The following is a 72,089-nucleotide window of genomic DNA, read 5'->3' as shown; positions in this document are numbered from 1 at the left end:
AGTAGAAAAAGCTATGTGTCTGATCGAGATTGGAATATTGTCATGCGTCATGCATATTTCAAGTATATCTTACACTGTAAGAACTGCTGATTGGAACAACGTGCATGTATTTTTGCGCAGAGGTAATCAAACACATATGAAATTTCATTTTAAAAGTACCCGTCTTGTATTTAAATTCCAATTAAATGCCAGGACATATTTACATTTTAATGGTATACTTTTGCAGGGTAACCATTTTTGTGTTATGATTTCGTATTTCGTTCTCTTCAGAAATCAGGAATTCGACTCACCTTCTCAGAATTGAAAGTGTAAATACATATGACGAATAAACGATACTGTCGACCATCCATCTCATTATAGCATCGCATTAAATCCTTAATTAAATGTTAACATTTTAACAATCATACCAAGTACCAAAAACCAAGTTTAAACTACCTTTTTCAGAGTAGGGTCAAGCAATTGTTCCTTAATTAAGACAGTGTGCTCAAGGCTGAGGGACAAGGAAAAACAGACCCATTCAACGACACACATCATGACAATCACAAGAATAATGATGCCATTTTCACCAAGAACCTAGCGAAGAGTATGCATAAATGGGACTTGCTCTGAGAAAACTGGGCTTAATGCATGTGCGAAAAGTGTAATCCCATATTAGCCTGTGAATTCCGCACAGGCTAATCAGCGACGACACTTTCCGCCTTAGTTTGATTCTCGGTAAGGAGGGACTTACTTGAAACAAAAAATAGCATACAAGCGGAAAGTGTCGTCCCTGATTAGCCTGTGCGGACTACACAGGCTAATCTGGGACGACAATTTACGCATATGCAGTAAGTCCAGTTTTCTCAGAACGCGGCTCAAATGGTTTATATGGACCAAATCTGTAGTTAACAATGTTATGCATGGGTTTTGTGCATAAACTGTTGGCCTGTGTAGGTTCCAACTGCAAATTTGACTTGTGTTTTTATACCCGGCAAGAGCATCCAATTTACTGAATGCATGGTAGACATTATTTTCGTGAACATGCAAACTTAAAGCACAGACATAATACTGATACTTAAAAAGAATAAAAACACACCCACAAGAAATAAATAAAATGTGTCGCGTTCTGAAAAAACTGGGCATAATGCATGTGCGTAAAGTGTCGTCCCAGATCAGCCTGTGCAGTCCGCAGAGGCTAATCAGGGACGACACTTTCCGCCTGAATTGTATTTTTGCTAAGAAGAGACTTTTTTTAAACAGAAACTATCATAAATGCGGAAAGTGTTGTCCCTGATTAGCCTGTGTGGACTGCACAGGCTAATCTGGGACGACACTTTACGCACATGCATTTAGCCCAGTTTTCTCAGAACGCGACTCAAATATATTCTGATATCATCCGGTGCCGTTTCGCGTATAAGCCGGTTACATACAAATGTTTCCAGTGTTATCCGTTTTAGTTAGACGCCGTGAATATCCATTGTTGATAGATTGATTTAAGGCACATCATTTTTAAGTAACCGTAGTTGTGGGATTATACTGGACTCATTCTGTAGAACAGGTCAGGGTTTTACCCAATTATTGCAATATCAACACTCGTGTTATTTCTATAAAACGTTATACTACGCGTTATTATTTTTTTTTATAAACAGTTTATCTAGAAAATGTTTACAAAAAAAATGGTGGTTCATTTCTTATTTCTTAAGGATAACGATATAAGGTCGAATTTGATAATTGACGTATTGTCGTGCGTTTGCGACGTCAATCATTCACTTAACTTGTGTTTTTACTACACCATTTACCATTACTAATACTTGTTTACTTATTAACATGAACAAGCATGTCCTATATTGAGTGCAACAAAACAATACGGAAAAAACTGAAAATGAAAGTCCATTTTTTGAGAATTATCTGACAATTGTTCGTATTTATATCTAAAGTATGGAGTATAGTTTGCGCACCAGAACAGGCCTTGGTTAACCCATTTATGCCTAGTGGACTCTCCCATCCTTCTAAATTGGATCAAGTCATTTTCAAAATTAGGGATGTCTAGAATATTAATTTCTATATTTAGAATACTTCTTACAGAAATTCCTTTAAGCAAACAGCGCAGACCCAGATGAGACGCCGCATCATGCGGCGTCTCACCTGGGTCTACGCTGTTTGCCAAGGTTTTTTTCTTAACGCTAGGCATAAATGGGTTAAGGAATGTTATAATCGTGCGTGTTCTGTCTTCATTATATTCCAACCAGTCAAACTGCTAAAATTAAGTCGTCTGAACTTCTCAAGACTTTGTTGTTTCGTTTGCTGTGGTTTTCTTTGCTGTTTTATTTAACTTTCTCGTTTATGGTTTGTAGAATGTATAACGCCGAAAATAGGCAATCATTATGTTATATTGCGACATCATGCGAACGAAATCAGACTAGGCAAACTGCCTATGGGTCCCGCGAGTTTTAGGGGCACCATGAGACCGTGGCGAAATAATGTTTACTTACTTACTAAGCCTGAGCTAATGAATTGACATAGCCAATTACTTTATATCAAGGACATGTTCCGATTAAAGGTCACATCTCGTTACCAAAACACAATTATTCATTGTATTCAAAACTGTATTGTTTTGTTGTTAGTGACATCGTTTTTAAGGTATTCATAAAGTGTTCTTTAGGCACGGTATGAAACGGGCAGAACGGCCATTTCCTATCGTAGATCGTAGTTAAATTTTCATATTCTATCTTTATGGATAATAGTTAAATACGTAAATATACATACTACACTGATTGTTTTCTTAAATTAATTGTTGTATAATTATAATGTCGTATTGGCATTACGCTATTATAATGGCATTTTAAACCTATAAACGACAATTGGCATATTTTATTTATTGCCAGCCTTGGCACTGGTAGGGTTATTTAAACGAGTGAAATAGACTGGGCACTGACGTTCTAGTAGTCACTAGGCCGACTAGGGGCTTGGGGCATAGGCCCAAACAGTTTCACGGCATATGGGCCCCCAACGGTGTTAAATCCTGCACTGCTTTACTACCCCGGTACCTTCTATTCGTTTTCTGTAATACAATTACGTGATCGCACTTTTTATGTCCCCCATGTGGGGAACCTCTTGTTTTGCCCTGTTTATTGGTTTGTTTGTTTGTGTGTTTGCGTCAATTTTCCATAACTGTTGCAATATTGAAGATAAAAAATTCATATTTGGCATGAATGTGAATCTCATAGAGCTGCACATTTTGAGTGGTAAAAGGTCAAGGTCAATGTCATTCTTCAAGGTCAAGGGTTAAATATATAGATCAAAATTGCTTATTTTATGTACACTTTTGCAACATTGGAGATAGCGACTTGATATTTGGCATGCATGCGTTTCTCATGGAGCTGCACATTTTTAGTGGTGAAAGGTGAAGGTAATCCTTTAAGGTCAAAGGTCAAGTATATATGGGACATAGTGTTTCACAAACACATCTTGTTTTATTTAAAAAAAAAATAACTGATTTTACAAACTATTGTTGCAATAAATAGCTGTGCAAGGAGCGGTCAATAATGGGACTTTTGTTACTCCGCCGACTTTACCTTAATTTATTCTTACAACACAAATGTGACATGGTGACAATACATGTATACTCAAAGATTTCCTTATCAAAAACCAATATAAAAGCAGAAACGTCAACAAACAATAAACGCAACATATTGCGAATAAAGACGCCCATAACGACTTGATTTTAACAGGTCGCCGTGGACAAGTTGATATGATGTCCGCCTAGCGATCGGGAGGTCGCGCGTTCGATCCCCGCTGATGAGCACTCTTAATATCTCACCCATTGACACCAATTACTGTTTCTAGTTCCAGGAAACGGACTCGTTAGCGTTTCAAATAATTAGTAGTACTTGCAAAGCAACGGGCTAAAATACATAGGTTTAAACTAAAAAAATACAAAAAGATCGGCCAAAATACAAAGATATATGTGATTTGTTAGAAACGCGACACGAATCAAAGTTAAATAATTTACGGCCATCTTTTATACGGGCTACTCTCAAGTTGAATGTATACCGCCGAATGTCTAGGTCTCATTATGTAGTCACATACAGTTTAGCAAATCAATCAATATTCAATACAAAACAACGTGTTCCTACTACACGTACAAAGAGATTATAAACCATTTAGTTATGACATGTGCCTTTTCAGAAGAATGTGTCTTCAAGTTAATGACGTTTAATAATTAAGAGAGTACATGCGTACACCATTACACATCTGAAATATTTAATTCATTGTAACCACAACACACAAACACAGTGAAATGTCACAAGCTGTGCTATTATTATCCCTAATTGTGACATGTTTACCTGTTAAAATTTCGTCTGCTTCGATTAATAGATACCAATGAGTATACAATATATATATATATTGCAGTCTGTGGCGAGAGTATTGGAAACGACGGAGTAAAATCTACTGAATCAGTTAAGGCGCGGCATGTGCAGTGGGCAAAGCTAATCACTACTGTATAAACATTATTTGGGCGTCTCTTGGATAAGCATGATTTAATTTACAGCAAACGCCACTTATTGCTATTTTCCAAAATGTTCGGAAGCCTCGTGGAAGCCTCCGAGTAACGTTTTTTTTTTTGCGTGTAAAAGCCAATTATGGACGTAATATACTGTCGCCCGCCACTAAGTTCAAACCCGTATAAATAACTAACTAACTAAATAACTAACTAAATAAATAAATCACTATATATATAAACTACCGAGACCGCGTAACTGGCATTATGTATTAGTATATACTAATACATAGTGCCAGTTACGCGGTCTCGGTAGTTTTTAGACTATACTTAAGGTTCATGGGGGGATACAATTTATTAAAACTTCGCTTTGGTTTTTCTTCATTGAATGTGGTACAATATGGTCAAACTATATATCATTTTAAAGCTAAATACGGATAGAATAACTTAAACACATTTTTGACATTCAATATTTGTGTGCTTTATTCATATTTTGGTTTAAAACCAATACTTTTTTACACTAATTTACAAAATCTCAATCTAAAGTTAGGAAGGATATGCACTACCTTATGTTGAATAAATACAAAGACCTAATGTCACAATAAGGTCTTGTATCGAAAACCACAATCACATCTGAAATTGTGCATACCTCGCAATTGATGTCGCTATATATTTCCTTGTATGAGACGTTATATAAATGAAGTTTTTATATACAAAACTATATTAGGTACCCCTAAATACCTTAATTCGTGCTTATATCGGATAAAAAAGGGTATGGAGACACATGTGTTTAAAGTGGGAACCAAATGACCTATTTCTAAATCAGAGATCTATATATAGATTTAGAAATAGGTCATGTGCTTCCCACTTTAAACACATGTGTCTCCATAACCTTTTTTATCCGATATAAGCACGAATTAAGGTATTTAGGGGTACCTAATATAGTTTTATATATAAAAACTTCATTTATATAACGTCTCATACTAGGAAATATATAGCGACATCAATTGCGAGGTATATTAAATTTCAATTTCAGACGTGGTTGTGGTTTTCGATAAAGACCTTATTGTGACATTTGATTGAATTACCTCCCCTACACCCCCCTTATAGTAATTAAGGTGCCTAGAACGCGGGGCCGTATACAGGCCCCGTTTTTTATATTGACCTCGTAAATAAAGTCTGAAAACTACCAAGACCGCGTAACTGGCACTATGTATAAGTATATATATATATATATATATATTTTCTTATTTGCAGTTATTGCAAATGTAAGTTTGAATGGTTTTACAATAATACTAATCTCTATGTGCATTTTTATTTTATCCTATGCATACTGAATCATTATCAAACTTTTTTTCCCTCAAATTCCATAATGCAAAGTGGACTTGTTGTTATTATAGAAGAAATAAGAAATAACACGATACACAACTCGCATGACCCAGTTGACAATGATCATGCAGTCTTTATGAATGAAATCTCCAGTAGTAAAGACACACCTCCGCATTGGACCAATGAAATCACTCGTTTGTTTAAAATGTCAGTTAGTTGAAATGTATGTAAACAAAGGTTTCAAACGGCGCTGGACAGTTAGTCTTGATGCATAATGTAACGACAAGAACGGTAATAATATTTTTTCATAGGTTTTATTGAATTATGGTATCGAGGTACATGAACTTTGTAGGGAAGATGCCCTTCACTCCGTGAAGATTTCAGTCTTAAAGACTGCATGATCATTGTCAACTGGGTCATACGAGTTGTGTATCGTGTTATTTCTTAAAAGTTGACCCAGCATTTGTAAAAATATTGCAAGACATATACATTTCCAGAAAGGAAATTCATTTCTGCGTTGAATAAGACCGAGATCGTGAAAATCGCTGCACAATTGATGAAGATATATATTTGATAGTGAATTTTTTTTCATAAAATTTAATTTTTCGTTATAATATGATTATTTATCATTCAAAATGATGTTTTCACTAATTAATATCATAGCCACACGCTAACCACCTGTGGAGCAAACCAGTTACTTATATGATGATATGTTATTTATTACAGCAAGGTATCTTAATAAAAAGGTACTCCACATGTGGGATTATACTTGCAATATTGCTGTTCCCAGTCGGGGTCCTCTTCTGCCTTTGTATGGAGGAGAAACGATGCCCGCATTGCAATTGCAACTCTAAGATCGTTAAACGTGACATACCCCACGTTTAATTTGTGAGATATGATTTACAAGATGGACACGTAATGCGATGTATTCTATTTAAAACGAATGGAATCTAAAATATGTATATCAAACGTGTACTTGGCTTAGCTCCTTAAACGCATATAACAAATACTGGTTACATTCCTGTTAAAACGGGTATATACGATCTTGTCAAATATTTATTAATTAATATAGAATGTGTCAAAAACTTATTATACATATATTTCAATATAGACTAAAATAAAAGTTAAGAAGAACATGTGTCGAAAAATGCTACATAAGCCAGATATTTAATTCTGAAATCGAAAAAGGCTGTACAGCCGAATTCGCCAGCATGTATATCATGCATGTACGATGTGAATCTAAATTCAGTTTAACGGTTCATTTGAAATTCCTGCAGCGATATCGATTCATACGACACACGAACACTTACTAAAAAGACGAATGCATCGGTTATTGTAGGAAAATAATAACGAATTATCTTCGTCACAATCGGCTCGGGGCGCTAATTTGTATTTGCTGTATTTTATGAAATTCGTCTTAAATGTATCATTTTTCTTGCATATTGTGTGTTATTATAACATATTTGTATCAATATTTTACAATTCAGCACATATAAAAATCGTATATACCCGCTTTAAAGCAATAAGATGACATATCAAATCACCGTAGATAAACTATGCATTTGAGCCATACATATTATATCGATAATTTGAAAATTTGCAGTACAAATTGCATTCTAATATGTAAAAAGGTGTTTATCAATTACACATAAATCGTGAGTTTGCGTATTTACTTAGTACATACTCTAGTTAATGCATATTAGTTAAAAATCATTACTGTTAATGATTGTCCTTATTATTGTTTTGTATTTGTTTTTGTGAACGTAGTGGTGTTAGAACCGATTAAATTTGATCAGTTTCAAAGATGTTGTTTAATGGTTACCACGCGGACAGACAGACGCCCTCACAGACGCACATCAACACCCTAACTATCGCGACAGTCATCCAGTTTAGGCTTATTGTGGTTCATAATTTTGCTTACACAGTGCAATAATGTAGTATAACTGGAAAACGTGGAATGCTTTATTCTTGTCAACTCATTATTTGTATGATTATCCGCTTGATAAAAACATTTTCGAACACACTGAATATGTTGTGCTTATAATAATATTCAAATTGTTACACTTCCACTAAGCAATTCAAGCTTTTAAAGTGATATTATGCGCATCTAACAGTTTATGCTATGTTTATAGGTGTCTATCGCAGCCGTTGTTTATTTTTTGGTGTTTACACTTCATATACATTTATATTTGTTAATGAAGCATCAACATACTAAAACAATATCCCGGAAAGAGAAAAATAATGCATAAAACTGACGACAGAAATGATTCGATGTACGATGTGAATCTAAATTAGATTTAGTGAAGATTCGTTCATACAACACTAAGACACAATTTTGTTTTACGGATCATTTCGATTTCCTGCAACGATATCTATTCATACGACACACGAACAATAACTCCGATTTTAATAAAAAGACAGTTCCGCTCGGCTTAGAGGACTTGGGCAGTCATGTAAAATATCGGATATAATATATTTTTTTATAAGCAACTGGTAGCAAGATGAGTTGCAGATAATTGGTCAGTTACCACATTTTAACTAACTCTGACCTGTTGGTTCTTTTCAGCTTTTGAACAGTAAAAAAATGCCCATAATATCACTTTAACGATTATGGATGTATTATACACTTTCTCGATAAAAGCGTTAAAAAACCATTATTATTTACGGTTTTGATTGATGATTATGTATGAACAAAAACATTTGTTTAATTACTAACATAACAATGAAAGTTATAACATGTGTTCCTAGAAAAGAATAACGATTTATCCTGCCTCTGCTGCAAACATTGACTAAATAAGCAGGGTCGAATGAACTAGTCGATATCCGGCAACCGTAAGTACGTATTCCTACGCGCCGATTAACATATTCTAATAGTTGACCTTTTACAAAATGTACATGCGAAGTTCTGACAAATGTTAAGTAAAAAAAGAGAGTAAAAGTTATAAATGTGTATTAAATTCAAACAAACATATGGCAATGAAGTTATCAATTTTGCCTGTAAGTTTTTTTACTCCTAACCTTTAATATACGGCGTTTCTTATATAAAATGAAGGGTTACAATCCACTAATATACACTTATTTTCGGTCCTCTGCAATTGATTTTTTTATTTTTCTATGAAATATAAAATATACAAGTCGTGATATTTTAATAAATATAAACTTATAATTGTAAAAAATACGGTATTTTAGAACTTTCTATCTTCGTCAATGGCGTTTGACGGTCCCTTTAAACACAAGTATATCGCCTTGATACTAAAGTATACACATTATTTTCTGTCACTTAACTAGGTTTTACATCATTTTTTAACATAACCTAGAATATTCATTTTGAAAACAAATGCTACTAGCCTATCGAGATGATAATGGAATTTATTTAACAGTTTTAGGTAGAATCATATTTTTTTAACAATAGCTTCTTTGATATATTCACATACATTAGAAATTACTGATTTGTCACATGAAACTAATAGCGAGTAGAATCTATATACAGATCGCTTCATATTAAATAAACGGCTAATATATGTTTTCCTTAGATCATTGTTACAGCGACATATACATAAACCATGGTTTTCATCTTCCAAACTAAAAAATAATAACGTTCATTTCGTGGCATGTTATTTTGGGCATATCTGTCAGTTTGGATTGTCAACAGAAGTGCAAAGACTCGTAATCTTTCAAAACATAATCGCAGACGTCTAAGAAGTACGTCTGAATATATTTTATATACAAAAGAGGTCTTCAAATGGTCAACACGTCTACATTTGAACTTGCTAATACAACAACGTTTGGGTTTTCAAATTCATAATCAAATCCAAAATAATTTAACACGTTTATGTTAATTGACACCCAGTTTTTATAACCTTTAGTTCAATCTTTCAATGCTCTTTTCTACAAAATCTACATTATGATATTCTTGTTGTTCAGAACTTTTAACCAATATTCTAGAATTGTAACAAACCTGTTTACATACAATTGATATCGTCCTAATTCTCCATTTACAGCAACATGACATGTATTTATTTTCAGCTGTTACAGGTGTAATTGCTTTCAACCTGTTCTTTTTAAATTTTACTATTATGTTATTATTGCTTAATTGTTTCGTCATACTCTGAAAGGGACTTTTTAACAGTTTGGTTAAATAACGATGTTCTAAATTATTGTCATTAATTATAAAAAGAATATTTAAAGTATGTTTAAAAAATGCAATCACACTCTTCATTAAAAAAACGTACAAAAATATTTTGTTCATTAATTGAAACACATACTTTCAAATCGGTAAAATAATAAAGCAATTTAACGCTTTCCATCGATACTTTTAAATATAAATTACGTTGTTATATATGGTTTATGTTTCGGTAACATCGAATTTATTCGGCTTGGTGTAATTGCTGCGCTTTTATGTAACTTTTACTTTCCAGTTAAATAAGTTTTTACTATTTAAAACATTATAGGTCTTCTAATAAATTAATGGAATAACATTTTTCCACACATCCAAAAATCCGAAAATCTGTCAACTAGCCAGATTAAACCAGCATTTTGGTACGGGTATGGAACTGAAATGTGTACACTACAAACTCAAGACACTGCTATTGACCTAATCGGGAAGTTAATCACTCGGGTAAAAACTAAAAAAGTTTTAACAAGATTTATTTATGTGAAATTTTCAGGTTACTATGAAACATTTTCGTTGTTTACTTTTATGAACATTGAATAGTTCTTGTACACATGCAGCCATAACCTCCAGAAAGTATAATCAAAATACGTTTGGACACAACTAAAAGGTAATACATTAACTTTCCGGACTAAATAAAACGTTATTCGTCAAACCTTAGAAAAAGAAATAATGTAATTATAGTTTCTACGTGAAATAGCACTTAAACTGTTTTTTTATAGGTATATGACATAATGGTCCATATGTACAGACTCATTTTGCGAATGCAGTGTTAGAATAATTGTAAGTTGTGTTTTTCAAGTATCCCTTAATTCATTTAGTTTCAAATTTGCATGCATGTACTGAACAAAAGGTCATACACACCCTCGTACAGGTGCGGATCAAATGAGTCGAAATCATAAATAAGAATTAACAGATGACTACGCAGTACACATTTTAAAAAAGAAGTCAAGAATTTTCTGTGTTTTCGTTCTTCTATGGCAATTAAAACATTCGGTCTTACGTCCTTCGTGTTTATTTTTCTTAACTCAATATCGTTTGTCATTGATAACACTACAACGGTAAATATAAAACGATTATTAAAACAACCCAGATCATTCTTTTTTACGTGTGTGTATTTGAAGTTAATGAGATCCTTCCGCATGATGTTAAGACCCGGAGTGTGCCACAGCACCTCAACCTAATCTGCTTACTAGATACACGAATATTTGGATGAATTGTGAATTATAGCGTCACTTTTCAGCTATCAGTTTTTACTCTCATCTCAAGTTGGGAATAATTCATTTTTGCAACAAATACTTTATATGGTAATGAATTTCCTTGTTAAATAACGGATCGTATGAATGTCCTGATAAATGTTTTGTTCAAGTTGTTTGAATCATATGTCTTATCAATCCTAAATTATAATTGCAAAGTTAGGGGATTTTTGCGACTAATAATATTGAATGTTTTCATAGAATTTTTTGTAAAATATTGTTAAATGCGAAGCTGTATTTGTATGTTATTGACAATAAAAAAACATAGAAATATCATTGCTAAAATTACTTTTATCGTCACATAAGTTGTTGATGTAAACTGGGAGATATTATAACATTTGTAGAAATGAAAGAATTTTTACTTAATGTAATCTTAATTAAAGATTTAGAAGACGAATATCACTTCATACTTAAACGTCCATATTATGAAGAAAAAATCCAAATGCGTATCAAACACTTCTCAATAATATAATCAGATCAGTTTGCATAAATTTAAAAAGTATGAATAAAGGGACCCTTAGAAAGTAAGCTATTTACTGGATAACGTGCTTTAAACAAACAAAGTTCATTATTGTCATATATTTACCTTTTATTATAAAAATGAATATACTCGCAGATCTCTTAAATGTATATAATTGTTTAAACAAGACTTAATTGTTCAAGTTGAAGCCCTGGTAACCTTTTTACAAACCAATGTGAACAGCTTTGACAAACTAATGCCCATTTCTGCTTAGTTCGGTGAAAATCTGTAAAGAGACCTTTTGCATAACATGTATGCTATGCGTCGCATATGAAACATGTAAGAACGCCGCGCAAAGCACAACAACAACAAGGCGATCCCAAAAGCTAACACATGAACGCAGAAAGAATCAAAGCGCCGAAGGCACTGAAGTTATTCGCTATTGCATAATCTTAGACGCAACTCAGTTTTCAAAATTATGTTATAGCTTTTTATATCGCAAGTTTGAAATGAACACAACCAATTCAAATTATAAAGAGTGTGTCTTAAAGCACATGTTGAGATGTGTGTGCACTATTTATCCTCATATTTATGTTATAGAGATAACTTACACAAAATAACAACAATATGTCTCTTTTTTCGCAATTGGTTACTGTACTGGCAACCATCTTTCGAATATTGGTTGCCTTGCTAAAGAATAACAAGCCTAGAATCATGTACATAATGTGTTATGTGGATCTAATACTTTATATATTTTCTTTAAATTATTGAGCAACCATTTTGCCGACATGACATGCATCATGTGTTGTTGTTAGACGGAATTGAATCATTTCTTAGGCCTAATTGATCCACAGTCGCCAATTTGTATTATATTTTTAATTGGATTGAGTTGTTCGAGCTTTGAAAAGCTAGTTGCCCTTCTTTTTAGCCCAACTGCAACCGACTTTTGAAATTGAGTTACCTGGGCTTAAATCTACTGGCCACAGGCTAACAGGCAAACACTAAACATGTAAGTTATTCATGATGTAAGATCTGACAGTGTATTAAACTCATTCAATTTGCAAGTCTCAATACATTAACGGGACATTTTCTCGTTTTGGTAAATTGACAAAATTAAACGATTTAATAATTTGGAGAGTTCTGTTGTTGTCGTTTTATTTTTTTCATACTAGGAGGATTGCGTATATAAAGAATAAAAACATCTCTCATTGAATCAGCACGGATGACCGAGTGGTCTAGACTAGACTTTTATTCCAGGGGTCAGTGGTTCGAGCCCAGTTAAGGGTAACGTTTTCGTTTCTTTAATTTTATTCTTTTTTAATGGAGCTTTTAAAATCAAATGTTTACACTGATCAATATTAAGCATTTAATGACAAACTGTGAAAAGGTCCCTTTTAGATGTTTACTACAAGGTAAACATTTCGAACTCATTGGTTGTTTATTTGATTTAAAAGTGATTTTGTTTATTTTCCTTGTCAGCGAGGTTGCTTCGAAGTTATTATCACTTTTATCTCTTTTTTTTTTCAAATCATTAACAGAAAAATATAATTTAAGCTTCATTTTAGGACAACATGGCTTAATGCATTTGCATTAATTGTCATCCCAGTACCAGATACTCTCTTTAAACGAAAAACACAATAAAATCAGAAAGTGTCGACCATGATTAGCATGTGCGCATTGCACATTGCACAGGCTAATCTGGGCACCACTTATTTGACATGCATTAAGCCCCGTTTGCCCTGAAAGCAGCCAATATGTACATATTTCAATGACAAACTGGCCAATGTCGTCGCACAAGCTGTAAAACACTATTGATTACATACAGACACTCACTGATTGCAGTGTACCAGTGGTGAAGTATAAACAGGCCGATTCTGTGGTTATTGTTCTTAGCGTAGTTAAGAGCAGACCGACTTCCATACCACTGACCTGCGATTTCCGCAAGCGAACAAATAAAAACGACTTATGAAAAACAAACACATACCAGTATACGCAATTTGTATTTACAAAAACGGTTCGACATCAGTTGCAGAATCAACTTCGAATATAAACCTATGCGTGTTCAACTCTTTACCTAATTTAATTGCTAATGGTATTTTCTATTGTCCCCTTCATAGTTCTCAACTATAGTACAGTGATTCAGTAATTTAATTATCTTTAAGTTACAAGAACATCGTCATCAGCTATACCAACACTTATAGGCTTACTATGCTCATGTTTGCGAGAATAACACAAGCAAATAAAAAGTACAATCCTTTAAAATTATTTATGCCCCATCCATTTATAACATATAATTATCACACTAATTTGAATGATCTTAGGTCAAAGCGTTCCCAAAACATCGTGTGGAAACAAACTGGTCTTCTGACCGACCATCTGACCGTCCGACCGTCAGACGGCCGGATAGCATAGTATATATAGTATAGTATATGCCCGTTTTTTTAAGGTTCCATACTAATGCCTTGAATTGAAAACGAAAATAACTGCGAACACAATAACCGTATTTAATATTACAGACAAAATGATCTATTGCTTAAATCTTTATGAAATTATTAATTTATTTTTTATAACACTTGGGTCGTATATGATATAAACGTGTTTGTTGTTATATATAGGCTATCAAACACAGCACCGTTTCAATGACTGTATAAAACATAAATACGTTGATTTTCATGTAAATTGTGTAAGTGTGTAATACAATTCTATAAATTAGTTGAAATCAATGGTCATTGAACTTATGGCAGCAGTTTAAGTCTATGCAAGTAGGCCGAAGGCTGCTATAAATACCTGACGCACACCAATAATACAAATAAAAAATTCAATTAATGTTAAGGAATCTAATAATTAACTTTAACGTATTTACTCGAAATAAAACTAGTAAACAAACGCTGGAATTTTCTTCTGCAATTTTAAATACAGTTTTTAATATTGAGTATACAGACACTTATTAAATAACAGAGCATCAAGTGTATTTAAGACTTAAACATTCACAGCTCGATGTCAATTACATATCAGTATTTAGAAAACATTCATACGCAACAGAACAGTAAAATATATAATGATTATTTCTTTACACATATATTTTAATGCATGAGATTACCTTATTATATGTGAAGGCTTTAAAAACGCTTTTTTAAAATCTTGAGCTGCAAATAGACCGTGATTTTCTTCGGTGTAATCTGTGATGGTATGTTTTTCGGAAATTACCATAACTAAGGTCAAGGTCATATTTTAATTTCAGAGGTTTAAAATATAGCAGATTAATGCTTGTCTGGATTATAACTTCAAAGATCGTCAGGATATTTAACATTAAATATGGCGTTTACTAGCTATATTTTCCTCATGTAGTAAAGGATTTTATAATAACTGTGCACATATGTTATCCCTTTTCAGACACTTTGCCACTCATAAAAAAACAAAAACAAAACAAAAACAGATACCTTAAAGTGAAGTTTATACTTCAAGGTAACGTTATTATTTTGATTTAAAATTTAGAGAAGGTTCGAACTACGTTTGTTTTCTTATGTATGAAAGGATTTCAAATATCTAGAAAACACTCATAAACTGCATCTGACGCTTTGTTACTAATAAAAACTAGAATTCTGACTTCAAGGTCTTTAAGGTCTTCTAGAACAGTTCCATCAATCGATAAAGGTAACCTCATTGTGTCCACCAATCACCACAATAAGGAGTTACATGTTGACATAGGGATGTAATACACAGTAAATGAAGAATATAAGCAAGGTATTGTAAACAATTCTCACTATAAAGTTGTTATTTAAACAGCAAAATGCTATGTTTGCGTTTATACACCTGCGTGCGTTTGATTTCAGATCGAATCAGCAAAAATCAATGTAGGCCCAAACAGATAATTTCGTAAAGACGTTTTGCATTTATAATCTTTTCAGCACCTCGTCACCAAAGTAGACAATAACGGGTCCATAAACTAGAATGTACATTCAATAAGAAGATAATATAGTTGAGATAAGGAGATTCTAACATTACCAAAATCGTGACATTGGGCCTAAAGTTGATGTCGATAAGGCACAACGCTTAAAGACATGCTTTCAGGAACATACGTATTGGAACACTATAGATAAGGTGTAATAAATATGCAAAACTATACACTTAAAAACTTATTTACCGACCATGAATGAGTGACTTTAAAAGTGGCTTTTATAAAATTCAAATCGGAACCGTTCATGATAAACACTGGTCAACATGAAAAGATGTGAGTTTAAGTCTTATATAAGTTTTTGTTATGGATATTTTTTTCCGTGATTATATTTCGATATAGCCTCATATTTAATGTTCTTACTTTGCTACAACTTGTATATCAATTAAAAACGCTTGATGTATACCGCGTCAAGCGATAATGGGATTTATGCCGTATGTGGCAGGTAATCGCGCAATCTCGTCAGGAGCTACCCAATCCGCTATAAGGTCTCGAAAGGTTTCGCGGTATCCCTAGAGGACAGCGTAGCTCCTTACCAGATTGTAATGCTCAATCTCGCGTTTGCTCGTAAATGTTCGGATATTGTAGCCGGAAATTCACATGGAATATATTGTGCTCAAAAAAATTAAACGAACATTTTGTTTTGCGTTTAATCTAGGTTACCAAACCACATCTAGCGTTGACATTTTGGCTATTGCTATAAGGAACTTTGAATTTATATGATTTAACTTTATTTTTCGAAATACTGTAGGAAATATTCGTTGATTTTGAGTGTTAATGGGTTTTTGTAATACATTTTAAATAAATCAATGAAGTTTTATCGTTATTCACTAATAAAACGAACATACTTATTAAAATAAAATATTTTCAACCGTATTGGCATTTGCTATTACATAAGTAATTTTTGCATATATTTTTTTACAATTTTATATAAAATTGACATTAAATTTTTAAACAGAAAAAACACATTTATATGATAGACGGTTCTAAATAAAAATAAGTAATTCACGTTTAATCAGATATGTGTCATAATTTCCAAAATAAGTGGTTGACCGAGCTATTGGAATTGATAAAAGTATCGGTTAGAAGGATAAACTGAAATATGATTGTTTTCTAATATTTTATGCAATTGATGCGTATTTTTAAGCAGTATAGGCAGTGCTACTCACCAAAATCAAGGAAATATTACTTTTTAATTATTTGTGTATTGGTATACAATATTTTAGTGGTAGAATATTTGAGGAAAACATAATGATATTAAAGAAAACTTGTCTGCTGAAATCTTTCGAGTGGTTACGGGAATTACCGATCATCGGTTTCCACAAAACACGATGGTTGCGCCCGAAGATTTTTGTGTTACTGACTAGAACTGGTTGATAAATGTATGATTTTAATTCTCATTTGAGAGAACGATGATTTCAATGCTGATAAACTTGAAATATTAAAGCTATTCAGTCTTTTGGCATATATCAATACATTTGTACGATCGGTAATTTCCGTAACCACTCGTAAAAATATAGTGAGTTTAAGTCTTATATAAGTTTGTGTTATGGTTATATATTTGTTTCCGTCATTATATTTTGATATAGACTCATATTTTATTTGCTTAATTCGCAACAACTTATATATCAATTTAAAACGCTTATTGTATACCGCGTCAAGCGAAAATGGGATTTATGCCGTATGTGGCAGGTAATCGCGCAATCTCGTCAGGAGCTACCCAATCCGCTATAAGGTCTCGAAAGGTTTCGCGGTATCCCTAGAGGACAGCGTAGCTCCTTACCAGACTGTGAAAATATGCAGGCTGCTCTTGAACTACACTGACCTCATATGGTATGATACCCATCTCATGACGCGGGTCATATGATGATGGAACCACATTCCTCTGAATATTTATATACTAAATGGGATGAGCAACTGTGATATGAGCAAGTGATTGCTTAAAGGAAATATACACTAATTTTGCACTTTTATGTGTTATATAATAAACTGTTTATCTGAAACATTTATATATAACTATATTAGCCTTAAATAAATATGAAGGGTATTGTGCTTTTTCGAATACAAATGAGTATATTTGTAGAATTTATGCTAGATTTTTAATTATCATTTTCCAAGTTGTGAACAAGTTCCATTTAGACATATAAATAAAACATCAATATCTATATTAAAAAATACTTTATTTTAATGCTAGAAATGCTGGAAAGACTTGTTCTTAATGCATACGCTCTACATTGATCTATTTAAATGACTGAACTACCTTTATTAAAAAAGTATATTTTGATTTTGCACTGAACCAATTAATTCCGTCTTTGTAACACTTTATACTTCTTACACTTAAATTAGTTCAATATAGTGAGTATTTAATTTCAGATGTGTGCTTGGTAACACTTGCAGCTATTATAAAATGGACATGTACGTATACTCATCATGGGTCACTTTGCTAGACAGTCGCATTTGTTATGTGTATATTTCAATTGATGTTCTCATGATTATTTATTTCTAAACATAGTGTGTCAGTTGAAAATTCTAATTAACACGTTCCATATTGATTAAAAAAAAAATCACCGCGTGTGACTAATTCCATTTTACTACTGCAGAATAATTCAAATGAGCCAGCAACTTGTTTTCTTCGAACTCTCTCACTTTTCGATACAAGAAATGTCGTTTTTTTCAGTTAAACAATAATATCGCCCCAAATTTGTATAACACTTTCGAATACATAACTAAAACCCATACGTTTTGTTAAAATTTATTGTTTTATATCCTCTCTTTCTAAATTATATTCATGCTATAACATGTAATCAGCGTTTCTGATTCATGTAATGAGCTTTTAACCAAAGTTATATTGTTTTCTCAAGTGTTCTACTCTGAAAAGTTTATAAACGAGTAATTGGAAAAATCTCTTAAATTAGACTTTACTCTATAGTAAGCCATTCACATTGAACTTATGCACTCAATCCATTTTACTGCATTATTTCTGAGCGTTTGTGTGTTGTTGTTAGCTATGAATTGAGAAAATATACAAGTGCACAGTGTCGTCCTACTCCGTCTACTGTTTAAACCTTTGTGCAAGTAAACATGTTTTTTAAAACTATAGAATAGTGTTTGTGTTCAAATAATTAGTGCACTCAGATATTGTTTGCAAGTGTCATAGCGTTGAAGTTATTGAGTTTTCAAACATTAATTTTTGGAAAATACAGTTTAAAAAGCAGTGCCGAAAGAGAAATAGAGTGAAGGTCAATTTATATTATTGTGTATCGACATGATACTACTTAGTACAATTTGTTATAAGCTCAAACACGAATGCGTACTAAATAAGTGTTTTTTTTTCTACCAAAATTCAACTAGGCAAATTGTGCAATTCAAAACATAGCAAAAGATAAAGAATATTTTCACGCAAACGTTCAAAAACAAGAAGGAAGTTAATGAATGCCATAAACTTCGTTGCAAAAATCGGCGATGAAATTAAAATGTTTTATTTTAAGTATCTGTGTATGTGATGAATACCATGAAATATATTTTAACACATGTATACAAGTCCGAGCGGATAATAACATTAACGATCGTGGCAAATATAACGTGTTGCACAAGAAAAATCTATGTGTGTTGAGATATTATTGATGTGTTCCACAATGTCTGCCTTTATTTTCGTTTTAAAATGATTATGATTGAATAATATGTTTCTTCCAACCCATAATCGTGCAAATCCGTCAAAGAGGCAGAGAGACAAATCTAATGGAAAAATACGGTTGTTTACTTATGCAAGTCCAACATAATCGAGACATTCAACACAAATTCAATGCATCCTTGCAACAGACGATTGAGATTCTTTTGCGTTTTAATTGAATTTTATTTTATAAACGTGATTAAAGGTTTTGATTATAATGAAATATTTGTGTACTATGACGATTATGCTTAAATAGGTATACGCGTGAATATATTATTATTGCATTATAAATATACACATTCGCAATTGTTGAACTGCACTATTACATGGCCAATCTATTTCATCCAGCTGCTCTTCAATGTTACGACTGCCAAAATGTGACCGATGTGAACGCATGCAACAAAACGGTCACTTGCGCTTCTAATGAGGTATTGTTACATGTCATTTAATATATTTCAGTAAATACTTATTCCCAAATTAATGATGTGGGTTCTTTCATTAATCAATTATTATTTGTCAACTGCATTTCATTCACTGTATTCAATGTTGTCGTTCATTTTACAATGTATTATATTTCTTATATTGCTTATATTGTCATTTGATGATATATGCATATTTTTTTAATTTCTATAATTTCAGGCATGCTTCATGGGTTCAACTTTGCTGACTAATATTGAACGGACGTACACTTTAACGTGCAAAGATAATATTGTAAGTAAGCATACATATTTCATTTTAACAAGCAGTCGTTGCATAAAATGGATATTAAGCTACATTATTTTCGTATTTTTAAAATTGTAGACAAATGGCCGTTTCCTGCGGGGTTTGTTTCGAAATACTTGTATTATTCTCTGAGGAAATTCATTGTCTTTTATATATAATACGTAGTGTCTTTTTTGTGGCAAATGGTTATCTTGCTTAAATATTGTATATTGTAGTGATGAAACTGGATTTAATTATTATATTTGACTTTTTACCTGTTTTTGTCAGCATTGTAACCCACTGGGTCCGTCAAGTGCTTTGGTTGGACGATCTGTTGCAAATGATGAATCGTCGTCTATCAAACGTGATGTAGCCTGCCACGAATGTTGCGCCACACCCCTATGCAACAAGGCTCTGTGTAACCATCCGAGGCGTACGTACGATTGATCAACTTCAAACTAACACAACGCACAAATAGCATCACACAAATGCAAACGAAGTGAATATTAGACACACACGTTATAAAACTATCAATTTATAACGGAAAATCAGTCCAGGACCTGGACAAAGGTCCAAGGACGGTCTTCATAATACTGCCTGTTATTGTACAACCTATTACAGATGATGCTATAAATGATATAATGTTAAAACGTTGAATCAAACAACTGTGTGTCGCTGTCCGATAAAACACGTTTTCTCGATAACTGTATCGTATGCATAAAGTTTGACCAGTATGTTTCATTTGGACGCCATAAGTCTCATCATGGTCATCACTTGTATGCTCTCTTTGATACTATAGTGTAAAGTTAGTTTGCATTGCTGTACTATTGGACACGTATACAATCTAAACTAGATGTGTGTGTTGCCTAATGAAGGACTTGTTACACAGCGGCAACCTGTACTGACGACCAATCTGTGGACTGTGCCAAGATTCACTCCCTATTCAATGTTTGTGCTGACATTCAGAAGGCTAAGTTGGTTTGTCCAAAGTTCTGCAACCTCTGCAACGTAGGTTGGTAAATTATAAAATTATTTTTGCTATTCAATATACTATATCTATTGAGATTGTTTAACATTTTGCGCCATTTCAGTTATCAATGTATTTATACAGTGTTGTAACGACGTATCGTTTTAAGCTATCGATGAAACAACAAACTACTTTTGATAATTGATTTTCATCATTGTATTAATTTAACCAAATCATGATGGAAAAATTATCATAACCACGAAAAAGGCTCTTCTATCTTGCGCATAGTTTCCTTACAGGACTAATAGCCATATCGCTAGACACCGCTTTTGAATGCGGGCAGTGTTGTTATAAAAACATTATACAAACCTCAGATCCCCACTTTTTTGCCAACATAACGTGTGCTTTTACTACAAATAATCTGTTAAATGGCTTCGACCAATTCTCTTGTGCAGAGAACGAATTTTTGTTCCGCGCTATACAGCGATATATCATAGCAACGAAGCAACATACGTGTAATGCTCCGAATCACACCGTGTACCAGTAAATTTGCTAGAGTTACAGCTCATCAAAACAAGTGACATATGAAATAAAGTTGTTTTTCTGCTGTCTAAATTTCTCTTTAATATTGCGTACCCCTAACCTTTTCTCGTGTTAACTGAACACTTACAGTTCGACATCTGACCACACTGTTTACAGTCGAAACTCCACATAGATGGAGAGGAATTAATATTAGTGTCACATCGACCTTGTTTTTAAATCCAAAACACATTCAATTTTGTTATCTGTATATTTCGAATAATGTTTACATGTGTACACATTAACATGAAATCATTGTTTTGAATAAAGTTTTAACAAACCTAACTAAGTAACAACATAATAATTACGCATTCACATACAGACGTTGTGTTTATTATTTGTATGTGCTTTGCATCAATAGTCAGTGTGTTATTTTTTCCCACGACAACTAATGAATACTTTAGCTATTTATATTTAGATTTCTTTTCAAGCAAAAATATTCATATCATGCTCAAAGTCACGTCGTGTATTGGTATACTTCCCCTTAAGCCTCTTACCATGATCAATCTAATTGTTTGAAATGTTAACAATTATAAAATAAGCTGTTTACAGAAAATTACCATTACCCAAGACAATGATGACCTTCTTTAACAAGCCCTTTACTAAACCAGGATACATGTTGGAATTGTGTGTTATTTTAATTGTCTATCAGTATTTATTTTTCCTTTTTAGTTTATGGCCAATCTCTTATTTAAATCAAATTCCATTATTTAGGTCGCACCATTATGTCGTCGTTCACGCCTGCCTTGGGTCACACTCTCACACGCGCAGACACACACCTCCCACACACATACATGGACCCATTGGACCCATACTAACATACACATTCACCCACGAACGCAAGCACATACACACTCTCGCATGTACGCATTCTTAGGCACACCACTATAAGTCGAAGGTTGCCCTAGTTGTTCGCTTTCGCACAATAATTGCAATCATGCGGGTATAATATAAGAAGGACCATCATAATAAACATAGTTAAATGTAAATGTCTTTTAGTAAACTGGTCCTTATTATCCATTTGCATCATCTGTGACTCAACCCAACTTGACTGACTTAGCCTCTCGCTATCTACCTTGTATGAGAACGCTTTATCACGAATTTTAAACGCCTCTTCATTCCTAATATTCACTCTTACTTAAATTGAGACATGCGAGACATTCTTCTTCGCTTCTCTCATCTTCTAACTTGTCCTCTGCTCCTATTCTCTTACACTATACTTTTTGGAGCATCCCATGAAGTTTGGTATAAATTTAAATTCTTATCCAAAATGCCGATTGTTGGTGCCTAACGTCAATGCGTTTTTCAGCCCAGGAATTACCTGATGACTAGCAAGTGTTGCGTCTACATATACAACAAACGATTAATATATCGTGAAGTCTTGTTATCTCTTTCTTAATGGTCCTCTTTCATGTGGAGATGTATTATATCATACATCATATGCAAAACATTACGGTTGCCTGACCTTTTACCCCTTATACCCATTCAAAGATCACAATCTCGGAAATTTACCTCTCCAATATCGATCTGACATGCATGTTACTAAACCTTCTGATTTATTCATTCGGGTGTTATCTCGCCTACATGTTCGTACTGTCTTATTATGTGGTGACTTCAACCCTAGTCCCGGTCCTATTTTTAGACAAAACATAAAGTATGTTTCAACATCATTCACCCCTTCTTTTCAGTCAGTTGAGTAACCACTTATTCTTCATGCACTACAAACGTCAAAAATAGCATCAATAAAGTAGACATTTTATACACCGAATTTAAGGATTTCGACACTTTATCGTTCTTAGAATCAAAATTTACCGATACAACCCACACACGATCAGATTTCTTCCAATTTTCAACATTGAGAGAATCGGACTGGAGACAGTCACGGTTGTGTCTTAGCCTACATTAAAAATAATCAATCTTACAAAAGACGCAATGACCTCGAAATCAATGGCACATAATCAATCCCGTTCAAACTTGGTACCTTTTCTAAACTTACCCTGTTCAGTGTATTTGAATGATCAATACCATTAAACAATGCTTCTGGTCCAGATTAAGTAAACAATGGCATCCTGAGAGAACTTTTAACTGAACTTTCTGTTTCTTTAAGTGATATTTTTAATACTTCCGTAAGCTACTCAGTATTCCTAGAACCATTGAAAGAAGCTTTTGTCAACCCAGTATTCAAATTCTATGTCCATACTCAGCACACTAAGAAAAGTATTTGAACATATTATATTTTACTTACATTTACTACATACAATCTGGATTTGTCTCTGGTAATTCAACAATAAACAAGCATAGTCTCGTTATAACTTCTTTAGCGAGACTATCGATTCTGGAAGAGGTCAGAGCCATGTTCTGCAATATAAACAAAGCATTCGACCGTGTATGGCATATTCCTCGGTCACACTGTCACGAATCAGAGCTACAAATAAGCTACGATTCAATCGGCTACGAATGACTACGACATTGTCAAAATTCGTATGCCGCTACGATTTCAGAACGAAGCACAACGAATCTACCATCAAAATGTTGGAAAACAAACAAGGAAAGGTACGGACTGCTATTGATCGACGCGATTTAGTACGGAGCGCCACGAATCGGTACGATAAAACTACAAAATTGGCTGCAATCTGGTACGGTAAAGTACGATGCTACGCGAATGAGTACGATCTAATAACGGAATCTCTACGGTCTAGTGCGGGTAAGTACGAACTATAACGATCCGCTACGAAGCAGTTGGAATTACGACGGACTGGTATGGATAGGTAGGAACGAACTACGATTGAACATTGCGCACACAGCTTCTTGTATTGTCATACATAGAATGTCTCCCAAAAAGAGAACATGCAAGCGGCAGCAACAGCGCGTTACATAAATAATGGAGTCAGCCGTGTCTGGGGAAGAGTCTACCTCCTCCATCCAAAACCAAGAGCCGGGTCGTCTTATAAGCCAGTCACTTATCCACTACCTCCTTTTCCTTCTCTGACCTGATGAAGTATGTAATTATTGATGTACAAATATAGATTTAACTAAGGAAAGTATGATTAATTTTGTATTTTATTATGTCGGCTATTAATTTAACAATTATTAAATCACGTAAAAGTAAGAGCAAGATTCAAAAGGCATATGAGGCAGACACTTACCTGCAAATAAAATAAAATTAAAAAATGTATTACTAGTAAGTTCAAAGTCTAATATTTTCAAAATACGTAACTTTTAGCACAAAGCTATACTAGTTATACGATATTGAATCATTATTATCTCTGTGCATATCGTCAAGCAGCTCGACTACGGCCTCTGCATTTTGTGCCATATCAATATCCAAGTGTAACAAATTTACCGCAAACGCAATTTGCTGGCGGTTCATGATTGTGAACTCAACAAAATTAATGCAAATACGGTTGCTTTATAATTTCAATGATATATTTCAGTAGCAATTTATTGTAGTGGACCGTACATGTCCGTACTGTTTCGTGCTGAAATGTAGTACATCGTACAAGATCGTGCAAATTCTTGCCTTTCCGTAGTACAACGTACTAGAACCGTGGCTTTCCGTAGTATATCCGTGGAATAATCGTAGCCAATACGTAGCGTAACCGTACCGCTCTGTAGTTCTTCGTATCAATCCGTAGAAGTCCTTGAAAATCTTTGGGTCTACGAAAAATTACGGATGACTATGGTGTCGTTACGAACTAGTACGGATCAGTACTGTTTAGTACGAACTGCTACGGATACGCTACGGTCGATAAATTCGTAGCAATTTTTGAACATGTTCAAAATTTGTCAAGAGTCGCTACAGACATCCTAAAACTACTACGACTGATCACGGATCAAGTACGGAGAGCCACGGTCCAGTAAGGATAGTTACGAACTGTGCCGAAAAGTATTCGTAGCTTGTTCGTAGCTCTGATTCGTGACAGTGTGACCGAGGCATTAAGCTTAAACATTTAGGCATAAGAAGAAGTCTTGTATCCTAGCTCAAATTCTACCTTACAAACCGTAACACGAAATTGTGTTCTCCCTAATGCAGAATCCAATTCATCTCATATAAACGCTGCGTTACATAAGGCTCAATTTTAGGGCATCCTCTGTTTTTAATCTTCACTAATTATATTGTCCAGTATATTAAATCAAAAATCAGGTTATTTGCCGACGACACTAGCATTTATGTTGTTTTCGACAATACAGTCAACGCTGCGACTATACTTAACTTCGGTCTCGAAAGACTCAACAAATAGGCTAAAACATTATTTATCTGTTTTAATCCTAAAATAACGTAAACAATGCTTAAGTCGTAAGAAAACACAACTCAACATCCCTCTGGATGAATATGGATACAAGGATAACATCGCCATTAGCGAAGTAAGAAAGCATATTCATCTAAGGCTCTAATTTAAGAAAGATATTAAAGAGGCACCCATATAGAGTACATTTTTATAAGGCCTTCACAATAATAAACGTTACGAACAAATAAAATTTTAATTTACACCTTTCCTCTTTGGAAACCATCTACTTATGATTTATACGTCCCTTGCTCAAAAACGACGATGTAATTTACGACAATTACACATTACAAGACCAAGAACTGTCTAACATGAGGCTGCACGGAGAGTCACGTGTGCAACGAAATCAATCTCTATTCAAAATATTTTGTTAGAAGTCGGATGGGAAACTTAAACTTAAACTTAATAGTAATGCTAAACATATACTCACAATTTTTACAAAATGACTGACAACCTAAGCCCGACCTAGTTTTCTGACCTATGTCCACCCACAAATACCAACGACTATTACAATTTAAGGAAATTTATATTCCAAGAGCTAGAACTGCGCTCTACTATATTTTTTTTACCCCATCCACCACTTGTGCTTACAATGGCCCTCCAACCGAAATCTTGAACGCAACATCAATCTTCTCAGCTAAAAAAAGTCGACAATTGTCAGCAGTTAAAATTTCTTAAATTCTAAAATGATATTATTATGGCAAAAATAAACCCCAGATTATATATACGCGACTTTGCACAAAATGCAGTGTGTTTTCGCATGATCTAATTATTAAAAGTGTAATGCAATCCCTTCTTTGCTCTTGTGGCGAATATGAAACGGCTAGACACTACTTTTTGCACTGCCCTTTATACTCCACCATTCGAGTGCATCTCTTGAACTCTTTATCGTACTTCTACATACTTTCAATCAAGGTATTGCTTTTTCGAAATTATTTCTAAATTTGGAAGATAGTTGTATTTTTGCAGCAGTGCAAACCTTTATTGATAAATCTCAACCATTCGATAAGACGCCTTCTGTATCAATGCCCTTATAATCCTTGTGTCCCCGTTTCTTTCTAGCTTTTGCTCGATCTGGCACTGTAGCTATGCTGCCATTTCTCTAACCCAACTGAAAAAGCGACATGTGTCTTCCACAAACTAACTTTACGGTACACATCCACTACATCGATCTATACCCATGCTCACCTTCTCTTCCGCCATCAAAACTTACTTCAATTTAATAATACACATGCAAGTCCTTTCCAAAACAAACCCCATACAACAACTGAAGTCCTTCTTGTCTAACACATCGTTTATTTAAGCTCGTTGAACGACTTACAATAAGCTTATTTTAGCTTTCAGGTCAAACCACATAAAACTTTGCGTGTAATTCATGTATATACATTCCGAAATAAATTCGCTTAAATCAACCAACTGAATTAATTTTTAAATTGACAGGTTATAATATATATGGGAAAAAAGAACCGTTTTTAATCAATGAATACTTTGTTTACAGTTGATGGAAATTGGAACTGGTGGTCATCATGGAGTAGATGTGACGTCACGTGTGCAAATGGAACACAAACACGTCATCGCACTTGCACTGATCCTGCGCCTCAAAACGGCGGTCTGGATTGTTTTGGAATAGGAACCGAAAGTCAAATGTGCATACTAGATCGTTGCCCGGGTATGAGTAATACATGCTTATTTAATTGATTTTATAAGTAATTCTCATTCAACATCTCATTTGTTCAACTACAATTTAAAAAAAGAGCCGATATATACATATATATATACACTCACTAAACCACTAACCTGCTTATGGAATTAAAAGAACAACGGCATGGGTCCTTATACTAGAGAAATACAAAACAGAGACAGAAAGTAGTGTCATTTGTAACATATAATATGTGATATCCAGAATCAATGGCTGAAGTTGTACCTAAATCAAGACTGCTTTGGTCCTGCTCAAGAGCCTTATTCTGTCTTGTACGACTTCTAAAATGTTGTCCATTTTCAAAGGCTTTTGAAAAGCATTTAAAGGGGTATACTTATGATTTATTTATTACCGTTTGAAAATACTGATGATGAAAAGTATAAGCCGGTACAATCTTGACCAACCAGCTCGCGTTACACTTCATAATCTTTGCCAATGGAAAACATGTTTCTGATGGGGATTCGGCGGAAGACCATCTTAGGTACTTGACCTGGAAACATCGTTGGAACTCGTTCTTCAGGTATTGTTTCAACGAAACAAAAACAACAGCAGTAATAATTATAATCCGAATTGAATGCTATAACCTTACGATTTTTTCGGACTGATTTCTTGCCGTAAATGCAAATGACAGATCACACTGTGAGATCTGGAGAAAGAGTGTAATATTTAACGAATGTGAATTTGTGCATGTCGGTATCAATTCTATGAACGTTTAACAATTCGTCGCCTTTCAAAACTTCCACTAAAATATAACATTCCCCAAACTGTGTTACTTAAGTGTGTTGAGTTTACCTTTCTTGAAAGAGAGATACAAACGATAATCTAGGGTATGTCGCTTCTGGATCTGGTTGCCATTACGTTCGTTCACATGCCTTGTAATACACTAAATGTACACTATTTTATACATTTAATAGCATTTAGAGATACGTGCGTTTGTTATTTCGCGCTGGAATAAAGGCGTCATTATTTTGATCATTCTGTCGACTTTTCCGATGCCGTCTGGTGCGGATCAAGTATTTGAACGGTTTTGAAATACGACATTTTCTCTTGCTTTCGGCGGCAACATTATCTTGGTATCGTTAGCATATTTAATGCAATGTATACATACAATGGACACGTTATGACCCCATATGATTGAACCTTTTTTTCTATACGTCACAAATTGCTCAAAACATCTGTAATGTTAACGCTTTGTATAGTTTCATCTTGTGCAATCTCGGCATACCTGTCACTTCGAAATATATTTATTTTGAACCAACAATAACACAAATGTTTTTATGAGGTCGTCATTTCGAAATTGCTGCATGTGTTGATGAACATGTTAATTATAGACGCAATATGTCAAGTAGAATTTCAACATTAATGCTCAACGGTTGTGCGACAGCTGTAAATGTAGTATTTTCTCTGAGGGAAAAAGAGATTCGATGTGAAAAGTATATGACGATTGATTGCGTTGGTGATGACCATTTTATACTTATGACTTATGTTTACATTAGCACAACATGTCTCGAACAGTAACAGTTGCTTCACCTTCAATCAAAACATTTTGCAAAATGTAACTGCTGAATTTCCGAAAAAGTTATAATAACATAACATTCGTCAAAATTATTTGTCTGTATGCATGTATATATATATATATATATATATATATATATATATATATATATATATATATATATATATATATATATATATATATAAATATTTGACTAATTTGATATCGTCACTATGGATATAGATAATAATATAGGCACCCACAGTGAAGTATACATACATATATACACACATATCTGATTATGTATCTTTCATGTTGACAGTCCACGGTGGCTGGAGCCTTTGGTCACCATGGGGATCGTGCTCAGTCACGTGCGATGTTGGCATGCAGAGACGTGACAGGTCATGTTCTAATCCATATCCGTCAAAAGATGGTGACCACTGTTATGGAGATTCCAGAGATGACCAGATTTGCTACGAGCCTGGATGCACAAGTATTCCTTTCTTTTTTTATCGAAAAACTGAAACTGTAGGTTGAGCGCCTATTATATTTTTTATCAAGACAATTGTTCTGATCAACTGCGTGAACATTATTAATGACATGGTAATTTATCAGCATGGTATGTTTATATATACATCATACACATGGCTTTATTTGAGTACAGTTTCCATTTCACATTAAAATATGTAATAAAACATTACAAGCAGGAAGAAATTGTGATTTATTTACACAACAGTTTAGTATCATAAATCTATAGCCACTCATTAATATATTCGTGTCCTATTTTATTTTTCGTTGGTTCAAAAATGTTTCCTAATACACAAAAATACACGTTATCATTTCAATAAACCCATATCCTTATTAGATGGTGGGTGGTCGGCATGGGAAAACTGGAGTTCTTGTACAGCAACGTGTGGAGGAGGTTTAAGAACAAGAGATCGGATGTGTAACAATCCATTTCCGTCATATCTTGGGCGTTATTGCGATGGTCCATCGCAGAACATTGACCTATGCAACAATGTTCCTTGTACAGGTTAATAAAGTTATGGTATTCTTAATACTTAATCAATTGATGAACGAACCTCTCGCTTTGTTTATTATAACTAGAAGATCATTTATACCGCTATCCTAAACTGGTAGTTTCGTGTACGCGACCCCAAAAAAGAAAACAAATGATAACGAATGTAAATCGAGGGGTATAAATAAATTCAAACACTTATTTTAATTTCAACTGACGATATCGGCACGGAATAACTAGATAAACAGCCTTGGTAGACCGTTCTAAAACATATTTCGATATTACAATTTTCTTTTACATATTTGTATGATGCGGATTCATTTGTTATTCAATAAGCCCACTATTTAACGTGTGCTGGATATAATAAAATCGATTACATAAACGATACAGTATTTGTTTTGACACATTCATTTCAATGCGTAAGATTAATTAACGTTTATTTAACAAATCATATGGCACAAAGAAACTTTAAACATAATGTTAATATAATTACATCATACATAAGTTTAAATGAATAATATTATAATTATGGTTTAATTTGAGCATAAACAAATTCCTGTTGCGTTATTAAATAACACAAATTATGGCTAGTAGCGCTTCATAATGCTATCATCCCATTTTAGTTATGTTGATAAACAAAGCCAATATCGAAACGGTTATTGACTACAATCAACATGTTTTTTTTGTTTAATAGATCGCCGATCCTAACGTTTGATAAATACAGATTCAAATAATCACTGGCATACAATGTATTCTTATTCCAACCGCAAAACTGTAATTTTTATCAGAAGCGAAACATATGTCCACAACTGAAACCAATTTCAAAAAGATACGATATTTGATTAAAGGCTTTATGGGCCTACAGTCATCACATTTACCAATCGCTTAAAAGAGCTCTCGTTCTTGAATCATACAATAAACACCTTTAAAATGTTATATAGCGTTCGTTTGAACATGATATCTGAAAATCTAAATCGACAGGTATAAATCATTAAATAGTTAAATTGAAAACTGTATAATAAGGTACTTGTATTTCCTGTTTATCTTGTGGACGTTGTACTGCAATTTTGTTATTTTGTTTATTGCATATATGCACTTTGTTTATGCAGTTACTAAGTTGATCTATAGTTAATCTCCAGTCATTTGACTTATATATGCTAACATTATTTATGCCCACCATAACAACAAGAGATCCAATTAACGAATGTTTAGACAGTTAAACGCTTTTCTCAATAAAGTTCAATTCCAGTTATACTTTGCTTCTTCCTTTTAGAACATAATAAATACAGTCTTCACAGACAGAAGATGTGTTGTATTTCATTATTGCAGGCCAGAAGCTTTATTTTAAGCTTTATTTAAAAAAGGAGTTGGTATTGTTGTTGTGAAAGCACATTCGTATGAATATTCTGTTTATCATTTTTGTAAAAACACACTAACTTAAGATACGATGCTAAAATGACAAATTATCTATATTCAAAAGTAAGAAAAATTTCATTACACATCACACAGACCATCGTTTTAAACGAATAAGATAGTATTTAATAAACACTATTTGTCAAAGTTCAATATAAATATATAAATTATAACGAAGAGATAAACGCATTGCATGCCTGTTTTAACCTTATATAATAGTATTTAGCAAAATGTGTATCAATGCATTTGCTCCATTTTCCAAACCATAATACTAACAAACTGAGTCGACGGGTAATTGTTTGATGTTAAATTCAACCATATATTTACAAAGCATATAACATTAAAACGCCATATCAAAATCAATTTCTTTTTTAAGGAAATGCAATTATATATTTAAAGAAAATACCAAAACATAGATATATTAATGTTCAATTTACAAAAAGACCATTTGTTTATATTTATATCGGTAAACTTGTCGAACCAGCTGTTTACTTGTTTTTCTCCCGCTCAAAGTTCAAATAAAATAAAAATAAAAAGCTGTGAATTCTATTCTATTGTCTCGTTCTTTGTAATATTTGATATGGGATGATAAGTAAACTAGACATACGTAAATGTGTAAACTACTTCATGTCTTTACTTTCTTTATATTGATATTTTTGAATATGTTGCCTTAAAAAGAAAATTATACCGACTTTTGTGTTGATATTTATTTTTATATATCCTAATCAGTACAATAATCGTGTAATATATGATCCGTTTTTAAACGCAAATAAAACATCAAGTTACCATCAAAACTCATGCATATACATTTACGCCGTAATTCCACATTCGCATAATTAAAATCTAATTGACAAAGATACCAAACAGTAATGAAGATAGTCACTTGTTCAATACTTGCAACTTATTTAACAAGACCGATACTGATAGGCGTCTAGGAATTTGAAGTAAAGAACAATAAAAAATGGAACATCTGTTAATAACAACATAACTGGTTTCATCGTTTTATTAAACGAATGTTTGTATGTATGTTATTGTGTTTCAGGCACCGATATTCAATTTGTTGTGGGCACACCAGTCATGACACACTGCAGCGGATTAAGAACATGTGAGGTCGCATTTGATACATTCATATCGCGTGCAAATCCACAGTTTAATCTTCAAACGGCAACATTCACGGCTTCGAAGACTGGAACATACTGGTTTGAGTGGAATTTAATAGCAGGAACCAATTACCCAGACTGCTATGTATATAAAAATGATAATCAAATCGCCAAGATAGTACTCGACTCTAACCACACTCACGTGACATATGCTAATCAGGTGCAGTTGATGATGAATGATTACGTCCGCTTAAAAATGTGTGATGTGAGCTGGTTTTTCGACCCAAACTTACATTACAGTTCAACATTTACAGGAATCCTCATAAGCTAACCATTAAACTATTAAATAAATGGTAGTTTTTTTTATATATATGGTATCTTAGAACATTATATACACATATATTTCTTAAGTATGTGATCGTAACATTGAATTTATAAAATGTTGTCCTTTGATTGCCTGTTTCCAATGAATCGAATGTAGCATTTATACAAGCATTGAAATGTACATAAAAGCAAATGAAATACGAAGTGGTATTGCAGTCTTTGCTGACGATACGTACTTTCCGAGTGACTTTAATGAATATTTACACAAATGCATGTTTACTTGTTATGTATGTTTTCTTTCTTCTTAATGAAATTCTATTGATATTGTGGCAACAGTGGCTATGTCGTTGATGTAAATATTACAAATGCGCTTACGAAATTTGTGTATAACACTATAAATCAAAGAATAACTACTATATTACAAATAATCTTAACGAATCTCACAAGAAAGGAAATCACAACAAAATATTATCTACAAGTGCTATGAATAAGGTTGTAAATGCTTGTTGATACGAAGTGCTCTTCCATGCTAACGAACAATCACAATATATCGTTTGGTTTGATTGAAAACTACTTTCCAGCGATTAAACGCTATTTGAATATATTGCATACACTCGTTAAACAGCGATTGTCTGGTAACTTAGACTAAGAAGATAAAGCTGATAACGCCGATGTTTAAAATTTACTACCATATGTTGTAGATGTAGCAGTTTTAAACAAATTCGCTCACAAGTTTAGCAAATTCTGCAGATTTCTAAATTCGTACCCGGCCTCGTACGGGTTGACCACTTGTGGGTTAGAAATGGGAACCTCAACGTGCCAGAATAAAGACAAGTTTGTATCACTATTCTGCATCAAGTACAAACGTAAATAAGACATGTGCTCTAGCAAAATTATTTGGAAATATTCTTGGCTCAATCCTATCAATGCCGCTATACGAGAAATTCTTTTTGTCAGACATGTGTACTTAAATGTTAAACCCATCAGAATTTAGTGTTGAAACATCGTTTTATCGCAAGCCTATCTCACTGTCACTGGTACTAATATTAATTAGACATAGTGTCAACTAGTAAGCGAGATATACAGTTATTAGGACTACAGCGTAACAGGTCGTTATACGGGGAAACGTCTTGTCAGAAATTAGTACATTGACTGCAAAAACCGCCCAATAAGCATTTAAACAACGTCTTATTCTGATCGTGACTAACTGTCACGTGCATGCATAATTATATAGACGGCTTGTCACTCAGTAAGGGTGATATACACTATTTAGCTATCCAACGTTATTTAGATAGGCAAGAACTCATGTCTGTCTTGTTTAAACCCAAGTCCACCAGAAACGAGTGTTTTTTCGGATAAAACTGTTGTTTGAAATCGGTACCTTATTATCGTCGGAAATAAATGAAATAAATATTAACACTTCTTTCTATATATACAGTCCTACTCCTTGTTACGGGCACGAATATATATCAGACGGCATGTAAACTACTAAGGGTGAAATACTGCACGTAGGTTCGTTTTTGACATAGGTCGTGACAAGGAAAAAACTCCAGTTTTGCAAAAACTAGGACATTATAAAAACGACAGTAATAAGATTAAACCGTTTTTATTGCCACCCTAACTCTATGTCACTTGTAATTCGAAAAATCAAACGCACCTTAAAGTTTTTGCTTTCTGAACACTAATGGATATTAAATTGATTACTCATGCAACAATTTATATACACTATCTCCGAAGAATTTGACAATAGTTTTCACAAATGGACCGATCTTATCGTTTTTTTCCGATTTACAGCACTAATGACTAGTTATATTGTTAAATGTATTTATGTTTTAATAATCCGTTAAAGACTGCATTTTCAAAAGTTTAAAAGGGACATTTTATCACATTCAACTGCTTAAAATTGTCGCTTTACGACTCTGAATCGCTATAAATAAGTGAGGAAAATTGAGATGATTTGTATGTTGTCTTATTTGATAAAGATTATTTCTAAGCGGAAAATGTTTGATCTAAATAGAAACGTAAATCGGAGCGTCTATACATACGCCTACCAATTTTGATACACACAATAATAAAGGGGAGTTATCAAATTACTTAAAAAACGTTCCAGTTGAGAGTTGCTTGCCTTGAATAGTGCATCGACATCGACTATAAAGCAACTAAGCAAACGACGTACTTATACATTTCGCTAGAAGGACTACAAACACACCGTATATATACTTTTCACAAATTTTAAACACTGAAGATAAAACATAAACACAAAATGTACTTCAGCTATGGTCAATAATAAGGATTTTGTCCCACACATTGTTTATATGTATTTTCGGTGAGCGATTTATCCTCTTATTTAATTTAGTTGAACCTTTGTTCAGAAAATAGAGGTTAAAGAATCGAAAGGAAATTTTTGTAAGCATTGAAAGCGCGCTTTTATAAATGGTTCCTGTTGTATATACAACGATTTATTCAAATGTTTTTTTTTGTTTCAGTAAAGTTACATTGATTTATACGACCAAATGTGTTAATGCGCGATTGTTTTTTTACATTTATCTTCCGTAAAATTCTTTTGCTAAAATTAAGTAGCGATATTGTGAATTGTGTTAATGGCAAAAGGTCTATGAAACTCAATCTACAGTTTTAGTTTATCGGAACTAGACAGTCGCCGTGGGTTTTATTGTAAATACCACATGATTAAGTGGTACGTAAGTGATACACGTAATTTCCCTCTGAACTGTACGATATAACATGCACATCAAGACATATGACCATTACGAATTATTATTTTAAGCGAACTCGCAAATAGTGTCGATTTCAATTGTGCGGAGACAAATAACACGTGCAGTGATGACATAAACAACACATGATTACAGACGCATGTTTAACATATAACAAATAAAGCATTGTATCTTTGTGGTATATAGTCATTATAATACATGTTTTAGATAACGTAGGTTACTAACACCTTAGTTTGACCTCATTTAAAGTAATAATTTACTGTGTTAATAAGTTCCTGTTACATTTGTAAAAAAAAATGCGACAAAGTTTACTTGAACACCAAAATAAGTACATTAAACCATTATCAATTCAATGCTCGTGGTCACGCAATGAGTAAAATCTTATTGTTCAGTCGTCACAATCATAATTTTGAAGAAACAACAATCTTTAAGAAATTCAGCACCGTATAACTTTGCGCGTTATGTCAATAATAATAATACTGTCAGAACTTAGATTTTTGTGGTAAGACATTTGCCGCTGCAGCCTTTCAACAAGTCCATGCACAAAACCGATCTCAATATACACAGTCAACAAAATGACATTATATACAGAGTATGAGAAAGACCGTCATTGCATTGTATTATTCTATTGATACAAGTACACATAATTTGATTACACGACGCAGCGTGTAACTCTAACAAATGCTGAAATAAACTGTAGCTTTAAAAAAAACATAACAATATTGACAAATGGTTCGATATATAACGGAGTATAAAGCAATCGTGTTTAATTTTTGTAATCAAGCAAAATGTATTATATTTAAAGTATCTCATATACCACGAAATATAATATAGATATAAAGATTCGTATTCGAAATAACAATGTCGCCTTTAAGGAAATTCATTTGATATTTCCATGTTGGTTGGACAATATCAGAAATAGATCCATTATGTTTATAAGGTTTATTAGTCACCTCAACACAATGTGTGTGCGATTATTAAACTTGTTGAAACAAAAAGGATCCTTTCACGTAGAAAATATTTATGTTTAATGTAATGGTTTTCTTTATTTAATTTTAGTAATGTAAGTACCTATATTAATCCTGCTTTATTTATAAATACGCTTATTACACACTAATATTTTGCATCAAATGATCGGTCAATCGCGAGGAGCATTGCATCCTATGCCAAAGAAGATATATCGCACAGTCATTAATTTTCGTTTAAACCATCATTCCCGTATATTTAGTCGCGTTAGTTTGAATTGCACGACATGTTATTGTTAATTGTCATATGTTTCGAGTTGGACATGTGCTTCCTCTTTAGACGTTAGGGCGCACTCACCCCACGTGTGCCTTGTACATTATTGTGCCGCTTTCACATTCTTATTGTATTTTATCATTTGCGAAGAGATTTTCAAGAGACACTAGAAATACAATCATTTCGGCGACATGAAATGATTTTTGTGAATGTTCATGTGACAGGACGAAAATGATATCATTTATTGTCATAAGAACGTCTCTGAACTACACTATAGGAATAAATAAAAGTCCACAAACATTGACAAGAGATAAATTCATCTTGACCACGTATTGTATTTAGCTTTGTCGTATTTATCATTTATATATTACTGATATGCGCCCTTGTAGGCGTATACATGTAAAGCTAATCAAAACGCCACAATTAGACATTTGTGCAATAATAACCCAACACAATTATAGTATTCGATGTCTTATACGTATAAGAAGGCATTCAAGTATCGGTTAGATATTTTGTAATTATAATCCCAATGACTAAACATGTAGAATGCTCTTATAAATTCAGTCATCATAAGACGCGCTGATTCTAATTCAATTATACATACTCTTGCTCTGTTATATATATATATATATATATATATATATATATATATATATATATATATATATATATATATATATATATATATATATATATATATATATATATATATAGGCGGTTTTAGCACAGCGGCCCCGCGGTGCTTTGACTTCAAAATTTATTTCGCCGCGGCACTTGTTTTTTCCGATCGTGTCGCCGCGACGCTTGAAAATTTCACAAGGCATTGCAAGCTGTGTTCAGAATGTTGTGTGCAATCGGCACAAGACCAATCAAAGCACGCAAGCGCCAATCAGATGTGTGTACATACGGGACTTTTGCGAGTTGTTTATGGGGTATGGTATTTGTCCCCAATTAATAACCGATTATTACCGGTACACGTGGTGAAGAGTAATTAAATATATGTTCAATGTGTGTGTTTGTTTTATTTTTAACGGATATTTCAGCAGTGTTTCAAAACTAGTAATTGATGACCTGTTTGTTTCGGTTGAGCGTACTAATTTATATAATTGTTATAATTACAATTTATTGAAAACAGCACAAGCATTTAATGTATTTACATCCAAAAGTTCCTGTATTTGTTTTACGAAATACGCTATATATCTGCAACGTTGTTTTCTTTAGTTTTTGTGCATCACAGACTGATAAAATCTAGAAACAAATAGTGTCTGTGTTGATAAATTTGCAATTATAATTTTTTTGGTAAGGACTATGAATGAATCGTCGCTGTCAGAGAGTACAAGAAGTGAAACTGCCTAAGGTGTTGCCAGTGATCCTGAGACATCCAGCCAACCCACACAGCGATTCAAGCAGCGTTCAGACAAATGCTGATTAAGCAATTAAGTGGATGACCATCTATTTAGGGAAAAGCCAAAACCATCCAAGAAGCTGGCAGCTGTTGGCTTGCTCCTCCCTGCATCTACAGCTTGACAATGCCGTCAAGAACAGAGCAACAACCAACAGATGTTTGCTTTAATACCCATTTGTGTGAAAAAATCAAAGCGATTAAAAAGATCTCATTTCAGAGATTAACAAATTGTGTGCATTTCAGACTGCCAGAGGAGCTTCAGCGAAATGGAAAAGGTAAAAACAGAAAATCATGCTCGCTTGAATTCTTCTATCCCCAATTCTCTGATTATGGTCAGCACAAAAGGACCAGATATTGAGGCAGTGGGCTTCGGAAGAATGATGTATGCCTAACACCAGGAGAAGCCACGAAGACAGTTTTTTTTTAAAACTTAACATTGTATGTCTCATTGTCTGTATACTTTTGGTAAAATAAGTAACCTTAATTTTGTTGCTTTTTTCAGTCGTTTTATGCGTTCAAATGCCTACTGTTATTTTGCTTGTTAAAAAATAGCATAATATATGACCAAATAAATTGACGCAAACTAAATAAGTAACACAGTAACATGTTGTCTTCTTCTAAAAGCTTCAGAGTATTGTAGATTGTTGTGAAAAATATCGACACGCGCCTAGCCCACTTCCGCACCAACCAATGAACACACATGGTTTGTTTTCCTGGATTTTATGTTTCTAATCGTAAACATGAATATTGTTTCAATTTTAAACTCCAACCAGAGAGAACACATTTATTTTTTAGTGCGATATTATTTAAAAAAATCAATACACGGTTATAAGGTGAAAATACATTACAGAAATTACAAATATATACAAAAATCATGTAGGCAAAACACGTTCATAAATATATATAACTAGGTATACATGCCATATATATTCATTTCTGGTAGGAAACAGATGCTCATCAAATGATTATTCCTAAAATAAATATACCATATACAAATATATGTTTTAAGCGTGTGGGAACATTACAGACCACAACACTTCATACAGACTCAACACCTAAAACTAAACTTTCTTATACAGATTTTAGTGCTTTATTTTACCAGATTCCAGTAGCAAAACGTATAATTGTAATGAACAATATAATCGGATACATGATAAGTTCATGTTTATACTGGCGAACTGTAAATAGGCATATAGTTATGAAAACTGGGCACATTGCATATTTGAATCCGCAAAACGTCTCATATTTACTCCTAGCAGTAAGTTACCTGGGTCAACTTGCTAATCAAAAAGTGTTTCAATCAAAAGGAAGTCAAATCTCTGAAAGAATAAAAAAAAAAGCTACTTCAAGTTTACAGTGCATATGTTCAATTAAGATGCACATGAAAATAGTAAAAAAATCATGAATGTTGCCATTCTTCGCACAAATGAATGTTTGTGTATTTGTTTCAGGTCCCGATATACAATTTATTGTGGGAACACCAGTCATGAAAAATAGCAAACCAGATCCATCGACATTAATTTGGTAGTGCAACGTTGCATTTGATACATTCATATCGCGTGCAATTCATCAGTTGAATCTTCAAACGGCAACATTTAAGTCTTCAAACACTGGTACATACTGGTTTGAATGGAATTTTGTAGCAGGAATCAATTACCCAGACTGTTATGTATACAATAACAATTTAAAGTGGAAAATGCCTCTTTTTCAAAAATGGGTTCATAAAACAGCAATTAATAAGCATACTGAATGGTGTCGCCTATTGAATCCCTGTCATGTGCACAAACACTATGTTCTTAACCAAGTCAGTGTGATACCCTGATTCCCAATAAAAAAAGACGACCCGTCATCTGAAAACGGCTATATACAGCACTAATGTCTACATATGTATACAGGATGATACCAACATGAACAAGATAGGTTTGTGAAACATTATGTCCCCCATATATTTGACCTTTGACCTTGAAGGGTGACCTTGACCGTTCACCGCTAAAATGTGCAGCTTTATGAGATACACATGCATGCAAAATATCAAGTTGATATCTTCAATATTGCAAAAGTTATGGCAAATGTGAAAGTTTGACGCAAAAAAAAACAACAAACAGACCGGGCAAAAACAATATGTTCCCCAGTATAGACTGGGGGGCATACAAATAAATTTCGACTGAATATGTGGTGCAACTGATAATTAATAATGTACGAATCCAAATAATTTTAACGATTTAATCAAGATTCAAACTTTATGCCAATGATCGAATAAAGCGATTATTAATTGCCAACAAACAGGGTTAATAAATCGATTGCAAATCGAAACAAAATCGTCTATAGGTAAAAAACGTCATGACCATATCGTGTTAGAAATACAAAACATACGAGAGTTTGCTTTATTAGGGAGACACAAACATAAATATCTATCACATTTCATTAAAGTATTTTATAGACGATTTAAAATTGTTTCACTCTAAAAACACGCTCAAAATTGAGTATTTGGTCTCCATGTTTTAATGTGTTATGATTTTTTTAATCTGCTAATTTAGACGAAGTATTCAGATTATAAATTCATAAAGAATACATATATGTTTAGAGAGATATATTAAAATCAGAAACAGGTATAGGAAAAATACCAAAGCTACAATTTTAAAAACATGTATGCATTATCATCTTCCAAAATAATAGGTGTATGGTGCCTACTCATGATTTTTTATTGATATTTCTTTTTCACAAAAAAAAAAAAAACAAAGAACAAACACCGTAATAACTATTGTAAGAGTTGTCTCAATAAAGCAAGCGTACATGGGACATGTGCCTCTATCCCCTACAAGCGAGTTTAAGAAAGCTACGACTAATCCATAGTCTAATCCATATATTACGTCCACAAGCAACTTGTGAAGTCCTTATTGTGTAACGTTGTGCTGAAAAGCTATTATATAAATCATATTGTTTATGCATATAATTACAACCATACTGTATAATATTTCTTTTATATTTAAAAGTGTAACACTACAATTGTTTTGATATTGCTAATTTTTATTTACTTCTACTGTTCACAAATATTTAGTACATTGACTGAATGTAAGCGTGGTCAGTAAATGAGACGAGAATCTTGCATCGGGGCAAATCATGATTTTTAGTGGGCATAGCAACTATTGCATCAACATTCATGGGTTAACGCTCACTGCAGAGGGGACATAATTCCCACAATAAGTAATTGTGTATTATATGACAATGTAGATAATAAATCAACCTAAAGTACGTTTATGTCCAATAATAATTTTAACATATTCCCCACAAATTACATGTCAGGACATTAGTTCTAACACAGCCTAAGTCAATATCAATTCTGTGAAAAAGCCTACACAATCACCAAAATAACTAAACAAACATCACATAACCTTCACACAATATTGACGTTTCGACATACCTGATATGGGATACCTAGAGCTTTAGGCCATGTTAATTTAAGTTGACGTTAAACTAAAACTTATAGAACACTACCAGGGTTGTCGTTTATTGAGCGAAATTGATCCGTTACTAGCGAAACAGGTTTTTTCGCAGCACCATCTGTGATCTAATGAATTTTACACCACACAAACGCTAAAGCTACAGCCCAAAGACATATACTGATATTAAGAACATTGCCAAACGAACCAAATTAAAACATTTTACTAGGTTAACATGTTTTGTTTAAGATGTTATTGGGTTCGTTAAACGGAGCATTATCTTTAAAAACCGTTTGACTTGTTGAACTGTTTCATTACTGCGATGTTTTTCTGGGTAGATGGAATGTCAGTTTAATTCTTAAGAATTTAGTTTTGCAAATAGTGCCAACATTGCTAGAGCTTAAAGCAATTTGTGTTTCTTTCAGAAAAGTGTAACACATGGTAAGATCATATTAACAGAACAGCCAATACAAATTGTGTGCGGCATAGTAGTTCTTCAAGCTACTATTCAAAATATTAAATTCTCTGATCGACTACACACAATAACCAGAAAATCGTCACTCGTGGTCGTTAAATCGCTAATACAATAATTTATCCTAGCATATTTGTTATTCTACTATAAATATATTTAAGTTATTCCTGAACCTAGATTTCAATATCCGACATACGTATTGGTCAGTTTAAGTTGCTTCCGTACTACCAACATAACCACAAAGACGAGTACATATAAAAACAAAACAACAGAATTACAGTGATTTTATTAATATTTTTAATACGCATCTATCATTATTTACTTCAATTATTAACATGTTTTTATCTCAAAATTTGTCGAGAGAAGACTATCAATACTAAAGTAAGCAAATTCTGATTCCAGAATAGTACGGATATAATATAATGCAAAACAATTGTAACGCTTACGCAATACTGATAGACTGCATAATTTTGCGTTCGCGAACAATAACAATAAAGGCGTTTGAAGTTATTAACCTTTGTGGGACCCATTGAAGACGTAAAGATTTAAATCTGAACATAATGATCAAGAAAGTAATTAAGATTTTCCACTCTACGGGTCCCTATTACGCTGAGAACAGAATGGCCATAGATTCGTAGAAAAAGGCGAAACATAGGTAAATGAGTTAACAATACAGAAAGACAGATGATATACAGTTGGTCGAAAAGATAGTTTTTGAAATAAAAAGACAGGTCGAACAAGTATAAATGCAGTTATATTCTTATATTTATTATTTGTTCGGTGCTGAACGTGTATTAAATTTATTTCCCTACAACACTCGTTGCTTACGTTTTTAATGAACACTGTCAATCCGATGTTCTATATTGTAATCAAATAATATTTGGTGTAAGAACGTCTGGTAGTTACCGTAATATTTAAAATCTCAGTGCAGAGCATACGCTTGAATTTAGAATTTATACAAGTATTATTTGCCAAACGAAACGAATTTTACAATTACAAATAATATTTACTGTATCTGCTTCAGGTGTGTTAATTTGATTATCATCACGGTGGATCTATCGAAACAGGATTGTTATTGTTTTGTAATACAAAATTATGCAAATCAATTATACGCGTGTCGAACAAACATAATCTCATTAACTGTAGTGTATTCATTCTATTCAAATTAAATGCCCTAAGAAGTTGTTTGATTTATTTTCAATTTAAGAAAACAGTATCAATGAAGTCAAATTGTGTCATTGAAATAGTAGCTTTTAATAGCCCACTTATACAATAATGTAAAATGGGTTTTCATTTCGAGTGAATGATTATCCAATCATCATGATGTTACTTTTTCAAATTTTACCAAACTGCAAAAAAGTTTCAATTACTATGTATTGTAATATCAACACCAGAAATAAAATATTGCAGGTCAGCAAACGGGGTCTCGAAAGAAAACGTAGGATTCCAAAGCCCGATATATACTGGTCAAGCCAGGCAATCCGATTTTTAAATATTTTTTGTTTGTGAGGTTACATCGACAATATCTCTGAACACTTTTAAGATCCTGTACCGTTAACAAATGTATTGCAAACTTATGTTATACATAAAGTGTACCTTCATTTGCATATTTAAACAAAGTAGAACAGCCATATAAACGCATGGAACCATGGATACTGAGTGCCAAATCAGCTATATTGCATGCTTGCATACAACAAGCATATGACTGGTTGACCATTGCATTAAGTTGCACACATCATGGGAGAGTAACGTCATAGTATGTTTCGAGGTTTATGACCTTAGTAGGAAGCTGGCGACTAAAGAGACAAGTGTGTTCATATAAGTGTACGTATTTTGATGTTCAAGAAACTCGTAAATTGGGAGACAAATACGTGTCATTTATTAATTACCTCCCACTCAAGTCTTGTTTGTTTTGTCTGTTCGTACTAAATTCAAAATAATTCAAAGTGTTCTTTCATTCTTACTTACAAGTTTCCAATAGTGTTATTTATACATTGTGTAGGTAGATAAAGGACGCATTTTGTCATCGTGCAAAATCTAACACAACGCGAGGACACGATTTTTTCAATCCATACTAGATGGACAAATGCCTTTGCTGAAGTCGCTCCGGTTTGTTTGAAAGGATTAGTTTCCCATGCATTTCTTCATTAATCATATTTTGCTTTAGTAAATATTCGTTTCTACGCATAACGACAGGCAGGTAACACTTGAGTTCTACGCATGTTAATTTGCTGCCTCTTCAAAGAGAGAAACGAATATGTTCAGGTTGTTCAGGTCAGAAGATGAAGGAATGAAACAGATGCAATTTTTGTCAACATTTTACGAGTGTTTTTTTTAAAATTTGTTCACATTAATTTCTTGCTCGATTTCAATAATATGTATCAACATAATTTCTATTGAGTGAACGTGATCATGCTTTCCAGTCGCTTCAATCTGTGTACATATGTAGTATTAGTCGATGATATAAAATGGCTTTTATGTTGATCCACAATGTGATGTGTCAAATTTGCTACGATAAGCTGGATTGTAGCGCCCCTGTGTTTCATTTTACAAAATTCATATAACAAAATCGTACGGCATGAATTATAAGGGGCATACGAATTTGGTTGAGGATAACAAACAATTGTCTTTGGTGGGTAATGGGCGATATCTTGTTAAATGTGTTACGCCTGCCCTAATGGTATTGCATTTTGCAAATATGTTACTTAGCTATACCAAATTCAACTTCTAATCATTTCAGTTCTGAATATAAAATGTTTGTGTTTCATGTTTAATCGCATAATGTACATGCTTTCCTAGGCCGAAACATAATATTGGGTTAATAATATTTGATATCTTATCGTGACGGTTGTTGTTATCTACTAGTAATCCAGTATTCATTGCTGTCCAATAATTGGCTACTATAAAAAAATATTTTTGTGACCTCAAGCTGCATATCTCATAAATTAGCATCGACATTTGCGAGATAAAACACAGTGTTATGACAAAATTTACGACACGGTTATTTGAGACACCTATATATGTCAACAAGACAACAATAACTCCAGGTTTATGTATCTTATTTCATAAATCCACTATTGATGTGGATAATTCGATAATTGAAACATTCATGCTGATGTTGCATTTTCATTAAAGTGCAAATGCAACCAAAAGGTTTATCTACGTAAACGATTTGAAAGCTACAAGAAGAGTAACTTTATTCAAATCAGTCTTTAATACACGAATTTGGAAATATTAAGAAGAAAAAGCGTCATAAAAACCAAATACTACTACACAAAAATGATACATATTTGATATAAACTTAATAATGTTATTTAAACAGCAGCATGAATACATTTAATTTGAGACCCAAAACGCTACTTAAACACACTCAGCCAATTGCATATGCGTATTATTCTATAAACACATTAAAAATTGCATAATTTATAATTAACCAACATAGCAATTTCCCCAGTTATTCTTATTTAATATTTTTCATTACTTAGACACGCAGTTTACATACTCTGAATTAACATGAATATTTACTCTAAATAAATATTCAACCAACCAACCGATTTACTATATACATACATTTATTGATATGAAAAATAAGAGCAAAATTTGTCTAAAAACATTTTAATATTTTATTCAAGATTCCATGCTTAAGCATTTTCGCTATTATGATACGTTTTTTTTTTACTTCATTTGGCAGTTGGATTGTTACGTTTGCTTCGTGTATTTAAAGTAATATTTAAAGAACGTTTTTCTCTAAGCGCATACTAGAATACACGCATTATTATAAAACAACTAAATTTGGTCATTATGATTGCCGCTTTTAATTGATAAGGAACTAGGTGAATGCAACGAGTTCATATGATGCATGATTTATGTCACAACTGTCTTAGCATGGCGTGCCGTAAGTTTCGATCTTTTATATTTAAAACTATTAACTCATTTAAGACCATCAAGTACTCAATGACTTCGGCCTATTTTTTTTAAATAAATTAAACAATAAACATGTAATTAGTGAATTAGACTTTTCAGTTAGATTTGTTTGATTAGAATATATTATATTTGATGAGAAGACGAAAGTTCGATATACATATTTGCAACATTATAAACCAATTATTGACTCCATGCAATTAGTTGAGTGGGTGCAATATTTCACTAACAACATATACAATTATGTTTTTTTTCCTTCAGATATCGTGTCGTTGGCATTGGCTTGTTTCTTTAGATATGCAGGTAACAATAAAACGTTGATATAACACTTGCTTTGGTCTTCTATAATTAGATTTTCGTCGATGCGTTCTTTTGAATCAGTTTGGCGTTGCAAAAAGTAATGAGTGTCTATGTGTTCACTAGCGCGTACGTTTGTAAGCGATACATAGATACTGATTGATTTACCCTTTCATTTTTGGCCTATGCACGATGTATATTATAAAACAGTGATGCGTTTTCTCACTCTGCATAGTCTTGCCTGTTGTTTCGCTCAGCTGAATCCTGTGATAACTTGGACAATACTGAATTACTGAACAAATAGAGTATCTTTCACTGCATAGTACGATTTATATTGTATCATTTTAATGAATGGCATACAACATATGCATATCCGAATTGATGTATGTTTTTCCACAAATACAATACAGGAGGACCAAACTGATTGAGTATGCCACGTCTTGCATTTCTGGACCTACTTTCCCTAACTGTAGTATAAACCAAATACCGCAACGTGTCTGAAACATGATTATGAATAATAAAAATGGTGTACATCAATTTCAAATTATATTTCGATATATTATTTGCATCAATTTATTTTAATGTGAATATTTTTTGATTTTCCCAAACATCTTATTTTATTTTAAAATACATATTTATACAAATGTTGCATAGCTTCCATACAATTGAATTTGTATTGCGATGGAAAGCTTGTTTAGCGAATGTGAAAAAGACAACTGCATACTGTATTTTCTGGAAAAACACAACAAATAAATATGTTGATATTTTATGCAGCAAAATGATTTTTCCTGATATATTGCTTTTTAACGTGTTCTGTTAAGTTTAAGAACTATAACATAAAACAATATTATAGTATTATTCATATGTTAATGAATAACACTTGAAGAGTAACGGGTTACATCTATGTCAAATTGTTTGTAAAATAACAAAGACAGATGTGTTCGTGTTTCAACTTGGGTGGAATAACAAAGTTAAACCTAGTACAATATTTTTGAGTCAGCAGAACACTTATCCTTACGTACATAATAGCGGTCAGTTATATTATATACGTGTTTGTATAGATAGGATTGAATTCGATGCAAAAATGTAACTGTATAATACCTAAATTAAGAAAGTCGACGTGATTGCATCCGTAATCCATTTATAATCGATATTAACGGCAACAAAGTATGATTCCAACATTTACCTATAATTAGTTTTTGTTACATTAAAAATCGATCGATTTTATAATAAAACATTATACTATCCATGAGTAACATATGTTTGTTGTAGCTAAAAACACAGACAACTATAATGGTATATAAAGAAAGCTATGTTTTATATACAGAAGTTCGGCTATATTTAGAGAGCGATAGACATCGGATTCGTTTTTTATGAATCGCCCGGGCCAGGCCGCACGTCGTATGTTTAACTATTGGACTTGAATATTGTATGAACTTGAAAATTACTTAATGAATCATTTTGAATAAAGTATTTGTTTATTAGCAGAATAAATCACAATAAACTCGTCATCGGATTTACGTGCGGCTTTGTTCCACCGACTTACGCATCTCTTCTACTTCACATTTTTGCAACACAGAATACAAATGTATTATTTCGTTTTTCACATATTATACAAAAAAATTAAGCTAGCAAGTTGGTCAGAGCTGTGTATGTTAACGAGGATGTACACAATAACTGCGTCCATGTGCACGTTCCTTTTGTTTTGACCCTTTGAAAAACATATTATCGCATGATGACATGAACTGGTGGCTTTATCATAATAAATGAAGTATTATTTGTAGCTGGCCTGCAATGCTACGACGACCACAATATAACAGATGTGAATTCATGCGAACAAACGGTTAGCTGTTCCCAAACCCAGGTAATCATATCCATAAACAACTGCTGTGTATTTAATTAAATTAATTTATTATGAATTGTATTTTATTTAATTCGAATTGTTACCAACATATCTAATGTTTCAAGTTGTTGGTGGCACTGGCAGTGAGCGGGTGATTTTAATGTATTGCTCATATATTTACTTTCAGTCGTGTTATATGGAGGCCATTACCCAGACTAATGGACAGTGGGCGTATGATTTATCGTGCAAGGAAAAACATGTAACTAAATTGTTTCAAAATATGAAAGTTGTGTACCTATATAGAGGCATTCATAATGTATATTGTTATGATTAAGTGAATAATAAGTGAATAAGATTATTTTCCGAATATTTTGTAATAGAATATAAATGTGCATAACGTGTATTTATATATACAAATGCCATAAATATACCATACACTACGCACATTTTTAAAATTAAAAGCGTAATTTGATACACAATTGTCGATAGATTGGTTAAAACAAGTTTGGTCTCGAATGCGTTTTGTTTTCTCCAAAGAATAAACGAAAAATATAAAAAAATATGAATGTAAATTTTCAATAATGTCGTGTTTAAATATTTTTCAGCACTGTAATAAACATGTCTACATAATTCAGTGTTACCATTTATGTGATTCTTAAATAAGGCACATAAAACGATATAATTTGATATAGATAACAACATTAAAGCGAGACTTTTCATCCAGTATTACATATTTTGTTGCCATGCTGTATTATTGCAATTTGCTATCACCTTTTGAAATATTTGTTAATAAATTAAACAGAAAAGTATCATAGGAAGATTTCTTAACTGATTCTTGTGTAGTGTTTAATTGATTATTGAATGAGTTTAGTTTTGAGTGTTGTATTTTATTTTCGATTTAATATCTATAGCATCGAATTGCGTCGACGACAAGTCCGTAGATTGTGCAAAGATGAATTCCATTTTTAGCATATGTGCTAATGTTCATCAAGCAAAGTTAGTTTGTTCAAGATTCTGCGACCTCTGTAACTTAGGTATGTGATATATCCTAACAAAAAAACACATACTTTTTTGGCGTTTACATGTGTTTATTGTTTTGTGTGTAAATGACTGAATTGTTTTAATTTAAATGATAATAATACTAAAAAAATAATAATAATAAAATATTATGATTTTGATGATTATGATTATGATGATAATGATGATGATGATGATGATGATGATGATGATGTAGATGATGATGAAGAAGAAGAAGAAGATGATGATGATGATGCTGCTGCTGCTGCTGATGATGATGATGATGATGATGATGATGGTGATGATGATGATGATGATGATGATGATGATGATGATGATGATGATGATGATGATGATGATGATGATGATGATGATGATGATGATGATGATGATGAAGATGACGATGATGATGCTGATGATGATGATGATGATGATGATGATGATGATGATGATGATGACTAGTAAAAATCCGTATTTTTTGCTAATTGTGCGTATTCGCAAATTTATAAAAAAAATATCATTCCATAAAGTGGACGGAAATTGGAACAATTGGTCAACATGGAGCGGATGTGACGTCACGTGTGGAAATGGAATTCGATCACGTGATCGAACGTGCACAAATCCTTCACCACAAAATGGGGGCCTTAATTGTGTTGGACAAGCATCGGACAGTCAAACATGCAATCTTGGTCCATGTCCAGGTATACAATATTATATACATCAAACTACATGTACTACATAATCAGTATCTTACTATTAGCTCGTAAATTCTGTTTTAGAAGAACGTATTCAAATGATTTTTTGAGGCCGCAAGGTTTTCAACGTAACGTCAGTCCAAACGTCGCCCTTGTTTTCTGGACTGTTACTTAAAACCATTCGAAAATAGCTGAGTCACACTGTGGAGACGGCGCGTTGCGCTTAACAATGTTGTCCTTTGCTAAAATCAAAGGTTTTACTGAAAGGTCAACTTTAGAAAACACTAATACTTTGAGTTGCTGAACGATTTTATATCGTATCTTAATCAAACATATATTGTGGATGATGGTAAATGTATCTAGCTGTATCTGGTTGCTATTATAAAACATAATTATAGTGTTTAAAGACCCACGAAACTTCATGCAAAGAATGCGCGTGATTTTTTAGCGGTAAAACTAGTACTTCTTGTTGATAGCCATAGGTACGTTTGCATATGCGTAGACTTAAGTTACTGTGTTGTTTGTTTTTGCTGAATATTATTCATGTTTGAAAAGTACAATCATGGTATGACTAGTTATTACAATAAAATCCAAGTTTTGTAGCAAATTGACAAAATAAAATGAGACACACTGGAATATGTTTTGGGAACTATTTTCTTTATCGTAACTTGCATTTTGCTAAATCAGGCTAATAGAGAGGTATAAAGCATTTCCATAAAGGAAATTGTTTTGTGTGATAATAATCTTTAATTGAAAATTGAATGCATGCTTGACCAATCAACATAACATAACGGCATATAATATACCGAAACATTAATATAAGTTTTAAATTGCAATATCGGTTGCGATTGCAAATTATCCTTAAAACACTAGCGAACATAAAAAATTGCAAGGTTGATAATTGCGTTGCTCATGTCACAAAACATCCCCAAAACACTTTAAACCCTTATTAATTACGGATCGATTGTATCGTGCAGTCCACGGTGGATGGAGTCAGTGGTCTCCATGGGGATCGTGCTCAGTCACGTGCGATATTGGTATGCAGCGACGTGACAGATCGTGTGACAACCCTTACCCGAGTCTTGGCGGAGATCATTGCTTTGGGGATAATAGGGATGATCGGATATGCTTCAAGCCTGGGTGCACAAGTATACTGGATGAACTAGCTTTTCTTCTTCTTAAATACTTGTGTTAAAGTGAGGTCTTCTATAACCTTACCGAGTCCATTGACGAAGATATTTAATTTTAATCTTTGAGCGACTGAATATCAGTAGATGATTAAATGTATATAAATCGTATAATTGGTTGCTCCTCGGACGTATACAACGGTATACCTTTATGACCACGCTTTTTAGTACTATTTGTATAAGCATGAATGATAATATATGAGAGTTTATATGTTTTTAGAAACATACACACATTCTTTCACACACATGAAATCTGTCTGATATTTAAAGGTTTATTTAACCATGGTGTCGACTATAAGTGTTCCGGAGATTACATAGTTGTTTTGCACATATTCAAAAATTAAATGCACAACATTTGTAGATGGAAATTGGTCCCCATGGCAGCCTTGGGGTCCTTGTTCAGCCACGTGTTTTGGAGGTCATCGCAGTAGATATAGAGTGTGCAACAACCCATACCCTTCAATTTTGGGTCACTTTTGTGAGGGTTCCGCCCAAGACATTGACAGTTGCAATGGAGTATCTTGTGGAGGTAATATTCAATACAAGTGTTGCTTTGTTGTTTCACTGTTTTGTTATGATATCGAAATAGAGCTCGGACATTAACTCAAACATGGCTTATTAGGACCATTATCATTTACACTATTGACAGAGAGTTTTACATTGCGTTCTGTGTCTTTCTTTATATTTTAGTCGGTATTTGTTAATTAGTTTTCCACTTTTTTTACTAATTTGAACATGCGATTGTTGTAATTGTTGTTGTTTTTACATATTGTATATATAACGATTACGTCACTGAATTAAATGATAAATGAAGTCATGTAATTTAATGATTTTATTGGTGACATTAGACATTCTAATATGTATCGTGTTGTGAACCAGATGGTGGTTGGTCGGTATGGAAAGGATGGGGTTCCTGTACCAAAACTTGTGACAAAAGCTACCGAACAAGGATCAGACAATTCGACAACCCAACGCCATCTTTTGTTGGACGATATTGTAACGGCTCACATGAAGACACTAAAACATGCAATAACGTTCCATGTAGTTTTGTCAGTTTTGGTAGTTTCGGCAGTTCTAGCAGTTCTTCCGGCTCTAGCTGCTCGGCTTGTTGTGCCTGTGTTCACGGTAATTAACACATATTTGTCATTATACTAATTACAACGTTCTATTGTGCTTATTCTGTGGTCACTGTGTTTGTTGGACAAATGCAATAAATACAGTTTTATTCGTTGTTCTAATGGGTACATTTGTTGGGCAGGCGTGGTGGCTACCTTTAAACCTACAAAACCACATAACAAATCATAAATATCATTTTAAAGACAAAAAATGAGAAAACTATGGAAACGTATATGGTACACCCTGATACTGTGATGCTGTCAACATTCTATGACGGCATGATATAAAAAAGGTGCCATGTCGTCAAAAATAGCTCATCGTGTCGACTAAAACTACGATGGCAAGTCATTTTCAAAAGAGCATGACGCCTAAAATTATGTTGATTTGTCGACATAAGATAAGTTGTCAAGACTTAAACAACCCGCATGTTGGCATCAGAGACTAAATCTCTGAAGATATTTGAACCTAGCCGTCATGTAAATTTAACTATTTCTGTGTTGTTTACTGTATGACGGCATATATCTTGATGACTTGCAAGTAACATAATGTTGACATGGCGATATAACTAAAGGAGTCGATATAATTTATGTGGACAAAGGGCGTTGTTTAAAAATTATAAAAGCGTATATGGTACCCAATTAATATGGTCATGCCGGATTAGTTTATATCGACTTACTGTGAAATAACATTTTAGTTAAGTTTTTATTGCGCTATATTGTTTTGTTTATTTTTGCTCATTTTAAGTTAAGTTTTTAACGCAAATGTTCTATTGAGCGTACTTCAGTACTTTCAGATGTAACCTTCATATTTGGTATGCATGTGTATATGTACAAGGTCTTTCCATACGCACACACATTTTGACCGCTTTGACCTTGACCTTGAACTTAGGGTCCGCGTTTGGGTTTCAAAATCTGTGTTAGGGTTTCAAATTATGCTCATAACTTCTATGTCGCTTCAGAGGTAACCTTCATATTTGGTATGCATGTGTATATGTACAAGGTCTTTCCATACGCACACACATTTTGACCGCTTTGACCTTGACCTTGACCCTGAACTAAGGGTCCGCGTTAAGGTTCAAGATCAGCGTTTAGGTCTCGAAAAAATCTAATAACTTCTGTCAAAGCATTTTTCGGCGGCATATGTCATCCTATGGAGACAGCTCTTCTTTATGAAGGAAAGTACAAAACACTGTTATTCATGTCAATGTAATCATTCTGATTCGTCATTCTGATTCGATGTGTTATTGAAAATAATATTTGTATGTTTATGATATATTTTTCTCCAAATGATTGACGTTCAAATGTTGTTGTTTTTTAGCTTTAAACATTTCTATAATTCTGAAAACATTTGAATAAAACGTACAACCAAACAATGTTATTACATGTCACATTGTTAATCATTCTGATTCGATGAGTTATTGCCCTTTAATGCCTATAGGCACTGTAAGGTATTAATCTTTAAGGTTTCTGCACTGCAGCAGCCACTAATTGCATTTGTATTAAATATAGATAAGTGCCAAGATGCGCCATATGGTCACAATATGTACATACATACTATACATGCCTACATGCATACAGGCATGCATCCAATCCATCCATCCATACAGACATACAGACATACATACATACATGACAGATTACATCAGGACATACATACATACCATACAGACGATCATACATACAGACATACAGACTACCAGAAGATCAGACATACAGACAGACAGACGACTACAGGACAGACAGACAGACAGACATAACAGACCAAGACATACAGACGACAGACGGACAGACAGACAGACAGACAGAACAGAAGACAGACAGTAACGCAGACAGACAGACATACCATTACATACAGGACAGACTAAGACATACAGACATACAGACATACATACATACAGACATACATACAGACAGACATACAGACAGACATACATACAGACAGACATACAGACATACAGACATACATACATACATACATACATACAAGACATACATACATACAGACATACATACAGACCAGACATACATACATACATACATACATACTACCATACATACATACATACATACTACATACATACATACATACATACATACATACATACATACATATTGGTCCTTTCAATGCCTATGTCAACAAATTGGCTGCCCAGTGTTTAGCTCACATAAGCTCTTTAGTACTCATGGTGATATTCGATCGACCTGTGTCCGTTGTGAACCTTTGCCTTGTGAGCACTAGAGACCGCATTCCTTGTTCGATCTTCATGAAACTTTGTCAGGAAATTGGTCCAAATCATACCTCAACTGAGTTCTAGACTGGTCATGTGGGGTCGAAAACAAGGTCACTTGGTCAACGAATAAAGACCTTGTGATAGTTTTATTTAAATCATGGACAAGTACGAAAATTGTCAAGATCGGTGGGGAAATATGGCTTTCAGGGGCAGGGGCAGTTTTCTCTATATGTATAGTTTGTTTGAAACTGGTTCTGGTCCGTCAAAAACATGGCCACCATGGGGTCATTTTCCATATATTTTATGTAGTAAAAAAAGCTTGTGAACACCCTTAAAGTTACTTTTTTGCCAATCATTATGAATCTTAGTCAGAAAACTGGTATTATTAATTTTTCAGACAAGTTCGATATTGGTATTGGTACTGATACGGGGGGGGGGGGGGGGTAATTGGCCGCCAGGGGATGGGGCAGTTTCTCTTTTTGTTTATAATGCAGACATGTGAAAACTCTAGAAGTTTCAATTTTAGCCCAATCTTCATGAACTTTGGTCAAAACTTTTGTTTCCTTGACACTTTTGAGTTGTAAAATGGTTCTGGTCAATCAGTATTAAAAACCATGTCTACCAGGGGGTCGGGCCATGTCTACCAGGGGGTCGGGCCATGTGTACAAGGGGGTCGGGCCAGGTCTACCAGGGGGTCGGGTAAACCATGTCTACCAGGGGGTCGGGCCACGTCTACCAGGGGGTCGGGTAAACCATGTCTACCAGGGGGTCGGGCCATGTCTACCTGGGGGTCGGGTAAACCATGTCTACCAGGGGGTCGGGCCATGTCTACCAGGGGGTCGGGTAAACCATGTCTACCAGGGGGTCGGGCCATGTCTACCAGGGGGTCGGGTAAACCATGTCTACCAGGGGGTCGGGTAAACCATGTCTACCAGGGGGTCGGGCCAGGTCTACCAGGGGGTCGGGTAAACCATGTCTACCAGGGGGTCGGGCCATGTCTACCAGGGGGTCGGGTAAACCATGTCTACCAGGGGGTCGGGCCATTTCTACCAGGGGGTCGGGTAAACCATGTCTACCAGGGGGTCGGGCCATGTCTACAAGGGGGTCGGGTAAACCATGTCTACCAGGGGGTCGGGCCATGTCTACCAGGAGGTCGGGTAAACCATGTCTTCCAGGGGATCGGGCCATGTCTACCAGGGGGTCGGGTAAACCATGTCTACCAGGGGGTCGGGCCATGTCTACCAGGGGGTCGGGTAAACCATGTCTACCAGGGGCTCGGGCCATGTCTACCAGGGGGTCGGGCCATGTCTACCAGGGGGTCGGACCATGTCTACCAGGGGGTCGGGCAATGTCTACCAGGGGGGTCGGACCATGTCTACCAGGGGGTCGGACTATGTCTAACAGGGGGTCGGACCATGTGTACCAGGGGGTCGGGCCATGTCTACCAGGGGGTCGGGCCATGTCTACCAGGGGGTCGGGTTATTGTCTATATATGCTTATATAAAATACTTTGGAAGACCTTAACCTTGACTTGAAGTAAGCTTTAGTCATATAAATGTTCTAAATTCTTTGCATACGAGTTTAACTCGTCTTTCTTTTTATATCATTCCCTCAGGTGAGCGATCCAGGGCCTCTTAGCCCTCTTGTTTGTGTTACTTGTTTTTGTTGTTTAAGGACATGTCATTAACTTTAGTTCATTTGTCTTACTTTTTCTGAATAAATACTGAAGAACAGACTGAAACTCATAAGCTGGTATGTTGTTTTAAAAATCATCTTTTTAAATTTGATTTTTAGAATTAGAGATTTATAATTAAAATTATCAGCTTTTATGCGAAGATTTGAAGCTCAACTTTTGTTAAATCTGAAATTGAACGTATTTTAATGCTCACTATTATAGTATCTGCTTGATGCATCACTGAGGCTATTAAAGTGTTATCTTGAACGCGCTTTCCGGTCCTTTAAATGTAAGATGTTTAGTTGTCTCTAGTGTGCATGTGCATTTTTTTGTGAGGAACTAATTTGCATTAAGCCAAATTAAATACCAAAACTAACCTACTTACATCGATGACGCGAAGAAACGAGCGTTTCAATCCTTATACATGTAATTACAATTATCAGTCTGCATGTGCATATGTTTTCAATGGTTTGGCAAAGAGACAATATAATTTTGGATTTATTCGTGCATGAATTTAGTAAGAGCCTTTTCGACTGTGTACATGTCGCGAGTGGCATAACTAATCCAAGTAGTCCCACGCTTGATGCTCGATTTCATCGTGCGCTTCGAGGAGGCAGCTCGCCCAGTCAAATGATATACCATAGCCAATCAGAATAATGTACACTAGTGAAACATAGGGCAATTGTTATTATGTTATCAACTGCAAAAAAAAATAAAAAATTAAAGTCAAGCGTTACTTTTTATATTCGCCGTGCATTTTTGTCGTTTTACAATTATGACTGAACGTATAATTGGCAATCAAATGCATAATTCGCTTTTAATAACAATATATATAGGGTCAGACCATAGACCAATCTAGGTACGTGTATCACAAGTAGACACAACTCATATAAAACTATACCGGCTCGTAAACAAATATTCAATTTTTTATGCCCCCGGTAGGGTGGCATATAGCAGTTGAACTGTCCGTCAGTCAGTGTGTGCGTCCGTCCGTCCGAAAACTTAAATAGCCATTACTTTTTCAATATTGAACATAGCATCTTGATATGTGTCATACATGTGCATCTCGTGGAGCTGCACATTTTAGTGGTGAAAAGTGAAGGTCAATGTCATCCTTCAAGGTCAAATGTCAAATATATGGCGTCTATCCGTCCGAAAACTTTAACATTCACCATAACTTTTTCAATATTCAAGATAGCAACATGATATCTGGCATGCATGTGTATCTTAAGGAGCTGAACATTTTGAGTGGCAAACGGTGAAGGTCAAGGTCATCCTTCAAGATCAAACGTCAAATATATGGCGTCTGTCCGTCCGTCCGAAAACTTTAACATTGGCCATAACTATTTCAATATTGAAGATAGCAACTTGATATTTTGCATGCATGTGTATCTCATGCAGCTGCACATTTTGAGTAGTGAAAGGTGAAGGTCAAGATCATCCTTCAAGGTCAAATGTCAAATATATGGCGTCTGTCAGTCAGTCAGAAAACTTAAACTTTTTATGCCCCTGAAGGGTGGCATATAGTTTTTGAACTGTCAGTCTGTCTGTTCGTCCGTCAGTCCGTCCGTCCGTTCGTCCTTCCGAAAACTTTAACATTGCCCATAACTTTTGCAATATTAAAGATATTTTGTATGCATGTGTATCTCTGGAGCTGCACATTTTGAGTGGTGACAGGTCAAGGTCATCCTTCAAGGTAAAGGGTCGAATTTTGCAATATTAAAGATAGCAACTCGATATTTGGCATGCATGCGTATCTCATGGAGATGCACATTTTGAGTGGTAAAATATCAAGGTCATCCTTCAAGGTCAAAGGTAAAATATATGGCTTCAACCCGGCAAAGTAGGGGGCATTGTGTTTCACGAACACAATGCCCCTTCTTTGCCGGGTTGAAGCCATTGACACAGCTGAGTAGGTTATTTCGCTTTAGTGAAAATTTTGACGGACGACGAAGAAAGACCGATCACATTAACTAGCCTTGAAATTGATCTACAAATAGCCCAATTTTGTGTCACATTTTAATAATTTTCCATTTCCTCATAAACGAATCATTTGACCATTCAAAAAAAATTAAGATCGAATTGCAGAATGAACATTTATTTCAAACATGTAATATATACATGTACACTAGAGTTTCAGGAACAGAAAATCAAGTAAGAAAATACAAAATAAACATATCATATATTTGTGCCCGTGTAAATATTAAATATAAGATTTACAACAGTCATTTCGTTTAAAATATTGACGTTTGAAATGAAATGTTAATAAATCTTTTGAAAGAACCATATTTTGAAAGGAACATACCACAATTTACGAGGATTTCATAACTTAATGACCGCCATGTTTTTAAACAATAAGTGACGTTTCATTCATTCTTTTGCAATCTAACAATGAAATGAAGAACATGATTAATCTGTTTTTGCCAAGTTTGCAATGTCTTTAAATGTGTACAACAATACTAGTGAATTTATTTTAGCAAAGAAAAAAAAACAACGTTTAACTACTTCATGATCAATTCCAATAACAAGAATGTCAATTTTTTTGTTGATCATTGACACATTGTAAATAAAATTCGAAACGAAACTCACTTGAACTAACTTAAAGATTAAATTTGCAAAATATAACCACTTTCTTTTTTAAGCATATATTTTGCATATGTAATTAGTAACCATCCAATATTTCAGTCAAGGCCAAGAACAAAGAAGTCGCACTTTCAATCGATTCAGGAGTTGGCAGTTGCTCCCGCTGCATTTCACATACATGTTCTAGGACGGGTATGAAGTCATCTTTACACCCAAACTGCGGTTTCTTTACAAAGTATCTCTCTTGAATACGATTAATGGTTTCCAATTCGCAAGAAACCGAATTAAAAATTCTCTGGTTCCATACGCCTCAGGCTGCTAGTACATTACCGTCGGTATCCCATTTGGTGCTTCCATGTGTCTTTGCTGCCGAATCCGATGAGAATTCCATAGATGGGTAAAATAGTTCAGATCATGTTGTATTAATGGTATGAAACAGAATCTCAAGCATTCTAAATACACAGGATCATCAATCCGTAGCAAGCCGCTGTGTACCATGTCCTTAAAATAGTTCCTCCAAAACACAGTAAAACTGACTCTTAAATTTACCCAAAAACGTTCAATTCTTTGATTACCAGTGGATCTCCCAGTCATATAATTGTTCATTCCAGACATGTTATCTCTGTCATTAAACCTAAACGCTATTTGCATAGCCCGCACCTAAACGTTTTCTGTCCCTCCATCGTCACGAACCAGACGTGGAACGCGACCAATCCGTTTCACAAAGTTAACAAAGATGCCCGCAATAATTCGATGGTCATTATTCGAATAACATGCCTCCAGCCATAACATGCATCTGGAAAATCCATCAACCGCCCCTTGTATAACAATTTCAAAAGTGGTTAGCGTAACATACCCATCAATTTGTTTAGTAAAATTAGGGCCCTTAATGGTATAGACTATGCGTCGCAGGCGATGTGCAGACCTAAGAGCAACACCCTCAGGATCAATTACCTTCAATAACACCTTGTTGTTTCTTGGGTAACTTTGACATTTGTGATTGTGTTGACCAGTTTCCATATAGTTTTTTAACCACATTCAGCCATCCCTCTTTTATATACTAAACGAATTGCTCGTATAACGTCTGGAAGAGGAGACGACGCGTTGCGTCTTTTTAGCCCTAACCTTCGCAGTATACGTTTCAAGTGACTCAAACTGAGAGCAGTGTTGTGTAGGAAAGCAAGAATCCACATAAATCCAGACGCGTATAGCCCTGTTTGTGATAACGCGAAATCCAAGCATCCCTTTCTTGATTTGAAAGTACAGCTAACGATGAGTCAACATATATCAGTACCACTACGACACAACTCTGCAATATAAAAAAGTTGTGAGTCGTTAAACACACGTTTTGCAAGTATTAGTTAAGGAGAAATATCTAAATGAATCAACCCAACGAACACATAAATATGTATTGTTTGCAAACAGTGTATGTTATTTTTACGTTTATACCAAGCATTCCTGCTGTAAAAATGGACTGTCTGAGGTCTTGCGTGTTTCGAAAGAATATACCAGAAACTAAAATTCTGTTTGACGCCCGCAAGTCATGAACCAATGTCGCAATAATGTGATGATGTCAAAATTTTATGACGACATGATATGAAAAAGGTGTCATGGCGCAAAAATATAACTCATCTTGTCGACTAAAACTATGATGGCAAGTCATTTTCACAAGAGCATGACGCCAACAATTATCTAGATTTGTCGACTTATATCATGACGACCAAACATATTTTCGGGAAAAGCCTGACACATTTACGTCGAGACTTCAACTTAATGTCGTTATGACGAGTAAAATTAAGGTGGGAAAAGCTACAAAACTATGTCGACATACCATGTTATTTTACAGTAAGTAGATATAAATTATTCCGGCATGACCACATTATTGGGGTGTACCATATACGTTTCCGTAGAAAACACCATTATTTTGACGTAAATCACCGTTGTTGTCGATCTGGTGGATATGGACGTCATTTGTGCGTGTTGGCGGGTGAAAAGATTATTAATAAACTTACCCAGATTCTAACTTAAACAAGATATTTAAGATAGACACTCTGACAATAGTTCGTCAAGATTGAGTCATTAATGTGACTTCCAGAGTAGAAACTTGTATGTCTTTTTAAATAATTGTGACATGATTACATATTGGTGGGAAGATTTGACCCTGATTCAAACTAAGCCTAAATAATGGCAAGATAATCTCTCTGACCAAGCTGTTTCATTAACACTGATTTTAAGATTTTACCTGATGACATTGGTTTTGAATACTATTTATGCGTATTGGTATGTTGCGTGTCGATCTGATGGGTACAGTTAACAATATTTCGTCTTGGTATATATTTTTTGAGTGGATGGCTTAGGCACAGTAATGTTATGGTGTAAACATAGAAAATGTACAAGGTTATAGTTACTTTTTAATGAAGTGCTTACTTGTATGTTTTGTCTCTTTTTTAAAATTCTTGTTGGTTCATTGCATCCTTTATTTTGTTAAATCATTTACAATGCCATGTCCAGGTATATTCACATTGAGCTTTAGAAAATTGAATGTCTTACTAAATCACCAGCTTAAACACAGGATTTATTCGTAATTTACCATATATTGTAAACATTTTATCCCGGAAGTATGTTAGTCTATATCTCAGTGTATTGATCCTGTTCCATACATAGCCGAACGCATGATTGCAAAATTTTACCTACACACTGAAGTCAAATTTCAAATCACGATTTTGTTCACAACTTGCATAGAATACACAATATAAAATACATATATACTGTGTCAAAATAAATATATATAATAAATCGCACACGTTCATCTAATAGAGGCGGTTTGTCAAATAATTAAGTCATTAGTCATAATGCAAGACTCTTAAATTTCGATGCCCTATAGCTTGACAATATATTTAAGAGTTGTAAAATAGCGTACCACATATATTCATATGCACTGCGAAACACCGCATGGATACTAGCAATATCAAGGTCAAGTGCAAGGTGAATTATCAAAATATGGGACTTAATAGTATAAAATAGGGCTATATAGCTTGACACTAATTTGAATTATTTAAAAATAACTTGACACAAATATAATCCTGTATCATATGGTGTGTTTTTAAGGACAAGAAAAAATATGGCAACTTGGAGATGAAGGCAATAATGTACAATAAAATGTTAAATACCAAACTTAAGCGACACAATTTGCTTTGGAAGTAAACTTTGTATATTTGGTAACCTTCAATAACTTTTAAGATTATTTCCATACTAAAACGTCAAATAATATTCTACAGCCTGCTGTAGTTTTATGTATAAAAGATTTATTGTCACCTTGATGATCATACTTGGATAGCAAAAGTCAACATAAACCGTTGATTATCAAGACGCTTCGTGTGTTTCAAAGCGATATTTTGCTTATCAACCAATGTCGGTGATATGTCATTGTTTACTAAAAAGTCACCGTCACCTAGTCTAGTAATTTGTTAATAATATACTGTACAGTACTTTTGAATAGAATTGTTTTGATCAACGCATCTGAAGTTTAATACAGTATGTTTTATATTTCAAAAGTGTGATCTAATGTTAAAATTCAACGTTCATATTATGTTCGATAAATTGCAGGTGGATTTGCGGGAAACAGCCTTACTGGGTCTAGTTCCGGAGGTTTCGGAGGTCCGGGCAATCCAGATTCATTAATAAGTTAACTGTCATTGGTTACAACTTATGACAAATATAAATAAAAGATTAATGCATTTCTTTAAAGGCCATTATTATTTTCTTACTTACTACACCACTTTCCACTTTAACTTATGGCTTATATGCATCTAAAAAAGTAACGGATAGTAAATAAAGTAAATAGTCTTTGACTTGGTTATAATAATTCTACAACTTAAGATAAACTATTTACTCAAACCAAAAATCCCATTTAATAACAAATAATAAATATCAAAAAAATCAAAATGGGATACATTCATATTACCTTCTGCTTGACTTGTCTTATTTAATGGAATCGACATTTGTTTTATTCATTACACAATTTTTTACAATCGCATTGTAAAGAATGAATGCCAATCATCGGAAGTTGTAATCAATGTATTGGTTAGCCGAACGTCCGCTTTAGCTCCTCATTGATGAAACGATTGCACGGGTCGTCGTAACATGCGGTGAACGAATTGTATTCCTTAACAAAGACATGCTTAATAAAGTTAAGATATATGTTCAACTACATATAACAGTCACACAATCTTACCCATCTGTACCTATGCAGACACGTTACTCAAATGAAAATGAATAATACCATTTTCGCGACCGTTTTTCATGATTACTGCAACGCTTTTTGGTCGGATATAAAGAAGTAGCTATACACATAGAAATCATTATAGTGTAAATGCGTGGTAGCAGTTAGAAAACATATTTGCTTTATTAAAAAATCCGTTTGGAATATGTTTTAAAGCGGTCGGTCTACAAATAGAATTAAAAATACGAACACAATATACCCATTACAATAAAATTCAGACTTAGACCTACATTTTGATATATAAAACTTGCTGTTGGCTTTCATAGACTACTCTGGTCCCATATTTAGGGTCTCATTTGCTACACTAATACATGTTTCGCTTTTTTGCATTTAGAGAAACCCAACAAATGTCATTTAAGAGACGAGCAGTTTAAACCCTACAAATACTGTTTCAGACTTGTTAAACAACTGAATATCTTGATAATAATATTTCCCGAACAGTCAATCTACTTTTGTAAAAGGCCTTTGTACCAAACTATCAACCGTCTCGTTAATTTCGCAATAAACACTATATTGGAGTTTGTTTCATGAAAAGATAAACATGTGTAATGATACTTTACAGCACAATATAATTTCAGAAAAGATGACAACATCCTAGTTGTTATTGACTGGTGTCACATACGTATAAATTAATGCCTTTACTGATTTACTGAAAGATAATAAATGATGGTGTAGTCATGTTCTTTGAGAAGAAATTTGAAACTCGGGAGAAAACCCCACTTTTCCGGTTTTCTTCAACCAAACTCACAAAGTTGACGCTTCGCGTAAGGATTCTAACCGTCTCCAATAGAGGCGCGTGTTCTTACAACAGCACAAACATGGCAGCAAATATAAATAAAACGAGACACAACAAACTATTGTTCATACAGGAGATCTCAATTTAGCAACCAATAATTTAGTTTGGAATATTTGAATTGCATCAACAAAATTTTCACTAGCATCAGGGTCATTGTTTATACATCATCTTAGTGTTATGTAAAATGGAGGTTACATAGAACCTTACATTTGCATACATGTCTCATAAAGGACTGCTTATAATCGATATATCTGCTACTTATTCAACTTTATTTACTTCTATGTAAATTAGTGAGGTCATATAATAGTTATTGTTTTCTGCAAACCAACGTTTACAGACATTTTGAAAAGATTAGTTTGTTAGGAAACAGTGTTTTAAAATTTCGTTCAAATCCATTGACTAATATGAATGCAATCGACACAATTTACTATACAGAGTGTTCTAACTTATCACATATAGACACATAATGAACGTTACATATGTTTAGCTGAACTACATTTCGATATATCAGCTTGTCTACTTATACTTGAGGTCTTAAGGAATTTCGAAGTGTTCAACTGCATGCGTAGACTGATATAATATATGAGTTTATATACGATTTCTTCCGTTGTAGCGGTTTCGCTTTTCATAGCAGATTTTAAGTACATACATTTAAAAGTAATTGTTAAATGCCCTAAAATAATTGTGAGCTTACTGAAGAATGTATGTAGGTTTCGTAATACATCCTACTTTAGATGTTGTCTCTTTTATTTCAAATATGTTTAAATAAAAGAATTAAGAAGCCTTTCAATAACACAAAAACATAGATATCAAGATTTTAGTACTTTTTCATTAATCGCGATAACGTAGTACACTAATAAAATAAAAACGAGTTATTGTTGAAACTACGATATGATTGAACGCCAATTCAATACCTTGTACTAGGCATATGCAGTTTAGATTATAAAAAAACGGACACTTAAAATCTTAAAATCGGAACACGTTTATATCCCCTGATTAAGCCTTCGCCGCATATGCACATGTTATGAATTTTCGAGGCATCGGTACAATAATTCCGTTGTGAAAATCCGTATTCAATTTGACCAAAATGTCAATTTTTTGCTCGTTTCAAATCGACCAAAATCAAATGTACGTTTTTACTTATCAAAATATTCAAATCGGGCCTATATCATTGATTAACGCTATCCGAACGATATCGGTCTTATGTCGGTAAGCCGACTGCGTTATGCCATCATATAGCAGATATCGTTCCGATACAGATTTTTGTTTATCGGATTGTAAAACGTATTAATTTGTTCATGTTCATGTATGCACATAAAACGGGAAAAAGGTCAAAATCCGCGTATCCCTTTATCATTAACAATGATTTTGATATAGTTCGATATTACTTTAGCCCGAAGAATATATCAAACATTGTACGTGTATACGTTCTTAATACTATAGCAAAGGCGCAAAATGTTTGATACCGATACTTTTAATTTTCTATATAGTGAATGCATTAAAGCTATGTGGTAAAGTTTTAACTTTTTCCAAATCTGATTTTACATGTATATACACGAATATATTTTACATTTTTAACTTACATATGTGTTCAAGATCCCCTTCTCACTTAGCATCCGATACAAAAATTTTTGCTAACGGGATTATGTACATTGGGGCAAATAACTCTTGCTATCGTCAAGCCGTCTAGAGAAAAACTATATGTAGACACACACGTTATTGAATAGAAAAGATTATGTTTATTCTGCGGTTTTTTGTTGGTTTTTTTATCATTAAAGGCTATATTTCTCAAGTGAATATATAAACGTGATATAATTGCGAATTAATGTTACCGTAAATGGTCCGCTACGGAACTATGGTGATTTAAATATATAGAGAATTACAAGTTACTGCCTGATCCTTTTGTAATATATCATGCAAGGCTTAGAATAATATTACGGCGAGGCTTGCCGAGCCTGATATATTACAAAATGATCAGTCAGTAAACTGTTGTTTTTTTCTGTTGATCGTGCCTCTACGTCCCCGATTTTAAAGAAATAATGAAAAAAATCGCTGACAAGCTGCAGTTTTAGCGGGAAAGAATAGGACTTTTGTCGTTTGACGTGTTAATAATGACGTCATGAGAACGCGCGCTTAATATTAAAAAAAATGTGTTTTTCTGTTTCTGTTGCATTTTGTGTTAAAAATATATAGCATCTTGGTATCAAATTGCCTGGTTTGTTGATTCTGATTCGAATTTACTAAAAATGATTACTTTGTAGTTGATTCCGAAATATTTGACCATCCGCCACACATGACTGATATATTACTTCCTGTTGACCATGATATAAAAATATATCAGGCAACGTTATATCATGCAGATTAATTTAACTTCACTAAATTCTCTGTATACGTATACGCCCAGAATATCAATGCCACCATTGCCACGTAATTCCCCCTGGTGTTAGCAGGGATATAGTCAGCACAAATGTATTACTGAAATGCTGTTTTAAAACTTGGTGAGGCAAAACAATCATTCGCGAAGCAAACATTTATCTCAAATGCAACACATTGACTTTGCTATTTCTATTCACAAAATTAATGTTTTCTTTGCATCAAACCTTTGCATCAAACCATCGTCAATCGTTATAAGAATAACATTATATGCCGAATAAGATATAACTCACGAACGTTTTTGAAACCAAATATTGTTTTCCCTACACAATGGCAAATTTGATAATGATTTTATATTTAAATTCCGTTCTTTATGTTACTCTTATTACAACTTTCACTTAATTGCACTTACTTGTGTTAGGTTTAACATGCACGACATTCAATCATTTATTGTCTAATGCATTGAGGAGTACTAAATCTCTGATGATGAAATAATTTTTACTTATGCCGTATACATTTTCTTAGTGTCACCACAGCGTTATTGCATATTGTATTGTGCTGAGAGCTATTGAAGAGCCACTCGAAAAACAATTATGCCGGGGTATTGAAATGATTTCAAGAATAATGATTGTTCAAGTCACATGGCGATATATGGTATTTATTATTGTACACAACTCACAGAAACAATCGACTTAAATGAAATAAATCATACAAACAGACACAGCCCTCGACATGAACACGTACAAAAGCACATACGAAACAGGACAGTAAGTAAACAACTAACAATCATGCATAAATGTAGGACTCCTTCCTTACATGAATCATGGTATAAAAAACTAAATTTTAAATGATAAAAAATGGTTATGTTGAATTTAAATGTTATTTGATTTCATACGATAGTAACTGAATGCATTTTTGATTTGAAGATCCGTTTGTTAACTGAATACAATATTTGTACCTATATGAAATCATGTGATGAATGTTTAGAACTGATATCATTATTGCACTAAAGTATAAAGGCTCTTTAGTATTCAACTGTTACAAATTGCTCACTTGTATTGCTAAATGTTCGATATCAGTTTTAAGGAGAAACTTAAAACAAGGTATTCCATTTTTAAGAGACAATATATCACATGATGCACACTATTTCAGTCAAATCACACGGTTCCATAATTCGCATATATGCAATGTACATGATTATATGCAACAAACACTAGTTGAGAATAATAGTTTAACTTGTTTTTCATCACATGCATTGATTTAAGATACATATGAGCTATGATACGTATGATACCAGCTCTTCATATGTTCAAAAAAACCTATGAATGAAAAGACAATTAATTAATTTTATAATACTACATATTTGAAATAGGTATTTATCCATTTGATACTTTAACGCCTTCCAGTTAGGTCCACATGTGCTTATATTTCATTAATTTCTCCATTTAAAAAACTTTTAAATCTATAAGAAAATACATTATAATCTAAGACGGCATATAACATTTATATTAAGCAAACAGGAAATGATGTCTACGTATATCATAGCAGCGTCATACACAAACCAATATATGAAAGGTATAATCTGTCATATAAACACAGCCATTTTGTCGTAATATATCATACAACAGCAAAAGGAGACACTTTTATACTAAATTATCATAATCCTTAACGTGGGTAGCTTCATTGTTTAATTTCCTTGGCAATGCTGTAAATACATTCTGCTTGTGCTGTGGATGTCTCTGAACTAAAATGTAAAATATTAAATGAGTAAGATTTATCGTTCTTTATTAAAGGTTATACCTTGTTTTTGTAAAATACAACGATGTAATAAATGTTTATTTTTTCATACATGTAATATAGCATTATGTTCAGTGATGTGAAAGGCTTAAGCTTTTTAAAGGACGGCGAATTAAACAAAAAACACGAAATGAAGCGACGCGTTTTATTCACTATTCACACGCTATTGAATGTTTGTAATTTTGAAGAAAAACAGACATCACTTTAGAGGACAGCTGTTATACTCTCGTAAGAGTAATTGTGCATATCACACTTTTATATGTTTACATGTAAATGGTACTAATGTCTAAAATCTAGTTCGTGAACTATTTTAATCAATTTATAACGAAAATAAAAACTGTCTTCAATTCGTCTTCGAATTGTGTAAGCTAGATCGGCAACAGGCAAGTGCTTATGGATTTTCAATAGGCGAACACTATTCAAAATAAGGGAAATTGAAGGAAAGTTTACACTCATCGACAATTTGAAAATATATGCCTATGATATTTTATTAAACTTACCGACAGGCGTCTTGTGAAGCGTTACCTGAAAAGCGCATTACTATTTATAATTGTTATTTTAAATAATTATTATTATCATTATATGTAATAAATTTAAACAATTGAGAAAATGATAGGCTCAATAGAATACTAGAAAAGTATTGAACGACAACAAGTTAATGTGCTCATAATGAGCAAAAGCTGAAAAACCTACCAAAACTCAAGGTTCTCGGACTAGACGAGATGTGAGCATCGGTGCCATAGTCGTCTAAAAAAGATTTGTGACATCAATACATTTATTAATTGTAGTTCAAATATTTTTCAATAATACGTATACATCAAGCTTTGAGTATTAGTCGAAAAATAAATCTAAGCACTGGTATATTAAATGCGTATCTTGCCATTATCTGTAGAATAAACTTATGAAATGTGTACTTTCAAACAACACATTTACTCTTTGAGTATCAGAATAAGTGCATCGATAATGCGGTAAGACGTTCTGCATTGTTTGGTATGTTTGATGCTGTTATTTCAAGTTAATTATCCTTATATGAATAGTTCATATATTCTGCAAAGCGTTATTAGCGTTTCCAGAATTTGTGATTTAAGAGAAAGACAATACCTGTAGAGTATTGTTGATCGCATCTAGGGGTATATTCAGCATATGTCTCATTACTAAATCCACGAGTTTTGAGAACACGATTATTCGACGGTATGCTTCCTTGGCTTTTTTCGTTATGTGATGCCTCTTCCTCGAGATTGTTAACTAAACCAAAATTCAAAACATATACTGAACCCAAAATACATAATGCCAATTATTCAAGCTATGTTCAGATATGCATCCCAAAACAGTTTTATTTCGTTTTTTATTGTTTGGAAATGATTTGTTTTATTTTGATATGGATTCGGTAAATAAAAAAAATCACAGTGTGATTCATTAATAATTCCAATTAATAAATTGACATGTATTAAATGAAAATTATATTCTCCCTGTAATAATCCGTTTATAAATGTATAAACAAATTAATCTGCTTTACTGAACTGATAAACTATTTTTATCGAGACAACACATGAGTGATACTAAATAATACATTTAAAGACATATGTAACAATTAATTACCATTATTATGCCCAGGAAAGCTTGTCAGATGGACCTCTGCATCCAAAGTCCTATTAAGAAAATCAACTATAAACGTTAAAACATGTTTCCTCTGCACTTGAAGGACTTATAATACGTGCGTCTTGCAGTTTGGAACGCGCGAATCGTCGCGCGCTGTTATATATTCTTACTTCAATCTTGACTAACAGTTGTGGTACCTTAAATGTGTTTGAGAAAATTACCGGCTGTTTTATTTCACTTTATATACTTGGCAGTTTGTCATACCTATATTATTGTGTGTCATAGTGGCATTAACACAATTTGATTTTATTAATTTCTGGCTTATGGACAGTTAAATACTTTCCCATAATTTAAAAAAAGTAATTTTATCATTAAACCTTATTTAAAACACGAAAACTTATATCGAATATCTATTAAGTTTTCATCTATTTTAAATAAGTATATTACAAATGACTAACACAGACACATGACCAGTGAATCATCGCTCTTTTATGTTAACTCCTGCCCGCTATTAAGACCGTTTTATTATTTAAAAAGTATCATATAGCCTTTCTTAAGTTGTCTCCACGTAAGTATCAGTTAATGTACTTACAAAAGGGCCAACCTATCTTTTTATATGTATCTGCTTTTCTTTTTTGAAATTCAAGCGAACATATTACATGGATTTCAGATGGTAAAACACTTTTAAACCGAGACCATTTTTGTGGTATATACGTTGTGAGAACAATAAAACAGAGAAACTTTAACACACATATATATAGGATCTGGCACTCGTTGTCATATCATACCATATTTTATTAAATGAGTTCAGGAAAGTTGTTAGCAAGCGAGCCTTTTCGAGCTTACTAACAAATTTCCTGGACGAGTTTAATAAAATATGGTATGATATGACAACGAGTGTCAGATCTTTTATATCACATGCTTTTAAATGAGCAAATTAAATAAATATTTACGCAAACATAATGATAAATCCCGAATGCTGTTTTCATTTTGTGACGTCATTTGACGTCGCAACGTCATTTAAGCAAAATAACAAAATGCGATTGGTCAATAAACGAAAACTAAGCCAATGAAAACGCTTAAAAATGTTGTATTACACATGTGTAATAAAAAAAATATGTAATGGTTGTATTACATGGGAAACAGGGTATAGCATGTGATAAAAATGAATATGTTGTCACACAAATGATTACCTTAAAATATAAAACTGTTTTAATGAACACCACAATAATTTGTACAATAAAGGAAAGTACTCACATTTCAAAAGCCGGTTCTGCAACTAACAACAACAGAATCAATTGATACAAACATATAGGCCATGTCCTAATAGGGGTCTCCATGCACCCATCCTGGGATGAATTTTCACCTATACCAAGTTGTTCAGTAACTCAAGTAAGTAAATTTTTTCACTTGTCCTCAAAGATAAACTCAATTGAAAGTGTTCATATCAACCAGTTTCCATGGCAACCGCCACTCAAAATTGGAAACGGACCAGGGAGATTATATCACATTATTATTACATAATATCTTATCGTTATACAAACAAATTAGTGTTTAAACAAAGGCTACACATTGTGCTTAATTTTAAAGACCAAGTTATATATTTATCTCATTTGCATTTTCATGAATATTAATGAGAAACTAACAAAATCGGAAAAAATACTATTTATTATCATAACTATATAACTATACAATCAAATTTGATAAATTTGGTGTCTATACCTAGGTTTCAAGGGGAAAAGAACACATAAAAATCATCGGAGCTTGTTAACGTTTACAATAGGACACACAAATCCAACATGGCGTCCAAAATGGCCGCCAAGATGGCCGCCCAAACCTATAAATGATCATAACTATGTAAATAACCACTAACATTTTATTATTTTGGTGGCTATACATAGGTTTCAATGGCCAAATAACACATTAAGATCATCAGACATTGTTTAAGTTTATAATATTACACACAAATCCAACATGGCGTCCAAAATGGCCGCCAAGATGGCCACCAAAACCTGTAAATGATCATAACTATGTAACTATCCACTCAAATTTGATGAATTTGATGTCTATACCTAGGTTTAAAGTGGCAATAACACATATAGATCACCAGACATTGTTTAAGTTATTAATAGTACACACAAATCCAACATGGTGTCCAAAATGGCCACCAAGATGGCCACCCAAACCTATTAATGATAATAACTATATAACTATCCACTCACATTTGATGATTTTGGTGTCTATACCGAGGTTTCGAGGGGCAAAGAACACATCGAGATTGTCAGACATAGTATAGTGTATTATTTTAAACAGAAATCTCACATGGCGTCCAAGGACACAATACGAAGGACCACAAGTCCATTACTTTTGACGTGATGCGTGTGAAATGCCATTTTTTGTACCTGCCACGATTTCTGGATTTTGACAAGAGGATCGATATTGTTCAGCTTCAGGCAATACTGAGTTGGCATAGAATGATGCCTATC

At 33.6% G+C, this 72,089-nt stretch overlaps 2 protein-coding genes across 5 annotated transcripts in view; one reads left to right on the top strand and one right to left on the bottom strand.

Moving 5' to 3' along the window:
- Positions 1-15,840: 15,840 nt before the first annotated feature.
- Positions 15,841-33,144, top strand: LOC127867370 (thrombospondin-2-like). Of its 3 annotated transcripts, none has more exons than XM_052408468.1 (10): positions 15,841-15,927; positions 18,025-18,066; positions 19,670-19,749; positions 19,961-20,032; positions 20,312-20,456; positions 20,913-21,035; positions 27,354-27,524; positions 29,372-29,542; positions 29,915-30,082; positions 32,523-33,144. In XM_052408468.1, exons 1-10 carry the CDS (start codon positions 15,918-15,920, stop codon positions 32,909-32,911), a joined length of 1,371 nt encoding a protein of 456 aa, XP_052264428.1. In that variant the 5' UTR covers positions 15,841-15,917; the 3' UTR covers positions 32,912-33,144. The 3 variants fall into 3 exon arrangements, with proteins under 3 accessions (XP_052264428.1, XP_052264429.1, XP_052264427.1); XM_052408467.1 differs by lacking the exon at positions 15,841-15,927 and adding an exon at positions 15,995-16,096; XM_052408469.1 differs by lacking the exons at positions 15,841-15,927; positions 29,915-30,082 and adding an exon at positions 15,990-16,096.
- A 33,717-nt stretch (positions 33,145-66,861) lies between these two features.
- The window catches only part of LOC127870294 (uncharacterized), an 11,312-nt gene continuing 6,084 nt past the window's right edge, over positions 66,862-72,089 (bottom strand). For both annotated transcript variants that reach the window (XM_052412926.1, XM_052412927.1), the window contains 6 exons: positions 70,861-70,882; positions 69,604-69,653; positions 69,106-69,249; positions 68,698-68,751; positions 68,505-68,529; positions 66,862-67,951 (listed from right to left, as the gene is read on the bottom strand). In XM_052412926.1, coding sequence (XP_052268886.1) covers positions 67,888-67,951; positions 68,505-68,529; positions 68,698-68,751; positions 69,106-69,249; positions 69,604-69,653; positions 70,861-70,882 — 359 coding nt within the window. In that variant the 3' untranslated portion in view covers positions 66,862-67,887. The remainder of the gene's footprint in view (positions 67,952-68,504; positions 68,530-68,697; positions 68,752-69,105; positions 69,250-69,603; positions 69,654-70,860; positions 70,883-72,089) is intronic.

The sequence above is a fragment of the Dreissena polymorpha genome, chromosome 2, assembly GCF_020536995.1.
Source record: "Dreissena polymorpha isolate Duluth1 chromosome 2, UMN_Dpol_1.0, whole genome shotgun sequence".
Lineage (NCBI taxonomy): Eukaryota > Metazoa > Mollusca > Bivalvia > Myida > Dreissenidae > Dreissena > Dreissena polymorpha.
Note: the sequence above shows the minus strand (reverse complement) of the source record. Positions and strands in the feature narration are given on the sequence as shown.

Excerpts from the sequence above, each read along its gene's own strand:
- LOC127867370 (XM_052408467.1), top strand. The coding sequence starts at position 16,072 with ATGGGATTTATGCCGTATGTGGCAG. Across the intron at positions 20,457-20,912 it reads TCTGTGTAACCATCCGAGGC|CGGCAACCTGTACTGACGAC; the intron begins GTACGTACGATT and ends CTTGTTACACAG. Across the intron at positions 30,083-32,522 it reads CAACAATGTTCCTTGTACAG|GCACCGATATTCAATTTGTT; the intron begins GTTAATAAAGTT and ends ATTGTGTTTCAG.